The sequence below is a fragment of the Medicago truncatula genome, chromosome 6 (genome assembly GCF_003473485.1).
Source record: "Medicago truncatula cultivar Jemalong A17 chromosome 6, MtrunA17r5.0-ANR, whole genome shotgun sequence".
Lineage (NCBI taxonomy): Eukaryota > Viridiplantae > Streptophyta > Magnoliopsida > Fabales > Fabaceae > Medicago > Medicago truncatula.
This window is the reverse complement of record NC_053047.1, coordinates 8,360,055-8,431,656: the sequence shown is the minus strand read 5'-3', so window position 1 is coordinate 8,431,656 and position 71,602 is coordinate 8,360,055. Positions and strand designations below refer to the sequence as shown.

General features: G+C 32.1%; 6 protein-coding genes, 4 non-coding genes and 1 pseudogene across 15 annotated transcripts; 2 read left to right on the top strand and 9 right to left on the bottom strand.

The window, feature by feature from the left end:
• Positions 1–4,262: 4,262 nt before the first annotated feature.
• On the bottom strand, positions 4,263–9,830 carry LOC112422722 (uncharacterized). 5 transcript variants are annotated; one of them, XM_039826837.1, is made up of 10 exons: positions 9,658–9,830; positions 9,505–9,575; positions 8,233–9,183; positions 7,453–8,120; positions 6,922–7,189; positions 6,338–6,562; positions 6,054–6,227; positions 5,151–5,345; positions 4,897–5,010; positions 4,263–4,795 (listed from the first exon to the last, which is right to left on the bottom strand). In XM_039826837.1, the coding sequence occupies exons 3-10, from the start codon at positions 8,950–8,952 to the stop codon at positions 4,460–4,462; spliced, it is 2,700 nt and encodes an 899-aa protein (XP_039682771.1). In that variant the 5' UTR covers positions 8,953–9,183; positions 9,505–9,575; positions 9,658–9,830; the 3' UTR covers positions 4,263–4,459. The 5 variants fall into 5 exon arrangements, with proteins under 5 accessions (XP_039682771.1, XP_039682772.1, XP_039682773.1 ...); XM_039826838.1 differs by having other exon boundaries at positions 9,505–9,556; positions 9,658–9,781; XM_039826839.1 differs by having other exon boundaries at positions 9,505–9,559; positions 9,658–9,767.
• A 10,298-nt stretch (positions 9,831–20,128) lies between these two features.
• On the bottom strand, positions 20,129–25,310 carry LOC11413006 (probable inactive leucine-rich repeat receptor-like protein kinase At3g03770). The gene is made up of 7 exons (XM_024786647.2): positions 23,294–25,310; positions 22,813–22,946; positions 22,413–22,656; positions 21,803–22,014; positions 21,681–21,709; positions 21,072–21,183; positions 20,129–20,511 (listed from the first exon to the last, which is right to left on the bottom strand). Exons 1-7 carry the CDS (start codon positions 24,657–24,659, stop codon positions 20,296–20,298), a joined length of 2,313 nt encoding a protein of 770 aa, XP_024642415.1. The 5' UTR covers positions 24,660–25,310; the 3' UTR covers positions 20,129–20,295.
• A 5,304-nt stretch (positions 25,311–30,614) lies between these two features.
• Positions 30,615–31,577, bottom strand: LOC11414489 (elongation factor G-1, mitochondrial). Its single transcript, XM_003618773.3, has one exon. It carries the CDS (start codon positions 31,575–31,577, stop codon positions 30,615–30,617), a length of 963 nt encoding a protein of 320 aa, XP_003618821.2.
• Positions 31,578–33,670: 2,093 nt separating this feature from the next.
• LOC11408832 (ruvB-like protein 1) lies at positions 33,671–39,707 on the bottom strand (annotated as a pseudogene).
• On the bottom strand, positions 38,663–38,758 carry LOC112416131 (small nucleolar RNA R64/Z200 family). Its single transcript, XR_003006445.1, has one exon. It is a non-coding gene; the product is annotated as a small nucleolar RNA R64/Z200 family (small nucleolar RNA).
• Positions 39,708–41,020: 1,313 nt separating the features above from the next.
• LOC11408831 (COP9 signalosome complex subunit 3) lies at positions 41,021–49,892 on the top strand. Its single transcript, XM_003618770.4, has 11 exons — positions 41,021–41,324; positions 43,596–43,714; positions 44,486–44,732; positions 46,725–46,782; positions 46,897–46,986; positions 47,215–47,280; positions 48,063–48,155; positions 48,333–48,491; positions 48,577–48,698; positions 48,857–48,929; positions 49,551–49,892. The coding sequence occupies exons 1-11, from the start codon at positions 41,140–41,142 to the stop codon at positions 49,614–49,616; spliced, it is 1,278 nt and encodes a 425-aa protein (XP_003618818.1). The 5' UTR covers positions 41,021–41,139; the 3' UTR covers positions 49,617–49,892.
• A 92-nt stretch (positions 49,893–49,984) lies between these two features.
• On the bottom strand, positions 49,985–51,138 carry LOC11418954 (basic endochitinase). The gene has a single exon (XM_003618769.4). It carries the CDS (start codon positions 51,098–51,100, stop codon positions 50,192–50,194), a length of 909 nt encoding a protein of 302 aa, XP_003618817.1. The 5' UTR covers positions 51,101–51,138; the 3' UTR covers positions 49,985–50,191.
• Positions 51,139–56,602: 5,464 nt separating this feature from the next.
• Positions 56,603–56,696, bottom strand: LOC112416130 (small nucleolar RNA R64/Z200 family). The gene has a single exon (XR_003006444.1). It is a non-coding gene; the product is annotated as a small nucleolar RNA R64/Z200 family (small nucleolar RNA).
• A 323-nt stretch (positions 56,697–57,019) lies between these two features.
• On the bottom strand, positions 57,020–57,094 carry LOC112416169 (small nucleolar RNA SNORD18). The gene has a single exon (XR_003006477.1). It is a non-coding gene; the product is annotated as a small nucleolar RNA SNORD18 (small nucleolar RNA).
• A 75-nt stretch (positions 57,095–57,169) lies between these two features.
• Positions 57,170–57,248, bottom strand: LOC112416126 (small nucleolar RNA Z199). Its single transcript, XR_003006440.1, has one exon. It is a non-coding gene; the product is annotated as a small nucleolar RNA Z199 (small nucleolar RNA).
• Positions 57,249–60,479: 3,231 nt separating this feature from the next.
• Positions 60,480–68,671, top strand: LOC11422087 (fructose-bisphosphate aldolase-lysine N-methyltransferase, chloroplastic). 2 transcript variants are annotated; one of them, XR_003013306.2, is made up of 13 exons: positions 60,480–60,950; positions 62,589–62,664; positions 63,936–64,141; positions 64,278–64,364; positions 64,456–64,548; positions 65,212–65,366; positions 65,472–65,556; positions 65,632–65,718; positions 65,800–65,919; positions 66,234–66,335; positions 66,409–66,579; positions 66,678–66,726; positions 68,274–68,671. XR_003013306.2 is itself a non-coding variant. In XM_024786649.2 (12 exons), the coding sequence occupies exons 1-11, from the start codon at positions 60,624–60,626 to the stop codon at positions 66,574–66,576; spliced, it is 1,506 nt and encodes a 501-aa protein (XP_024642417.1). In that variant the 5' UTR covers positions 60,481–60,623; the 3' UTR covers positions 66,577–66,579; positions 68,274–68,671. The 2 variants fall into 2 exon arrangements, 1 of the variants encoding a protein (XP_024642417.1); XM_024786649.2 differs by lacking the exon at positions 66,678–66,726 and having other exon boundaries at positions 60,481–60,950.
• Positions 68,672–71,602: the final 2,931 nt, after the last annotated feature.

Sequence of the window (71,602 nt, the reverse complement as noted above, 5' to 3'; positions counted from 1 at the left end):
AACTGAAATCAATAAGATCTGCATCGTAAAAAACGTTTCCTCTCAGTTTTTCTTCATCAAGAACAGTGGCAAGGCCAATGTGACGTGGATTTGTACGAATCAAAACATTTCAATTCGAAAAAGATGAAAAAACCTCAAAACAGTTTCACATCGCGTTAAAGTTCTAGATCCACATCGCTTAGAGCCTCTGTTCACTTCATCTCTTTCGAAAAACATCAATCCAAGTGAATCAACGAAGATCTGTGCCAAATCCATAGAATCTTATCAAAAAAAACGAAAACCCAACTTTCCAAAACCGTAAAAGAAAACATCAGATCTGCGTTGATTCACGATTCGAATACAAAAACAGATTATGGATTCATGTTTAGAAGAAGAAGGCGAAGGATTTGATGCAAGTTTCGTTGGTTTCTGGGCACTGGTTCGCCGGAGAAGATGAAGCTTCCGGCGAACCACCTAGGTTTCCGCCGTGGCTTCATCAACTCCGGTGAGGAGGCCTGATGAGAGAAGAGAGGAGGTTTTGTGTGAAAAGAGAGAAGGGAACCAGTAAAATGAAAATAAACCGGTGTGGAACATATTTATAGACAGGGTGAACCAGAGCGGTTTATTTCGGTTTTACTCTGGATGAATATGAGCTCTTGGATCTAGGGTTTCAGCACCTTGGATCAATCCAAGGGCTCCTGTGCATCCAGGCCCCTTTGTGTGTTTGGACCTTGGTTTGGGCCTCGTTCAGTTTATTTTCTTGTTTTTTTGCTACTTGCACCATACTTGCCTGCTGTTCGCACCCTTTGTTCATGTTAATTTTTATCAATAAATTCCAAGAAATTTACCATGTCATTTTACTATTTTTCTTGATAATTTTCAGTGGTATTTTACTTGGAAAAGTTGGTAAAAATTTTAGTGTTGTTTTGTCAAGGGTTTTTACTATTTTAAGTCACTTTTCTCGCATTTTTACCCGTTACTTCATGTGCATAATGTTCGTGTTCGTCATGTTTGATTTGCATACTATTCCATATGAATTTTGCTACTGTTTGCTATGCATATGTCACTGTTTTGATGTGTTGAGTTTTATTCTTGCATCATGTGCATTATTCATTACATGTTTCCGGCTTATTTTCATCGCCACTTTACCGTTTTATGCCATACTTTCTTCCATCGCTTCATGCCATATTCTTTCTTTTTTTTTTACCATTTTCTACTAACATTTCCTTTCATATTGATCACTTCATAGCACTTCACTATCTTCACTATTGTCTCCATTAGTTTAGTTTTCTTTTTTTGCAAATTGTAATTCATTCGGTGCTGTAATATTTTACCATTGGTTTGTAGCTTGGCAAAGAGGCCATAGAATGTATTTAGGCAATATTGTAATATGGACTATGGACACTATGACGCACCGACACGCACACACTCACCCTAGATGTATGCTTAGGATTGTATGCATAGATGTATGGCTAGGATTGCATGATTAGATGAACGCTTAGTTTCGAACACTTAGAGAAAATCCAATTTTTTCCAAAAAAATATGCAAATAAATTCACTTCAAATATTTTTCATAAAAATGGAGTCAAAACTCCAACAACTTTTCACCTTTTATTTTCTTAATAAAATTCTCAAATAAATCTAATCATTTAGACTTTTTTGCAAAATCACTAAACAAACCCCCACTTTTTCATACTCTAATGCTCATGAAGCCTCTCAATCCCCTTCTTCAAAATCATTTTCAAAATTTAAAATCCAACAATTAAAACAAAAAACAACAAGTCTTTTTTAGCAAGAACTACGCCGGTTTTGATCCCGTAAAACGGTACGTAGGCAAGGGACTTTAACCCCTCCAAGCCGAAATAAAATCAAATTCTACTTCTTCTCACCTCCATTCTTCACTCAAATAAAACTTCTTCCAATAAAGTAGGCAAAAAAAAAATAAAGCGTAGAAATAAACTTAGGAGAACGGTTCTTATGGAATACCATAATCGCTCCGGGTGCCTAACACCTTCCCGTAGCGAAAATGACCCCCGAATTCGGAAACTCAAGGGTTTTTCTCCTTTTACCCTTCCCAAGAAAAAAGAGAGATATCAACGGTCAAAAGGTTCAAGCCCAATTAATGGCTTGGCACCCAAAAACCATGATAACAGGCTATACCTAGATTTGATGATGAAGGAAAAGAGACTTTTTCAGAAAAAATTGGTGTGTTTCCTCAAGTTCAACAAGTTGCAACAAAAAGATCAAGTGTCAATAGACCCTCGGGTACACTCGAAACAAAACTGATTGCTTCTATGATTAAAGAAGTTACCCATTATTGGTTTTATATAAATAAAGTTTTACCTGCTATTAAACAAATTTGGCCACAAGAACATGCAATGGAAACGATTTATATACAACAAGATAACGCGTCATGCCATATTTCTCTTGAGGACGAAGAATTTTGTAAAGCAGCTTCTAGAGGTGGGTTTGACATACCATTGATATGTCAACCACCTAATGCTTCTGATTTGAATGTTTTGGATTTGGGTTTATTTAGTGTCATCCAATCATTGCACCAACACGAAGTTACTAGATCAATTGATCATCTTATCGAAGTTGTGCAAAAATCATATGATGGTAGAAAAATCATCATATGATTTTTGCAAAACTTCGATAAGCAGATGAACTGATCTAGTAACTTCTTGTTGCTGCAATGATTGGATGACACTAAAGAAACCCAAATCTAAAACATTCAAATCGGGAGAATTAGGTCGTTAACATATCAATCGAATGTCAAACCCACCTTCAAAAGCTGCTCTACAAAATTCTTTGTCATCATGAGAAATATGGCATGACGCGTTATCTTGTTGTATATAAATTGTTTCCATTGCATGTTCTTGTGGCCAAATTTGTTTAATGGCTGGTAAAAACTTCTTTATATAAAATCATCGGGTAAATTCTTTAGTGATAGAAGCAATCAGTTTTGTTTCGAGTGTACTTGAGGGTCTATTGACACTTGATATTTTTGCTGCAACTTGTTGAAATAGAGGAAACACACCAATTTTTCCTGAAAAAGTCTCTTTTCCTTCATCATCAAATCTAGGTCTAGCCACTGCAACTAAAAACATGACCTTACCAAGGTAATTTTTATTGTTGGATGTGCGGTATGGCTCATCCTCGTCTGCAATAAGGTAATAGTTTGCGGACTTTTTAGTCATGTAAAATCATTTCTCATCTATGTGCACAACATTATACATGGACTTAAATTGTGGAACATGAGGAATGCTAGTTTCCTCAAGCATAGACAAACAAAATTTGAGTCGAGCTTTTATATTAGTATCTTTCAAGTGTGACTTTAGCGCGTTTGAATAACGACGCATAATTCCATCTTTGATTAACTTCAACAATGTCGTCTTGCTAATGCCCAATGCTTTAGCTAACCCTCTCAGATGTATATAGGTACTCCCCCCGGTCCTATTTATAAAAGAAATTTGGATCAACAAAAGTTGATGTATCTGATCCAAATTGAATCAAATACATCAACTTTTATTGACCCAAATGTCTCTTGTATATAGGAGCGGAGGAAGTATTTGAAACGTTGAAACGCTAAAATAGATATATGATTTATGGTTTGTTAGGGTTTCGAGGAAGCAAGAATGCAATTATCAATTGTGGAGGAATGTAAAATGGTGGAAAAGCTTGGTAGATTTTTTTTTTGTTTAAAGAACAAGCTTGGTAGAATGTTTTCTCATTGATTCATTAGTGGTATCATTAGAGTATTAATATACAATGGTTCCGTTAGAGTATTAATACACAATATTTGTTGTTAAATATGCTTATTATATGTTATATCTAGAGTAATAAAAAAAATGAAAAATAACTTCTCAAAGATGTACTTAAAAATAAGCGTTAAGAATGAAAACTACCGGAATTTTTATTTATTTATTTATTTATTATGACAAAGTGTAGGCTGTTATGATATTCTCCATTAAAAATACAAAACATATAAAACATAATTCATGTTTTAAGAGGTTACTATAATTGTTTATATTGAAAATAATTTTGCAATTTTTTTTCGAATAACTTAATGGCTAGAACTCACCTTTAAGATAAATAAGTGGAGTGTTCGGAGTTCGAACCCCTACCCCTGCATATTACAATTTATTGTTCCTAACAACTGAGTTATCAGACAAATAATTATGCATTTTAGTGTTATGGTGTGTGAAAAGATATATAAAAGATATAATTAATTTATAATCCGTAATCAAAATTATACAAAGAATTGAGATAAGTTGTACACATGTTCAATCATATTTCACCATCTTATCATTTCATGACATTACTTGGTATTGGTAACTGTGAAATATTATGATTATAAATGTGTAAAATTTATGTACATTTATTATATATAGTCACAAAACCCATATATCAAAGATGATTACATACTGAATTATGCATTTTTCACACATTGTAGATTATTCAAGCCCTAGCAAGAAGATTAATTGCTATTCATCCAAACATCCCTAAGAAGATCATATCTAACAGGAGATTCACTTGGAATTTCTCTCGTCTTCATATTCGATTTTGTTGAAACCCTCGAGGACGAGGAATTGCCAAAAAATATTAAAGATAATGGTGACTCCAAATCATTGAGTTCATCATCACTGCTATATGACTTCCTAACAACAGAAGATTTGTTTCTTCTTAGCTGAGATTTGCTTCCAATCTCTCCGAGAATGCTTGTGACCGAAGTTACCGGTAGAGGTGAATAGACAATTGGAGCTGCATTGCATGGGAAGTTGTTGCCAAACTCATTTCCATTTTCCATATCATTCTGTATCAAGTAAACACAAAACATTGAGATCACGAGTTAAATTTCTTTTTTATATGGATTATGGAACCAAAAGAAAATTAAGTGCAAATTTAACTATCTACCTCTAAATCCAGAGCTTCAAGAACAGTTGTAGGAACCGGATCAGGACAAAACTCATCAGGAAAAAAATTATCAAGAATCTTCTTGATAAGTGGTGCACTAAACATGGGGCATACCTTCACAAAAAAGAATCCGTTTAGAATGAAGGCGTCAGTTCAGTGGTAAAAGTTTGACATTATGACCTCAAGGGATAAAGTTCAAATTTCCTCGACGACGGTAAAAAAAGTAAGTAAGTTAAACAATATCTTTGGCATACCTCATTCCTAATGGATGCACTTAATAGCATATCTTTAGGAAGCATTAAGAGGTCACTTAGTGCATTAAGAAGTGTGAAAGATTTAAAAGATGTGTTATGTTTCTCCTTATTGTTATCATTGTCATCTTTATCTTCAAGTGAGTCCTCCTCATTCATGCCACATAGATCACTCAACCATCTAGACCAGTTACCAATCTGACAATGAAGATGTCACAAATGAACAAGAATCATCGACAATTAAACGATCTCAAATGATATTATAATCGAAAAATAAAAAATTTGCAGTGATCCTCTAAGATTAAACCTTCAATTTAGTCTTTCAAGTATCACTCTCTACTACTCAGTTCCTAACGTTTTGTCAAATTTGTCCTGTTAGTTCCTACCATTATACATTGTCAAATGCAAGGAACTAACATGATCGATTTGACAGAACATTAAAGACTAAGTAGCTGAGAGAGTGATACGTGAGGGCAATGTTGTTCGAACCAAACCGAAGATTGAACTGGTGAAACATCCTTCTTATGGTATAATTGGTTCAATTTCTTCCACCGCGGTTGAATTAGACGACTAAAAACAAATAAGTATTAAAAGTACTTGAAAAAAAAAAACCTGTTGAACCAACCACGGTTCAACTTGGTTATGCAGGTTGCGAACTAACCATGGTTGAACCAATCATCATATTGGCCGGTTCCCGGTTCAATCGATTGAACCGGCTGGTCCGGTTCTGTTTCCACTATACTACTTGAAGCAATAAATTGAGAGTTTACTCAATCCTCTAACTCAACAATTCATTTTGGCTTACTTTAAAAGGCACATTCATGACATGAAGAAAAATATCACAAGAAAGGTATAAATTTAACTTTAGATATATGAATGAATTGAAACAATGTATTGAAAAGTTACCACAGTTTTTAGCTTAGCACCAGCTCCAAAGCTTGTTTTTCCAGGTGGAATAGGGAGAACCTTAGGATCACTAATAGCATCAGATATCGGATCAGTTGGGATTTCATCACCAGACTCGCGCAGAATAGCATTGAACATAGCCACATCTAATCTTGCCACACATTGCTCCATTACCTATATTTAAGTACAAGAAAAAATGTAATTCATGTCATGATAGAGGAAAACAAAAAGATTTCATTGACTAAAGTAATGAACTTAGAAGCAATCAATTATATAAGACTGACCAATTTAGGAAGCATAGGTAAACAGCCACACTCATTCCCTCCAGCTCTAATAGGACATATCCTTTCACATGATTCTTTAAAAGCACTCTTCCAAATATTTAGTGACATGTTACCAAGATCTTGATCACATGAATTAGATACTCTTCTGTTGCTTTTACTTGAGGCAGAAGCAACTTCCTTGTTGGTCAAATTTGTATTCGTATGTTGCATATGTGGAGTTAGAGTCTGAAAATAGACAAAACAAAAGGATAAGAATACTCTCAGAGAGGGTTCGTATTTAGGGCTTGGTTCGATCAGCTTATTTGAGCATATCTACTAGCGTAAGCACTTGGGATACTGTTCCGGAGAGCTTATGAAAACAGCTTACGAAATGTTCATAAGCTGTTTTTAGCCTGTTTTCATAAGCTTTCTAGAATAGCTTGTGAAAACAACTTATACCTTATATAGAAATAACTTCTACGTTGTATGATAAGCTCTTCTGCTGTAAAAACTTAAACACTTTATTCAAACAATGTTATTTGTTTTGAGTTGGCATTAGGCCTCCAAACATGTTCGGCTGGCCCGCATTACGAGTAAGACATTACCTGCCACCATATAGATTCTACTATCCGAGAGAAGATCCAAGCTTCAACCTTTTCCAATGCTGAAATGAACACATGAGGATCATCCCAGTTACCAAAACATTCATTTTTATCTCCTTTCCACCTTTGTGATGATGCTATTTTGGCATTTCCATCTCCCTCAGTTTTTCTTCTTCTATTGGAACCAGCATGATTTGATAAAACCATATCTTTCGAGTTTTGGCTTATGATTGTTCTTAATACTATAGTGTTAGACAACCAAAAGGTTAACCTGCATCCACATGATGGAATATGTAAGCAGATTCTGTGAAGAAGAAAAAACTTTTGATTCCGTCTAATACAGGATAAGATTCGTGTCCAAAATAGATATGCACTAAAGATTCTTATCAATAGGTTCGATATTGAATCGAATCATGATACGACTGTATGCATTGTAAGATACTGATAACCATGCTAACGGATATCTTTAAAATAGTGATAGCAGAAAAAATGATTAGAATAGATTACAAGAAGAAATATGGCTCAAAAACGTACCTTGGAACATCGTTTCCACATGCCTTCGAAACAAGTACTAATCCAGAAACAGAACTTTTCGCTGCACCAAACCTTCTTCCTTGAACATTTTCTCTACAAGTATGAAGATAAAGCCTTGAAAGGCGCCGAGCCGGAGCTAGAACCTTACTCATGGAATTTCCATGTTCAGCAACAACTGAATATAAAGCAGCTTCAATGGAAGCAGCTTCTCTTAACTCTCCTTCAAGCATCTTTACCTTCTTGTCCAAGTAATCAATTTTACCTTCTAAATTAGCATTTCTTGCTTCCTTTGGATTAGTCTTAGCATCTCTCTTTTCGTTCAAATTGGAATGAATGTTGAAAGTACTTTTGATACTTAATCTTGGAACATCTTCAACTATATTTCTAGAATGAACAACCTTGTCATGAAAATTTTCTTCCAAATTTTCATAATCATTGCTTCTTGTTCTGCTCCTTGAATTTTTGTCTAAATTTTCACAAACTGAAGATGGTGAAGTAGCATTTTTTTCTGTTGACAATGATGCATCCATTGACGATGAACTGTTAAGCTTCTTGTATGTATCTTGTTGCGTCATATTCATGTTTCCGAGCTTTGTTTCTGAAGCTAAGTGATGTTCCTTATCATTGAAATTAGTCTTTTGGATTTGTCCATTTGGATCAATCTGAAACTAAATTGCAATTAGATAAGCACATTAACATTTACAAAAACATTTCACAAAAGATTTTGAACGGTCTAATATTACATCAATCAAATCATATAGCAAATAAATAAACGAGTACCTTGTCTGTTTTAGGAGGTGTAAAACCACTAGACTCAAATGAAGTTGAAACTGCTGCAACAGAAGAATGCGAGGAAACATCATCATCGGTAAAAGAAGCAATCTCAGCTTCTTCGGCATATTCTTCATTCATCAATGTTGAAACAGAATCACCACCATTACTATTCTCCTCAAAAACCTCATTCGAAAATCTCTCCTTCAACGAAGATCTAACACGAATCATTTCAACAGGCTCGATTTTAACGAACAAGAGTGGTTGATCGTTGTTTCTATAACTCCTCTTACAGTTCAAAGATGTACTAATGCTTAATCCTTCTTTAATTACTCCATAATCAGCCAAATCTACAACAGAATTTCCCAATAATTGACCCTTAACAATCTTGTTATCTCTTCTTGGTTCGTATAAGTTGAATTCCAAGAAATTCTTTTGAAACACATTGGAATCACCACCTCTAACGGATACATCCCTCAACAATGTTGCTGAAATTCTAAATGATTGATTGAACTCGATTCTTCCTTCACCTATGACCGAACCAAGTGAAGGTGATACTAATTTTGTAGAGCCTAATGTGCTAGAACCATTCTTCAATTCCATTAAAACGGAATGAAGAGATCTTAAAGATTGTGATGGAGGCCAAGGCTTAATCTCTTGAATATGAATTAGGTAATCAACTTGAACTTTGCTAGTTCTCATGTTCTTTCCTTTCATGCCTAAAACCATGGTTTTCAAAATGATGGATCCTCACCAGATGAACTTTTTTTAAACTTTGATTTTGTTGAATCGAATTTTTGAACTGCGGTCGTGGTAACTGTCACAGTTGCGCCTCGATCCTAGATATTATAGACAATCACAATTAAAATGTAGTTGATGCGGCCTCAGTTGCAGTCATGTTCTGGTCACGGAGGCATCAAAACCTCGCAGCACATGACATCAATGCATTAACAAAACTCACTGCACATAACATTAATGCATGAACATTAATACACAAATTCATAGGAATACTAAACTCTAGAGTTAAATCTATATGATCATGATTCATGTCATATCAACAAACTGATTATTAAGAGAAAAAACCAAAAATCATAAATAAAAAATCAAAAAGTGTGTACAAAAGGGTATCTAGGAACAAAAACCAAGAAGAAAATTGATAATGTGGACCATAGGAATCAAATAACAAGTTAAATACAACATCATTAAAGACATCAAATTTATGACAGGTAAAGAAAATGCAGGAAAAAAGAACCAATGAGGAGGTAAAAATGTAGACCATACCAAGAAAAGCAGTGTTGGCTAATAGAGGTGGTGGAATGGAAAAATCAGAAATCTGCTAAAGATGACAAAAACTGAAATAAGGTCAATAGTCACTAGTCACAAACAATATTTCTTTTTTGTTTATGTTGGAAAAGTTTGGGCGAAATGACTTACTAGAGTCAGAGCAGACCTCAAAACAAACGTACTTGTTAGACACTTAAACAAAAGTTTAGGTCACGACATTGAAAGTATGAAACAATTTCTTACTTACTGGACCAACCTCATAGAACAATATTTCTAAAACCATAAAATATTTGAGTTTTGTATTTTTTTATTTTGTTCACTGGTTAACATCAAATTACACATTCCAAGGCACATTAACTCAGTGGAATATATATAATATAGCAATATCAAAGCTAAGGGGGGAATTTCAAAGTTAATTTGATTAAAATAAGGTTGGCTCGTTTTGTTGGACAAGATTTAATATAATTGATTTGGTACTCAGAACAGATTGTTTGGTGTTAAACTATTGAAACTACCTTGTTGATTGTGATGGCTAGCCAGATCAAAGTGACTTTGAAAGTAACACTTTTTAAATAAATAAATAATTTAGTGTTGAACACACTTTGTTTTTAGTAATTCTACCTTCTGTCACATATTAATATTACTCTATCCATTTCACATTGAATGTTTTAGCAAATAAAATTTATTTTTAAATAAATGTCATTTAAGATTGATTATTATTTTTTTCAGTTGTACCATCTATTAAATACTATGCATACACACTAAAAATATTATGTTTCACTTTGTACTTAGGAAAAAAATTATTTTTTTTCGAATTGACCTTTTATGTTATATTTTGTTATATTTTGACCTTTAAGTTATACTTTTGTTGCATTGTTGTCATTTATGCTACATTTTATGACTTTACGAGCCATAAGTTTCGTGAAATGGACAGCATTCAGGTGTCCGGTCATCACACCTAACAATAGAACTTAATAACTCATTGTTTTATATATGTTCTTAAATTCGAACTATTGCTTCTAAGACAGCATCGCTGCAAAAATTAAATATTTTGGTTATGAGATTTTTATATTTGAGAATTTAGACTTAAAAGAAGAAGTGAAAGAAGAAAGTATATGAACATATCTCATATGCCTATGCGAGTTTTTTCAATAATGATGTCAAATGTGTTTTATTAATGCAAACTTGAGATCGAGTTGATTCATAATTGTCTCAAAATGGTTTTATAAATATCATTTTTTGTAACTTTATTGCATTTTATAACCTTTGTATCGGTAAACGACACTCATTTAAAAAGTATACTTCCTCTGATAGTATAGTATATGCAAATATTTTTTTCAAATTCATCGAAGAAATGATATACTCACAATCTAGTATTTGGGGAGTAAAGTTGTTTAAGGTTTGAGTAGATTCATGATGAGGCTATTAATTGAAGAAATGTGTCTTGAAATACAAAACATTGTTGGTGTTTGTTACTCTACCGAACATGCAATAAACATGCAACCGCGCGTGTAAACTACGCTACCACAACAAGCGTTGCTTCTACGTAATAATGGTCAATGACACATATTCATGTCATGTGTTACTTCTAGTTTTACGATATTTTTTTGTTCTTACTAGTACTACTTTTTTTAGGGTTTTGCAAAATGGGAATCAACTTTGTGGACGAGTGGAAATAGGTGATGGAAATAAGATGATACACTTGGAAATATTAATCTTTAAAATTTTAAAAACAACCATTTTATATTTTGTTGAGTTGGTGGTTGGGACAAAGGATGTCTATATTGTGGACAAATTAGTTTCTTTTCATCCATGCTAATTAATGATAAACATTAGTTGAAAATTGGTCAAATGCATCTAAAGGTCCTTTAAGTTTTTTGTTTTTCGTCCTTTAAGTTTCAAAAGTCCCAAACAAGTCCTTTTAAGTTTCAAAAATCTCAAACAAGTCCTTTTAGGTTTTGAATCGTTTCAAACAAGTGCTTTTAAAGGATGACGGTGATGATTTGAATGATAGCAACAAAGAGCATTATCCACCATTTGCCATGCTTAAAAAGATGACTAATTTTAAGTGGGTGTTAGGAGCCAGATTTGGTACCAAAAATGAGTTCAAGGAAGCAATTACCAACTATGCTATCTACAATAGGACATGTTTGAAACGATTCAAAAACTAAAAGGACTTGTTTGGGACTTTTAAAACTTAAAGGACGACTTTGAGAAAAATGAAAAACTTAAAGGACCTTTGGATGCATTTGACCTTGAAAATTCATACAGGGTGTGTTTGGTTTGCAAAACATGAAGCACTGGATAGAACAATACAAGATAGAATAGCACAACACAAGACAGAACAGTACATGACAAGTTTTAATAGCATTGAACATTTTTTTTTGTTTTATATGATTTTTGGGGGACGAAATGTTATTTTGGTATTTTAGACAACTTGAACGTGGGACAAAAAGTTGTGTTGTGGTTTGGTAAGGGACAAAAATATCATTTTTATCCTGTCCCTTGCCTCCAGTTTGTTTTGTACCTGAAACAGTTTTATAAATCAAACACCGGATAATTGAAGTTGTTTTTTCATGTCCTTTATTTTTTAGCAAATCAATCGCACTTGTCAAGCTTCCTTTCCTGCTAATTTGTCATTCAGGTATTGCATGATATAATTGAGTTTATTTTTGGACTGACCTTGATTTAGTGGTTAAGGAATTGAGCTCATCACAAAGTTATGAGTTCAACTTCAAATGTTATTAAGGATCTATTTAATGTATAATTTATAAGTATATTTGTTAGTGTTTGTTGAGTCTTAAAGTATTGTATTTACCTTAACGAGCTCTTGAAGCTCAATTCACATAAACCTCTTTGTAACCTAAAAGAAGTTTTTCTCATTTGAGCAAAAAGAGTACTTCGACATGCATTGTACATGTTGAGCATATAGATTATCTAATCATTTAAATGAACCACATTAACATCGCTGAAATTTGTATTTCGTGGTATATTTTGAGAGGCTTATGACAATATATTATAGACTCAAACCACATTTGGGTTGCACATTATCCAACCGCCCAAATGCAATCTTTAAAAGTGAGATCTATGGCTTCAAGCTAATTGGAAAAGTCCATGACAATTAACACCTTCATTTTTTTATAATAAGTAGATGATATTTTTTAAAGAGATAAATAAAATAAAAAAATAATGGATCCTACTATCATTAATTATTATTTATTCAAAAAAAAATTATTATTTATTATTATTATGATTATTATTATTTAAATTTATGTACATTTATCTCTTCAAATAGAAGAAAGAAGATGATCTCAACTCGTTTAGAAGGGTTCTTAATTAAGACTTATAAAAAATTTTGCATATGATTTTTTTTTTTTTTGTCAAGTAACCTAGTGGCTAAATTCATACACATTATGTGTGGAGAAGTGGAGAATTCGAGGTTCAAACATCGATCCCTGCATAAATTATCTCTGATAACTACCAACTGCATTTATGGAACTTTTCGAATATAATTATTAGAATTAAAGTTTGACTAGCTCGAGTTGGTAGTGATGTTCCAAACTTCCAATGCATTATGGAGTCGGACCTATATCACATGAATTCGTTTTTTCAAAAATAATAATCAATACATGTAATGATTTATAATAACTATTACTCTATTATTTATTTATGAAAAATGTTAACAAGTACTCCGGGACACTGGTTAAGGTCTTTAAATAGTACTATCTCTGTTCTTTTTTAATTGTCACTTTTTAACATTTTACACAAATCAAGACAATCAATAATTGTTTCTACTTTTGATGCAATAAGTTATACTTTTACTATAATGACCTTATTAATTTAACATATCATTTCATATATTTCTCTCTCCGCAATAAATAACAAAAGATAATATTGGTAAAACATTTAATGATGCATTGAACTTTGAAAGTGACAGTTAAATAGGAACAAAAAATTTCTTCAAAAGAGACACTTAAAAAGGAACGAAGGGAGTAACTTATTATGAAAATATGTGTAATTAATGCATCGAAAATTGAAATTTTTGACTTTTTTAAAAATTTATTTCTTCTTTTAGAATCCTTAAAGAATATCTTGTGGCACTCGTTAACAAGATCGTTTATTTATAATAACTAAGCCGTTGATATTATTGGCATCATTCTAGACACCTTACCTTTCCACTTTTGTGATCTACCAGACTAGAAAACATAAATTTGTGTTTGAATTGAGTTTGTTGGGATAGTTTCATTGTCTTTGAAAACATATTTATTTCATGCATGTACACATATATATTTTTTTTAAGTAGTTTAGTAGTTAGAATTCACCTTTTTTTAAGGTGAATAAGTGGGGTGTTCGGAGTTCGAACACCAGTCCCTGCATATAACAATGCATGTCTCTGTCAACTGAGCTATGCTCACGGGGACTGTACACATATAATTTTTTTTTTTGAAAGAAACATATACTACCTCTGTCCCTTTATATAAGACCCCTTTGCTAAAATTGCGGGAATTAAAAAAGTGGATATTTGTATTAAAGTTGTTTGTAATCACTATTGTTTTTACAATTTTATCCTTCAAGAGAGAGAGTTAGTTTATGTTTTCCATATACTATTTATTGCTGATTGAAGAAAAATATGTATAATAAATAGGGACATGTATGTAAAGTTAATATAGTTGGAAATAACAAAGGGGTCTTATAAAAAAAGATAAAAAAGAAAATCTCAAAATAATCTTATAATTAGAAACGGAGATAGTAATATTTATTCACAATGTTTGGGGAATTATTTAATATTTGTGTTTGACTGAACAAAAGATTCATGAACCAACATTTCCATGAATTGAGTTGTGAGAATGCTAGTGTGTTAACGTTGTGTAAGCACTCTTGTATCTTGATTCTTTCCCTAATCATGATGAGTCGTCGTCATTTAATTCATCTAAATTTTGTCTTATCATGGAAGTAAAAATAAATCATAAAGTGTTCGAACTCCAATTTTATCTGACTAATTCAAAAAGTTGAAATAATAAGTCTTCACACATTTTATCATCTCATGCTTAGTTTTATGAAAAAAGAATTTTATTTTTTTTGAGAGAAATGAAAAAAGAATTTTAAAAATATAAAATTGAACTTCATTTAGATTGTTCTTTTATCTCATTGGTTTATCTTTAATTACAACAAAATTCAAAAATAATTATCACAAAGAATTAAAATCCAAAAAATACAAAAGTGCGAAATAGTAAAACAAAATAACGACTTATTTTTAGGGGCCCAATCAAGGTCATGTATAGTTTGCTCTGACAAAATAGCTCAATCATGCCATCTTTGCAATTAGATTTTAGCTTTTTCTACGTGATCCTAATTCCAAACAAACAATACATAGTATCCAACGCAAAGAGTAATAAAGATAGGAGAGGGCCTCTTCCACCTATAACCATCTTCTTCAAATCCACCCATTTCACCCAAAATGAAAAACAAAGTTCACTTGGTTAAAAAGGTCATCCTTATAGCAGTTCAAAAACATTTTGTCTTAAGAGTCTCACTTATTTCTTGAAGTGTTAGGCCAAATTAATTAATAGCTACCAAGTTCAAACCAATAACTTTCTCTCAAGCAACATAGTCTTTCTCTCAAATTCTTCTCTTTTTCTCAATTCCTTTGAAAAATTCACCATAACTTTCTCATTTTCCAACACTATTAATCTATAAAGAGAATAGGGGATGTTGGGGAGATTTTGGGCTGACTTTTTTGTTATTTCATTTATATTTTTAAACAATTTTTTTTTTATAATAATGTTATACTGTTGGTTTTTTTTTTTTTTACAATTGTTATATTGTTGGTTTATTAAAAAATATATATATAAGAATTTTTGTTATATTTGTTATATTATTGTTGTCATTTAAAAATATAAATATGATTTTTTAGTTTGTTACATTTGAAAGTCACAAATATATATATTTATAATCTAATCTAAAAAAAGTACATAAAATATCGTTTGTTATTTACATGCAAAATTTCTATAAAACTTCGTTGATAATCTACAGCGTTAGGGAAATAAAAAGAGCGGAAAGACGGGCATTCACATGTGTCCGTCTGTACGCTAGTATAATATATATAAAAAATATAATGACTTAATATTATTGCTTTCATATGACAAATTTCGCATCTTATTTTACTTTAAATTGGATTAGATTAAATGGAATTTTTAGTCTAATAAATTAAAAAACCTAAAAAAAAAAGCGTAACCTTTTAAATATTTCATTTCAACAATGCCCAAAACACATGCATTTTGTAAATTCCTTCAAAAATAAATAAATTTTGTAAATATTGACATTTGGACTAATATGTCTCCGTTTTTTAGATAAAAGTTTCTTTTTTTTTTTTCAAAGACTAAAGTGATTTTTTTTATTTTATTAAAGATAAAAATGGTACACCATTTATATAATATAATATTTACAAAAATCAGATAAAACATTTACACATTTTATGTTTGGCTAATACAATCTAGGATTAACAGGTCTTTACCCCTATAATATAGATCAAAATAGTACACCATTTATATAATATAATATTCTTAAAGTTCTAATAGGGTTTCATAAGAGACCACCAAATTTAATCATAACACTTACAATGTTTGAAATGATAAACAACCAAGAAAAAATAGTATATATACATTTTAACTACCTACTAACTTGTTACGTAGGTTCTATTTGATCAATGATCATCTTGATATGACATGTGATTAGACTAAAATTCAAATATTCTCGGTCTTATCTCCTTAAATTGTTATCTGCAAAAGAATGAATCCACAAAGTTTCGATTACGATAGAAAATACCTATTGTGACTTCCAAAGTGGACCTTTATTGGTCCTTTATTGGTTCATCAGCTTCTATTACATTTAAAACGATCTCTAGGAAATTGATAGTTTCTTTCCTGTGATTTAGTAAAAAAAGAAAGTGTTTATTAATTTGTTAATAAACAGTGTCAATTGGTTTCATGTAATAAACAATATGGTTAATGTATTATAAAAAATTAGAGAAATGATATTTGTGCAACCACTTTGTGATAACTTTTAGACAATTTTCTCTTTCATATTCACATTATATTTTTACTATCTCTCTCTCTTTTTTTCTCTCCATTGTTTCTGACCAATGAAAAGAGAGAAAAGAAAGGTTGTCAAATAGGTTATACCAAATGGTTGTTCAAATATCATTGCTCAAAAAATTATCTTTATTTTTGTCATGCAAGCTTGATTTTGGTTTATTGTATGCCTTTGTCTATCGTCCATTTATTTTATATTTTGGTTAACTATGGATGGGTAAGATACTATAATGGTCATACTCGAATTCATGCTCTCATAGATGTATATATAATTCATACTCGAATATCATAGTAAAGATTGATCCAAAAGTTATAATTTCACCCTCTCATCTCTCACCATAAAAATCTCTCTCACTTGATATATATATATATATATATATATATATATATATATATAGGGCATATCAAGTGAGAATAACATATTTATGTGAGAATGATAGGAATAAATAACAACCGTTAGATTAAAATGTGTGGCTGAGATTAAAAGATCTATTTTAAACAAAACATGTGTCACTCCATAGTCTATCCAATCTTATGAATCATTCCCTTCTCATCTTTTCCAATCCACCTTCATATGCAAAATTGTTCAACAATTTATTCCATTCACTTTCTGCTTCCTGCAATCTATCTTCTTAAACTTAATACATATAAATTGATATTAAAGTAATTTGGAGGACCATGACCATGGGTCCAATTTCAAGGGTTTCCAATTTAATTTCAGATTCAGATTTTGGCTAAATATCAATTTCTAATTTCACAATTTCCTTGTTCTGGACTTTACGATCAGAATAATGTTATCAAATTGGGGAAATAAGGGGTGTCAACAACACCACTTCTTCTCCTGAAGATTTGATTATTTTTTTTTTTTTTTTTATCAAAATTGTTCAGCCATTTGTTGATTTACGATCTCCAACATGTGAAAAACAATAAAATAAAATAAAACCAAGTTTTAATGTTTTTTTATTGATAGTTCTGATGCCAAAAACATGGAAGGAGGTTTGGGACCTCTGGTGAAAGGCGGAGAAGAAGAAAGAACGCGTAGGAATAAAAACGCGTGTGGGTTTCCCTGTATCCCTTGATACTTAACCTATCTTTAATCTCAGCCACACATTTTAATCTAACGGTTGTTATTTATTCCTATCATTCTCACATAAATATGTTATTCTCATTTGATATGCCTCCTATATATACGAATTTTCTAGAACACACCCACTAGTTTTTATGTGGGAGTGTTTTAGCAAGTTATAACTAAAAAATTAATAAATACACCTTAAGGTGTATGTTGCTATAACACACTTTCTAAAAAAACAAGTGGGTGTGTTCTAGCAAATCTTATAGGCATTTGCTAGAATACACCCACTTATTTTTTAGAAGGAGTATTTTAGCAAATAAATAACTAAACAGTGGTTAAATACACTCTAAGTTATAGCTTTGCTAAAACACTCCCACATAAAAATTAGTGGATGTGTTCTAGCAAACCATATATATATATATATATATATATGCTCGTACAAACAACTATTCACATTCGTTTTTGTGAGTAAGTTTGCTCATGCTTGTATCTAGGGATGGTTATGAGGGTAGGGGGGCGGCATCTCAGCGCATCCTTTTTTAAAGCCACCTAAATTGTCCAATCAAATACACACACACACATATATAATATATATCAAAAAAATCTTTTGACATTTTTCGTTGTTTTAAGAAAATTTACATAATTGTCTATTTCAAGAGTTAAATATTATCTCGTTATTAGCAAGTAAAATTAACACAAATGAAGAAAAGAAAATTGAATAAGTTTTGGTTAAGTAAACGGAACTTAAACTAAAGTGTAGAATAAACACTTTTTTAACGACTCTTTGAATTTAAAGTTAAATGCCCTTCTGAATAAATGATGAAATAAATGAGTAATTGCAAATTAATTATTGAATCAAAGATGAAATTGATAGATGAGAATCAATTTATAGTTAGTTGTTAGTAAGGGAAGAGGAAAGATAGAAGAAGACTTCAGTCATTACTCTACTAGAGAATACTAAAGAGAGAGGAGAGACTTCATAAATTTTCTATATACCCATTATTGATCAACATTTCCCTATCGACGCACGGTTCAAGCTTCCTTGATTTTAGATCACTAGCCACATGTCAATTTGCTTCAACCAATTAAGTTATGACAAGTGTATTTCCTCGTAATATTTTGGATCATAACAAATACCTTATCAAGCACAAAAATAACAATGTTTAAACTTTGAGCCTTTGGTACAAAAATTTGGACAACAAAGTAGTGGAACTATTGCAGGTACATTTGTATGCGTTAAGTATGTCTCGATACCGGTATTAATTTGAGAAAATGGAAGTGATCAAATGTTGTATATATACTAATATAGTGTCAATGTTCACCGACATATGTTAGAAATCCAACACACCTTCAATCTAAAAATGATAGTATACTACATACAATTCTAACCATTTAAATCCTATCAAAACTCTATAAGAAACATAATTAGAATGGTACAAACACTTTTACAACTATAGCTAACTTTATATTTGCAATAATGATTAACATCTTGAAAGTGTTATGGTGATATTGAAGACTAGAAATGATAGAATCTTCAAAGATATTAGTAAGGGGGTGGAGGATATCGTTGATGATATTAAGTTTTTGTCTTGGCAATGGAGCTTGAATAGGTTGAAGATTCCAACTTGCCTCTTCTACGAGTGGAGTTGGAATCCAAGGGATTGTCTTTTAAGATAATTATTTACTTGTTTTTTTCGTGTGCTCGGGGTTTTTTGGGAGCTTTTGTTTGTTGGTTTTGGGTGGCCGCATATTCACGGTGTCCATTGTAGTTTGCCTCTTTTCGCTTAGTCGTTCCTCTTGTGCGGTGTAGCTTTAATAATATGATGTTTAAGAAAAAGAAAAAAAAAACACAAAAATCACAATGTTTAGACTTTGACCCTTTGGTGCAAAAATTTGGACAACAAAGTAGTGGAATTATTACTAGTACATTTGAAGGCGTTAAATATGTCTCGATACCGATATTAATTTGAGAAAATGGAAGTGATCGAATGTTATATATAGATACTAATGTAGTGTCAATGTTCAACACCGACACATGTCAAAAATTGAACACACCTTCAATCTAAAAATGTTAGCACTACATATATTCTAGGCTAAAATATGGTTTTGGTCCCTGCAAATATGTCTCGTTTTGGTTTTAGTCATTGTAAAAAAAATTGTTGTTTTTGGTCCCTACAAATATGTCTCATTTTGGTTTTGGTCCCTGGCCCCACTTTGTGATGATTTGCACACGTGACACATGATGACTGAACTCATTTATTAGAAAAATAGTCCCTGTAAAATCTTTTGATTTTTAAAATGGTCCCTGCAAAATATTTTACTTTTGAAAATTGTCCCTGTAGGGACTATTTTTAAAAACAAAATATTTTGCATGGACCAAAAACAACAAAAAAAAAATTACAGGGAGTAAAATCAAAACAAAACATATTTGCATGGACCAAAATCATATTTTAGCCTATATTCTAACTATTTCAATCCTATCAAAACTCTATAAGATACATAATTAGAATGATACAAACATTTTTACAACTATACCTAACTACATTTACAATAATGATTAACATCTTGATAGTGTTTTCACTAATAAATCCCCGATTTCTTTCTATGCACCTATGATGTTAAATCTTAATCTGATTTTTGATCTGCATCTGATGTGGCTTGAACTTGAGCTGCATATTGTAAGTTCCATAGAACATCTTCAAAAGAAGGACGAGATGAAGAGTCTTGAGATATACATTTGGTTGTTATAGATATTGCAATTGATAATGATTCTTGAGAGCAAGTTGTCAACACTATTGGATCCACAATCTTTCTTCTTCCATCTTGACTTCCAAATGATGCCTATGGTTCACAACAACATATTTTCAAGTCATTAATTAACAAAAATTTTAAATTTTATCATAGCAATGTATCTATATCAGAGTTCTTATCAAGGTTTTAAAAAACTGCCCGTTACCGAGAAAAAGGTCACGACAAAAGGTATAGGTAGTCGACGTTACCGTTTTTCACTATTTTTACAGAGTGAACAAAAATCACGACGAAACGTCGTTACAGCCGCGACGAAACACCGTTACGGCCACAAAAAAATGCCGTTCATGACAATAGACATAGAATCCGTATCACAACACCCGTAAGGGCCGAAATCATGAAATCCTATACGCAACCGCTACCTTGACCGGGATCGTTATTTAAAACCTTGGTTCTTATAGTTAAAGTTGTCGCTTCAAATTAAATTAAATATAAAATATAAACGAAAATTAAAAATGTAGTGTAATTTAAGGACCTAATATGATAAGAATAATCAAAATGAATAAGAATGAAGAAAAATTGACACTGAAAAATCATCATCACATTTCATATTATATAGTAAGCATATTTTTTTTCCACAAGTTTTTACTAACCTTTTCATTAATGAAAAATGTTTCACCTTTGTCACGTGTAATGGGTCCAACAAGTGATTCCAACAATATGAATCCAAAATTGTAAACATCATTATCCATCTTTGTCTTTGGACTGCAAGAAGAAAAAAACAATTAATTTGTTAAGGATACACAAATTCATTGAAGCATAAAAATGGACTTCAAACCATAGTAAAGTGTAAAAATTGAATTAGTGAAGACTAAACTAAGCATTGAAAACCATGCATGGTTGTGTTGGTGATGCTGTGTGATGTTTTGTTGCTGTCAATAACAATGAAAGTCATACAAAGATATGTAGCACCAACACTTCAGATAGAAAGCGTGTTCGGTGTCCGACACTATTGCATGTTTGGTGTCCGACACTTGTTCAATATCGGCATGACACTGACACGTGTGGTCACATTCATTCACTTTCATTTCTTTAAATTATTATCAGTTGTCTACGTATAGTGTCAGAGTCGTGTCCGGCGTTTGTGTCGGTGCTTCATAAAAATGTAACTGAATTGTAAAAATTCAATCCCAAAAAGGTACATAATAATCCAGTTGCAAGTCATTCTAGTAAAGTAGATTTAAGTTATTATAGTATCATACCATGATTTTGATTTCTTCTCACTCTTTGTCTGTATGCAAACATAGAAAGCAACAGAATCAGTCAAGATCAAAATCATATTAGATAAATGGTATAACAGCAACAATGGATTGATTAAACATACCTCGAACTTTTCGATATCCTCTCTGATGATGGAAATACCATAGTCACTTAGTTTTGGAATGCAGTGTTCATCAAGTAACACACTCTTTGTCTTTAGTTGGTTGCTAAAACATCCTGGTATAACACCAGTATGTAAGAAATGCACTGCCTTTGCAACTCCAATCAAAATTGCCAGTCTATCCGGCCACTTAAGTGCTTTCACTGCAGAATATTCTGCAATTTTTTTATGAAGCAAGATTAGAAAATCGTAGCCTTCAATAAGAAACCTATGACGTACAAAAAAAAATCAGAGAAAATGGTCATTTTGGTTCGTGAACGTGTATGGCGCTATGACTAGAGTACCAAAATTACAAAGATTCTTTGAATTTTCCCTAAGTTAGTTTGGTCCTCAAATGTATTTTTCGTTAGTTAGTTTGGTCATCGAATGTGTCTTCGGTTAGTCAGTTTGGTTTATCAGATTACTAAAGAAGATACACAAAAGGATGTTTTAGTAATTGTGATACATTCAGAGATTACACTGACACCGTGTCGCACATTTAGAGCACAAATGAATGTTTACTCAAAATAGATGTTATGCACCCAATAATGTGCATAATATATGACATACTAACCTGATAGATGAGTATGATAATCTCCATTTGGCACATATTCATACATAAGATGAAGTTTTGGGATGCTTGAATCATCTCGTTCGCCACCATCAATACAATAACCCAAAAGGCTAACCAAATTTGGATGTTGAAGCTTTGAGAGGTAATCCAACTTAGCTTTAAGACTTTGAATCGAGCATTTTTTTGACAGAACCAATGATCTTATCACCACATAAGTTCCATTCTCTAGTTTACCTTTATACAGCTGAAATGTTGCAGCAGAGTTAAAAAAAGCGAAGTTATATGTATGTATGATGAAGATTCAAGTTACTCCGAGAGTAACTCTGAGCTTAGTTACTCCATTTAATAATTCATTATAAATGCAATCGATCAAACAGCATTTTGAGTGGTCGAAAGGTACCTTTCCTATGGAGCCATCACCGATACATGTTGACAAATTAAAGTTTTTGGTGACTTCTTTCAAATCTTGAATAGAAAATTGTCTACAGGTCGGAGTAGTTTGTGTCCCTAGCTTCACTGCTTGAGAAATAAATCCTGAAAGAATAAACAATTAGACATTAATTTATCAAAATCTGAAGTCTGCTACTAAACTAAAATAGTATGGTGGTTTTAAATATTGTTGCTGCAGTGTCGAAATTTATGTGTAAATCACATTGCGGTCACAATTACAATCATGAATTGCGACATACACGCAACCAGAATTTTAAATTGTGGTCTAAAACAATATCTGTAGCCACAATGTCAAGAATTTTTGTTTCTCAGTTTGCACATTTGCGACCACGTATTTATAGGCCATTTCTCGCGAAAAGGACTGTGATATAACTCCAACCACAATTTAAAACCTACGAAAACATTATTGCTCTAGCAACTTAAATACTTACTAGCATTTGCAAGAACTTCTGATGAAACACCAGTTTTGGATTTATCTTGAACAATTTTCGGCAACACATCCTTTCTAGTTTTCTTCATCAAACGACATTTTTTACATAAAAAAACTCCAAACACCAAAACCGCAAGAAGAAATCCAACAATGATAGCAACGATTGCAACCACTTTCCATTCCTTCAATTTCATCCATCCTAAACCCGATTCCTTACAATAAGACCCTCTCTGCTGATTCTGAGAATCAACAGATAAACAATTTCTACCATATCTAACAACTCTACCATTAGAACTATTCACCAAACAAGAAGGAAGTAAACCACTTAACTTGTTGCTAGAAATATCCACATAACCGAGTTTTCCACCACAATGAAGTTTATCAGAAAATTCTCCACTTAGCACATTGTTTGCAAGATTCAAATAACTTAAATTTGACAAAGAGAACAATGTTGAAGGCGGTGTGCCCTTCAGATGATTCGACGAAAGGTCTAAATGTTGAAGATGATTCAATTCACCAAACTTCTTCGGTATCTCTCCCGAAAACGAGTTATTGCTTAACAAAACCGTGACCACGAATTTCGGCAGAACCGGTAGTTCAAATTCGAAACGATTTTCTCTCAAATCCAAAACATGTAAACCATTGAGAGTAGTGAGACTAGGTAATCCACCAGAGAGTTCATTTTGTGACAAGGAAATAACTTTAAGTGTCTTGATTTTGCAGAGTGAAGTTGGAAATGAACCCTTTAAGTGATTTTTCTTCAAACTCAAGATACTTAAGTTAAACAAAGAATCAAACCAATTAGGCATAGTGGTGTTAAAATAATTTTCATCAAGTGTTAGTGATTGAAGTTTTACCATAGTTGAGATTTTTGGTGGAATGGTACCAAATAGGAAATTTGAACTCATATCAAAAACTTGAAGAAAAGTGAGAGATTGAATCTTATTAGGAAGTTTCCCCCAAATTCCTAATGAAACCAAACTAAGAACCTTTAGGGTTTTCAACTTTGTCAATGTGATGAAAAATGAATCAATTGAGAAATTCATGGATAGTGTTTGATTTGGAATTGCAAATCCATTGAAACTTGATGGTTTCAAAAATTTTTCACCAAAAATTTTGAGCTCAGTTATTGAATTATCTTCACATTTAATGCTCAAATTTGAAGATGAAGGAAGGTAACATAGGTCATTATTGTAGTTTTCCATAATTTGTAATGAAGAAGGGAATTCTAAATAAGCTCTTAATTGTAACAAGGTTTGACTTTGATCTTGTTCTAACTCATGAGTATTTGAAATGAATAACAAAAACCATGAAAGAAACAAAAGATGAAAGTGAAAGTACCTCATTGAATTGCCAAATTGGAACATTATGCACCAAATATGATTGAAGTAAGCATCAAATATTCAAAGTAGTTTTCAACTACCAAATTCAATAGAAAACAAAAAACAAAAACACCAAAAAAAAAGTTTAGAAGTCAAAAGACTAATGCATATAGATCCTACCGCTCAAAGTTATCCTATCAGACTCGAGAGATTAATCTCTACAGTTGTGTATGTTGAGGATAGCTCATATACACCAAAAAATATATATCCTTCAAAGCTCAAAGATTTCCAAGGGTTAGGGCAACATACACTAGAAATTTCACAAGGAAACTACCAAGAAGAGAATTTTGCTCAAAAAGTTGAAACAATGTACTTGAGAGAGAGAGAGAGAGAGAGAGAGATTAATAAAGATTGTTTATTTGAGTGGATATTTTTAAAGAAAGAAAATACAGAAACCAAGAAGAAGAAAAAAGGAATAAAAGATAGTGAAAGTGATAAAGAATGTAAATTTATAAAAAGGAGAATCAGAAAAAGAAAAATAAGGACAAACCCATAACTAGTTCTGCAAAAAATGATGTTTTTTAATGATTGTTTGAGTGAAGACAAGTGAGTTAGTTCAAAATGTTGTACTACCATGCAAAAGGACAAAGGCATTTATGTTTCAGTAATGTTTCAAGTGGTGATCTTGGTGCTGCCATTAATGTAGAGATCAGAACTTGTGACCACAAATGGATAATAGTGTATCAATAAATATTACAGTTAGATTCATATCTTAAAATAGGAAAGAATCTGATTTATATTTTTTGGAAAATGGACCTGTTAAAAGTAACAAAAAAGCATAAGTTGTGTTTTTTTCTTTATTAAAGTTTGAATGAAATTTTTGTCTTTCTATTTTGACTGAATTGTAATTTTGGTAAGTTTAGTTTCGAAGGTTCGTAAGATTAGACAGACTTCAAGACTCAACGAGCACTAGAAGAAGTGTTTTACATATTATCTATAAAAAAGATCATAACTCTGACGCACGCTGAGAGTTGAATCCATGTCATTGTGCGATATGAATCAACTCCTTATTAATTGAGACGGTCTTTATTAACATTTTGTCTTCATTTTTTTTAGTGTTTAATCAAAAGTCAGCTTAATGGTGTACATTTTACTCTCTTCATCTTAGGAGGAAAATTAACACTCCTTCTATCTCATTATTAAGAAATTGATTTATATACTAATCTTTGTCCTAAATATAGCCTTAAAAGTAATTCATATACCACCTTTGTCCTAAATATAAGAATTTGATTAGTAGATAATTAAAACTTATTCAAAAACTATTTCAGTTAATGATTGAATTTAGGTACTTAGCAATCATTAATCTTAATTAAAACTAGTTATAGAATTATATATTATACCAAGGGTTGTTAATTAACATCTTGATCAAGTCGATGTGCATTGTTAGAACATTGATTATGTATCATTCCAGCCCACATTTAATCATCATCAATTAAACAAGTGCACCCATGAAATATTTAATAAGGAATTCATGTTAAAGGAATAACATCAGATGAGTTTTTGTCAAGAAAACACGTAAAATGAGTTCTTGTCAATCATATAACTATGTTTATATTTTATTGACTTACAACATTAGCAACAATGGAGGATTATCAACATATCATGAAGAGAACTATCAACATTAAGCAAATACTTACGGGATATAAGGATGATTTGGTGCTTGAGGTGAAATAGTTAAGGAAAAGGGTGACATGAAATTCAATGATTTGATTCCGAGTCGTAACGTTTTTTCATTAAGGTCATACTAACAAGTGTTCAAATAATATTTGTTAAGAAGTCTGATAACGAAACACTTTCCTACCAACAATACTAACATTGGTTGTTTCAAAAGAACATTAAACAAACAATTACAATTGAATTTACGTGTAATTTGTCTGTAGAGCCGAAATATTGAATCAACCGGAATCTTATAAGATGTCTAATTATCATTCTCTAAATTAAAATAGTAGTCTTCACATAAGAATAAGGAACCCTTATTTCTTTTTAGATAAGTATCTAGTTTTGTCTTAATCCTACAGTTCTTAGAGTGTCCTACTAACAAGTGTCCTAATGATATTTGTTAAGTCTGATAACAAAACATTTTCCTACAAACAATACTAACGTTGGTCGTTTCAAAAGAACATTGAACAAACAATTACAATTGAATTTACGTGTAATTTGTCTATAGAGCTGAAATATTGAATCAACCGAAATCTTATAAGATGTCTAATTATCATTCTCTAAATTAAAATAGTAGTCTTCACATAAGAATAAGGAACCCTTATTTCTTTTTAAATAAGTATCTAGTTTTGTCTTAATCCTACAGTTCTTAGAATAAGAACGTAAAGCTAGTAATTTAAAATTTATTCGTAAGTAAAATCTAATAAAAAATTGCTCAAATCATAATTTAAACTTGTATGTTGAAATTCATTAGCCATTAGAATTTAACCACTTACTTTCTTTAGTTCTATTTATAAAAGATATTTTAATCCATAAAGATTGATTTATATGATTCAAAATTTTAACTAAATACATCAACTTTTATTAAAACTCAGATGTCTTTAATAAATGAGACCAAAGGGGTATTAAACTATGCTAGATAAAGTGTCCATCAAATTTGAGTCATAGTAAAGATGATAGGCCAATAATTTCATAATCATACTTTGAAAGCAAGAAAAAACATGATCCATCATATTTTACCAATCATATTGGGGAATCCAAGAAAAAGTAAGAAGACATGAACAAAAGAAAGCAACGTTTGACCGTTAAAAGGGCAAGAGGAGATGGACAACCTGTCTTGTATGATAGTACCATGTGTTCCTCTTTCCAATTCCATTCAAGTTTGGAATTTTCACTTTGTTTTCTTTTTGTTTGTTCCCATTTTCTTTTTCTTCATGTTTTATCAACTCATTCTGTCTTATATTGAGAGATTCATTTGTAGAAATATGTTCTAAAATGAATGATTTTTTTTTTATTTTCAATGCACTATTAGTGTTTTTTTTGGAAGAAAATGCATTATTAGTTATTGATTGTACTATCTAATTAATATTAAGTGCATTTTTCTTAATATTATTCTCATCACTTTTAAATTGCATTTATCATGATGTTCAACGCATCAATATCTTAAAAGGATAATTTAGTAAAAGTAACTCTTTTTTTATACATTTGTCATAATATCAGTAAAATGGTCAAATTGATCACTTGTTTTGAAATGAAGTGAGTAATGATTTTGAAACTAACAAAGAGAAGACCATGCATTTTATCTTTGAGTAATGATGTTTGTAAACCCATTTTTAGATAATGTTCGAAGAAATTTTTTCTCTCTCTTTTTATTGCACTAAAATAATAAAGAGAGGAAAAAGAAAAAAGATATAATAAAAATATAGTGAAAATATGATAGAAATTTAATGATTGTTCAAATATTATTTCCTTTTAACTCTCGACACAACAACATATACTCTTCCTTTGGTTTATTTAATTGGTTATGCTAACATGCCAAGAATGTTTTAAGTAATAACTCAAAAATAAAAAATTTGTTTTTGAAAAAACTATCTTTAAAATTTTAAATAATACATTTTTAATAACTCGAGCAATCAAAATATAGATAAATAGTAATTTTGGTTCTTATAACTATAAACCAACCAACCAAAATAGTTATTTTGGTTCTTCTTTTTTTTTTTTTTTTGAGAAAAGTTATTTTGGTTCTTAAAAATGCAACGATAACCATAATAGTCATCAATGTATCAAAATTCAAAAATATTTTTTTATTGTATATTTTGTTAGTCAAAATAGTTTTTGACGTTAAAATAGTTTTTCGTTGTTGATATTAACTCTTTTCATATATTACTGATATGACAGTAAATACTTATAAGAATTGATATGATAATAAATAAATATATTGAAAGACTGAAATAATCGTATCAAAGAAGCATTTCAACATAAAATACTATTTTAATTAACATAATACATAATCAAAAACTATTTAAAAATATTTTTACACGGAGCTAAATAACTATTTATCTCATATACATAATATATGATTATGAACTATATAGTGTACTCTTGTCATAGAGCATAATTTGGGTTGATGTATGACAAGAGAAATAGAACTACGGCAGCATCAGTCTATGAGTCAGATACATTATTTTCATGAAAAGTGATTTTCTACTTTCACTGAATCACATACATATAAAACAACTACTTGGGGAAACAACAGAACGTGCAAAAAGCAATGTTGCACTGGGATTTATCTACAAATATCAATAAAAGAAAAATGGGTGTTGTTAATATGTGACACTGAACTTCGTTAAAAAAAAAGGTTTAATTGCACTTTTGACTCTTTATCTTTTTAAAAGTTACGATTTTAGTTTTCTAATTAATTAAAATACAAAACAGCCTCCTATGTATTGGATCTTTGACAGTTTTGGTCCCAATATCACTTTTGATTTAGTCTTCGCTGAGGTGGCACCCACAATGGTCGACACGTGGCACCTCACATAAGGAATGTGCGTGCCACGTCAGCGAAGACTAAGTCAAAAGTGGCATTGGAGGCCAAAACTGCCAAAAATCCAATACATAGGGGGTTGTCTTGTATTTTAATTAGTTAAGAGCCAAAATCGCAACTTTTGAAAAGATAGGGGATCAAAAGTGCAATTAAGCCAACAAAATATATATGTGACACTAGTATTTTCCAAGAAAAATAGTTAAAAAACAATTGATGTAGTGTACTATTAACTAATTAAAAACATAAAAATTCTAGTAAAAGTAAAATAACAACATAATAAATTATATTCCTAAATATGTTGGCCTAGTTAGGGTGCTGACTGAGAGATTCATAAAGGTTATTTGTGTGTTTGGTTTAATTTGTGTCAACTGGACGTACATATTAAACTATATCATGAAAATAACTCAAAATCATGGAAAAGTCAATACGAGACATGTGTTTAAGCCTCCAAACACACGTCTCATATTGACCTTTGAATTCACTGCACTCAAGGAATTTATATCATTGACAGTCGTTCAAACTTTATAGGAATTCCAAAAGAAAATGCTAGTTTCTGTTGTATAGTAATTCAAAATAATTGATACTAGTACTCTAATGATGTTTTTCCCAAGGGAAAGAGAGGTAAGAACCTAACGTGTAATTTTTCTCTTGTAAAAAAATTCTTTAAATAATTATTATTCAAATATAAGAAGATTTCTATAAAAAGTTTTAACAAACTGTGATTTGGATGAGATAGTATGGATTCTTTAAATAACACACGACATTTTAGTTTGAAGATATATATGATGTTCGGTACAGATGACTTGTGATTTTATACATTCGCTTTCATTTTTTTCAAATTATTACATGTGTCGACATGTCAATGTCATATATATAATGTATGTATCTATTTTCAATATTGAATATAAGACAGAATAAGGGTATGGAAGTAGAAACACTTAAAATAGTAGCTCTTTCCGTATGACACATATCCACGTAGGATGCTTTTGGTTATTTTTAGCTGCATTTCATAATTTTTTTTGAATTATACCAATACAGATATATAGGATTACCAGAATAATTAAATAAATTATAACATACAAACTTCATTATGTCTATAGTGGCCTGTGTTCACTTTGAAAATGTTAATTCTCTCCTTTGTTTTAGTATGTTAATTTAGATGCCTAATATCTTCTATGAAATTTGGCAATTGAGAATTCACTTTCATCATTCTATGTCAATCAAATAGGAGCAAGTAACCTTAAAAAGGACATTTCGCAGAAGACTAGAACAAGGCAACAAAATGTTAAACTTAAGAATCAAATAGATAATATTGACAACAGAGATAGGATCAAGTGTTAAATGCAGAACACAGTATCAATAATTAAGCAACAGATTCAGCATAAAAAATAAGTTATAAATAAGAAACAAACCATTGCAAAGCTAATAAACCAAACCAATTATTTCTCTAGAATGAATCAATTCACACCATTTGAAAATTTCTCTCCACAATCTTTTGAGACCGAATAAGCAGGAACATCAGCAGCAGAAGTCATTATATATCTAACAGACCCATCGGTAAAAGTATCTCCAGATTCAAGATGAGCATCAAACACAAAAACAATTTCTCCAGCATGAGCTTCATCAACTTCCTTGATTTTATCAACTTCCTCACTCTCATCATGTTCACGTCTCTTACCCAAACGAGGAATCTCAATCTTCTTACCAGTGTTAACATTTGTAATAAAATCACCCTTCTTAATAACACCCTGATAAATTCTTAGGTAAGTTAATTTTAAATACATCCTATACCAAGTTACGAAAGCCTTTGCAACAAATGGAGCATCAATACTTCCAGACAATTCAACTTTCTCGCCATTCCTATTTTGATCAAGAGCATAATTACTAACATCGATTGGACTCGGCAAATACCTAATTACACCCTCCATAAATACTTCTATCCCCTCATATCTCTCATCACTTATGATAATTGGTACAAATTTCCTTGCTATAGTTGCCCTCCGAATTGCATCATCCAGATAAGACTCTGGAATTTGGCTGCCACCATGAAGAGCTTCAGAAATTTTATCATCAATCTCTGATACAATTTCAATGAGTTCGTGTCTTTTTTTCAACACAAAGGCTTGCATATCTTTGGGTACTTCTCTTGCATCGTCATAATCAGGTATTTCAGAGCGAAAAAAGTAGGCCTTTAACTTGTTGGCAAGATCAAAAAGTCCACAAGAGCTAAAAAAGTAGGCCTTTAACTTGACAAGATCAACAAATCCAACATAACAATCGTCAATGCATATTGGAACTTGAATTGCAGCACAACGATGATTAAGCTTAGATTTTACTTGATCTACAACGTTCCATGGATCTGCTCCTCCCTGATCAAGATCGTGGATAAATATAAGCCTTGGAAGTTGAAATCTTGTCATTTGTTGATCAATAGTAATGGATTCGGTTTTAACACCATCTCGACAAGAAAGAACAAGAATTGCACTGTCATAAATACGCGAAGCTAGTTGAAAACAAACAATATATATAAGTGGTTTTATTTATTTTTAGGTTTCGTGGGAAATTATTATTTTATTTTTACCAAAATAAAGAAATCAATATTTATTTATTTTGAAGGAGTGTTAAAATTATTATTCACTACTGGAGTTAATGTGTCCTTAAGGCTTCATATATAAGACGTTCCGACTTCATGCATTGAATACCATGTCGTATGTGTTGGAAGATTAATTAATTGACTAGAACTGATATAAGAACTCATGATTAATGTGTCATGGCAGAGGTATGAACCAAATAGTAAGTAACTAGTGGTTTAGAATAATTTAAATTTCTAAGTTAGAAGAAATTTAGTTGTGATGAACCTGATCGATAATGAATCTCATGATGGAGTAGCCATACGCTAACTAAGAGGCTACGCAGAAGGCCACCAACGACGGTGAATGTCGTGACTTTATGTTGCGATGTCGACGTCGAAATTTTATGTTTCTTACTATTGATCATGTATATGATATAAATCCTTGGTTTTAAGATCATTGTTGATTGTACTGTAAAAATATTGCCCCAATTTGTTGATTATATTATGATATGTTGCCCCCAACTTGTTTTACTCTACAGGTTAGGGAGGGGATAACAAAACAAAGGTGATGTAAAAACAAATCGTTTATAAAAAAAAATTATTTTGTCAAGTAATTTAGGGGTTAAAATTTCACCAATTAAAATGAATAAATGGAAAATCGTGTGTTTGAAGTTTAATCTCTACATATTACAATGGTCTTTATCAAATGAACTATACTTACGAAGACATTGATCATTGCAGTTTAAAAATTGAGTGAGTCTTTGAAAAATTAATACCCTAAACACTTTGTACGTTCCATGTTTATTTTACTTTGGAAGCACATTCTAACGCATGCTAGTCAATAGTTAAAGCTACATTTTGTAGCTTTGTTGCAATAATACTTTAGAACATGAGAGTTTCATTTCTTTGGACAGTTTTAAATAAGTCTGAAAGTTCCATAACATTTCTTCAAATTCGTATTAATTATTTTGATTAAAAGATGATATATGAGTATATGAGATGTGCTATATATAGATCTTGTATGAAGTTAACAAACTAACAACCTAATAACAAACCCTTATTAACTAACTATATTTTCACTAACTCTAAATTTGTAATACTTGCCACAAGATCCAATTTAAGCGAGCAACCAAAATCACTCAATATGCAGTCACATGGAGAATTAAACAAATCACTACCCTAAACAACTTCTCAACCTATACAGTTTAAGGATTCTTTAAATAACACACGCCACTTTAGTTTGAGGACATTTCTGATGTTCAACGCAGATAACTCGTATGGTTTTATACATTCACTTCTACTTTTTAAATTATTACATGTGTCAATATCCTGTCCAATGTCTTGTATTTATGTATGATGTTCAGCACTGAAGTCACGTAAGAGTAAGGAAGTAGAAACACTTTAAATAGTAATTGTTTCCCTGTATGACACATATCCACGTAGGATGCTTTGGATACTTTTAGCTTCATTTCATAATTTTTTTGAATTATATCATTACAGATATAGGATTACCAGAATAATTAAATAGATTATAACATACAACTTCATTATGTCTATAGTGGCCCGTGTTCACTTTGGAAATTTTAATTCTATGAAATTTGGCAATTGAGAATTCATTTTCATCATTCCATGTCAATCAAATAGAAGCAAGTGACCCTAATTCCCTACAAAACTTCACCAAAATTTTCACCAATAAACCTTGAATCATGTTACAAAGTAGAAGAATTTCTCCAGGGGTCAATATTAGGTTTATGAGAGAGTTAGAGTAGTCGTATCATTAATGTTAGATCATCCCACAAGTCTCTGTGATGATGTAGAATGTATGAATCGATGATCGTTGAACTGAGCACATGATTGTTCTGTTGTTTGTGTTAGCACAACAATTTTCTTGTTACTCTAGCAACAAATGATTTAGGGAGAAATTGAGAGAAAAGAGTTAGATTGAATGGATTGTAATTCTATATTCTCATTAGTGAATGAAACTATGAAAATGAACATTACAATCATTTATACAAGAATGATGATCCAAAACCACAAATAGCCAAATGACAAAAAAAAAAAAAAAAAGTATAAACACGGTCAAATAACTCTGGCAGCCAATTAGACTCTCCTCTCCCGTTCATGACACCACCGTACCAAAGAAGATCTATCACTGTTGTTGCCGGAAGACTGCAGCAGAGAGAAGGGATCTTGCATGGAGGAAACCGCAAGGTACAGTGTCACCATGCTCAATAGGAAATGCAGCAATTAGGCACTTCTAAGGTCTAACAAAATGGATCATAGGATTGCGAGTTTGTCCTAGGTAGGAAACTATTTCCTTACAAGAATAATACCAAGCAGTTTGAAAATAGCATTATGATATGTATTTTTCTTGCTGCTCATGAAGTAGCTTGGCAGATGATTTTGCATCCAAATAAAGTGAACAAATTTCCTCAAGATCCGCCTACAAATTTCAAAACAGCAGCAACGTACGTTAAAGGGATAAAGTAAACAAATTACTTCAAGTGCAAACGTTCAATTCATTATTACCTTGCAGATGTTGTCTCTGCCATTTATCTTGGTGACAACGCTCGCAGGTGATAAAAGCTGAACCGCATGCCTGATATGATAAACAACACATATAAGTCACATACGAAAGGAAAAAGTTAGATAACAAGTAATCTAGAATTCAGACCTTAGAGATGTCCATTGTCCAATCTCCCCAAGGAAAGCTAAACTTTCCTCATCCACAACAAGTTCCTCCACTTGAGCTCGGATAGCTAGAATCTGTATGTTGGAGCATCCAAAATTAGCACGTTTGACATATTGAAAGGCTATTTGAAAGAAAGTTGAAGGCCATCATTTACCTGAATTATTTCAGCTGGACCGTAGGTGTGTGTTCGAATGATCACCAATCGATCCAATAGGTCAACAGGTATACCATGAGGACTGGTCATATCAGTCCCTCTGTAAAAGAACAGTCATTCTTACACTCAATTTTGAACATGATAAAAATAATTAAAATGGGATCATATTAATCTGTAACTGCTAACAAATATGATCGCAATTTTGTGTTAAGAAACTTCTATGCCCCAACAAATCATGAAAACACAGAGACATGCCCCATTGAGATACTGCAAAATCAGGTCATGCATACAGCACTGAAGAAGACTAATTAACTACAGACCTCAAAAATGACGGGCTACTAGTAATCAAATTTCATTTATCTAGTTTCTTCAAACTTTCCACTTCAGCAAAACTTAATACACAATTTTAGTTTCATCATACCTTACAGTGCATATTCCTCTATTTGTGGCGAAGATTACTATTGAAGATAGCGAGCTCTCTAAAGCACGGTTAAGATAGGAAAAACACTCCATATCTAGCATATGCACCTGTAAAGAAGCATTAGAACTTCATTAAATGGATGCAATACAATTGCAGGCTTTAATTAGGGAGAAAGTTAACGATGAAGTCACCTCGTCGATAAAGAGAACCCCAGGGACAAGTTCTGCAACACCTTCATCAATATATCGGTTCACAACCTGTCACCAACATAAGCATTTTTATAAACATATAAAATACCTTATTGTTTTTACAAGTTATAAAAAATACCTTATTAATTTCTTGTCTCAACTTGTCAGTGATTTCCGTCTTCCTAGGTTTCATCATCTGGCCCATAAGAGACAAAATATCTTGCCCACCTTGAGGTCGCGCATTGGCAGCATCCAGATCATGTAGGGTTACATCCTTTGAGCACAAAAAATAATCAAAATCACAGTAACAACCCAGTATATAGCAAGTGTCTAGAAAATATTTTTGCATAGTCTGGACCATTTATTCTTTCTTATATGCGGCAGCAGCTTCATCCCTTACCTCCACTGGGCAGTGAGAGTTGACTATGATGGTAACAACTGAAACAACAAAGATAATTGTGACGGTGACAACATCGACGGCGATGGTCGACACGACAGTAACTACGACATGGTGGGAAAAACCAATGATAGTTATACGGTTGCGGCGACAATGACAACGTCGACGACGGTGATGATGAAGATAACTTCAGCAACCACAACATCATGGCGAAGATGAAGACATCATTGGCAGAATGAGTTATTATGGTGATGATAAGTGGTTATGGCTTAGTTTCCAGATGTTGGTGGTAGGAGGTCAAAAAGAGTTATCGTTAACAGGGTTTTCTATATGATGTGGAGTTTCCTTTTTGTTTATTTTTACTTGTAACTTATTTTTAATTGTAAAGAACTTGTAAATAAATAGGGAATGAAAATGTAGTTGCTCAATTTGTGCGTGATACCTGTTGTGCCATGTAGCAGTGCTCGAAATTATATCCTAAGCTTTATTTTATTTTTTTCAGAGCTAAGGAGTAGTTAAGCTCCATACAAACAATAGAAGTGAGACTACTGAAATTAACAATTACATTTAGAAATGAAACCCGATCCATAGTACGATTTCTCACCAAGAATTCAAATATAATTTACTAAATTAGAAAATCTTTATAATCATACATAAAAAGAGCACTGCTATTTCTAGCGAGAAATAACCAGGCGAAAATTTCACGAAGCATGCACACCGTATGATTTTAATTTAGCTGGAAAAATGGGTGGTTTGATGGAAAAGTGAGACGCTACAGTAACAACACAACACAATACATTGCTCGGGATGTACTCGGGATGTTATTTCTCGCTAAAACAAGCATTACCCTAAGTATAATGAACAATCTCTTTTTTCTTGTGAACCTCTCCCTTGGGAAGTGGAACATACTCTTCAGCTTCAAGGTCAAACTCAGTAGCAAAAGCATCACTTCGGCCAACCCTTTTCACAGCCCCACTATTTGCCTCAATATATATAACATCCCTGACAGCTACCTGTATCAAAGCTGTAGAATGTTTGACACCAATATTTGTATAGATTTAAAATGACCTTTGAAAAAGAGAAAAGAATAACCTTTTCCTTGATCAAGGCATCATATATGGTGGGGTCCAACTTTAGTTGCTTGGTTCCTTTGACTGTCTTCAATCCAATTATCACATGGCTGATACTTTTACCATAATCTTCAGTTATACTCTCAGTTTCTTCAGGAGAGAGCTCGGTGACCTCGCCTTCATATACTTCCTTATTTTCCTTAATACGAAGACCGATAGCACGTCGAAAATTTTCCATAAGAACCCCGTTGAGTATACTTCGGAACCAACCATTGGGCAGAATGGAACCTTGGTCCCAAGCTCCTGACATATCCCAAGTGCTAATGCAGTCTTTCCGGTTCCCGGGGGCCCAGCGAGAAGGAGTGCCTTGCCAGCCATCTTCTTCTGGCGTATCATGTCGACCACAAGGCCACACGCTTCTCTTGCCTCAGCTTGTCCCACAAACCCAGAAGCAAAAGGCAATGCTTTTCCACTCACCTGAACAATGACCAAACCTTTGAGCATAGCAAGAAATAAGCAAAAGGGTATGGCTTCACACACAACAAACACAAAACGGAGAAAATAACTTATTAAATTGAGGAAGAGAAGAGAACGAACCTCAAGACCTAGGCCTTTAATGTGAGTGTGAGTAGCAACACGCTGTTTCTTTGTTGTCGACTGAACCTCTTCAATTTTCATCTTTGTAGTCAATCTTGGATAGCGGGATAGCCGTATGACAAATAGCGGTCACTGATATTTGATTATTTTTTTAACAAATTACATTAAACAAACTTGTATATAATTTTGACATGCATGGGGAGAGAGATTGAAGGGAGAAGAACATGACACAGATTGAGAATGAGAAGCAAAGCGGCAGCAATGTATATGAGGAAGAGGAAATGAAATAAGGCTAGGGTTTGAGTGTATATCACTTACAAATTGGACTAGGTATAATCCGAAAATGTCGTATAAAAAAGAGGGAAAAAAGGTGGACACACAACCAAAAATTATGTGCAGAAAGTGGCTAGGGTCCTATGTTTTAAGACTTCATAAAAATTGAGTGGGAGGTAGAAGTCAGTTTCTAGCATAATTAGCATGAAATGTAACAAAACTATGAATGCAATTAGAATCGGGGGACAATTCAACGTGAATATGCTTTTGATTAAAAAATAGGTCGGACGAACCTATTTTTTTTGTCCCTCTATTGCACAAAGTAATTCAAAATTTCATAGGATAGTTTGCCTATGATGGAAAATATTTAGGACTAAAACTTGATAAAAAATTTAGAGGAAATAAAAAGCAAAATTTGAAAATTGTATAAGGACAAAAAACTTATTTAACCCTAAATTAGAAAAGGTAAAAAGAAAAGGAAGGAATGTATGTCTCATGGTAAGTCCCAAATGGTAAAGGCGACGACGCCGCTCCACAAGGCAATAAAATATGAGACAACTCCAATGGAGATGCCACCAGTTACGATGGTGACATCAACACCAGATGCATTTGTTTATGACGATTACATGAGAATTATGCAAACAAGAAATACTTGCGTACAAAACGAATAATAACATGACAATCATTAACTTTTTAATAAAAATGTAAAATTAATATAATGAAAATCGGTTCTAATCTTATTTCTCTTGGTCACTTTGATAAAATCATTGTTTGCAATCAAGTCATGCGCTGACTACCAAACAACCCTTCTATCAACCCCCCTGGGAATCAATAGAGTTTGATTGAACGATAATTTCGTAGGCAGAGCATAACTTGATGTGCAAACAATAATATTTTTTCAACGGTAAAGAGAAAAATAAGGAGAACCGATTTCATTATCTTAACTTTACATTTTTATTAAAAAAATAATTAATGACTATATGTTATTTTTCATTAGTTATAAAACCATAACATGTTCGTTTGTACACAAGTATCTCTCTCAATAACTTAGTACTAAGATGCATTGAAAATCTCTCGTCACTATTTATATATCCAAATTTCGTAAAATAAAAAATACATAGTTGCAAAGATATATTACAAGTTTTTGCTTTGCGAATAAGAATTGACATTCTCATTGATCATGAAAATCTCTAAAGTCTGAGATGTGAATTTTCTTCTATAATTATCACCACAAAAACAATTTGTAAATCACAACACTCAATTTTAAAAATTATTAAATTCTAAAAACAAAAAAAAATTGTAAACTAAATTAATGCAATAGCTCTCAATTATAATGAAATTTCTGCTCATAGCTTGAAACAAAAGACAAAGTATCACAAAGCAAATATAACAGAGACACTTGTATATTACACATAACAGAGACGCATCGATACCAGGGGTGGACCCAGACATTCTACATTGTTGTGGCTAAAATTTCATGATGCAGATTATACTAACAACAAGAATTAACATTGTTTGATGCAATACAATTACAATAAAAATCGTCTACTATCCATTTGTTGAAAATGAGCTAAATGAGCTAAAATAACATCAATGCTAATTGTGAAAAGAACATTTTTTCTATATAAGTTATAACTTATAAGACGGTCATTTAGCCACAATTGTACACAGAAGTCACAATGCTCAATAAGCAATTATCATGTACAAGCAATTTTTCCAAACTCTATAACAATGAACTTAATTCTTTTTTTTGAACAAATTATATTATTAATAAAAAAAAAAACATATGGCATTTGGCGGTAGCAAAAAAGCTATGGCATATTTCCATGCATTCAGAAAAGCTATTAACGATTCTCAATCTCCAATTCTAAAACCCTAAAAAGTTTCTCAATTCTCAATTCTAAAACCCTAAAACAAGACATTGGTGAAGGAATGAGAAACTAGAGAATCAATTGGATTACCTTGACGTAGAGTGAGTGAGAACTGCGAGAGAGATGGTTGGTTTGAAGGTGATGCTGAGAGTGGAGAAGAGAGAGGCCTTGACGGGGTTTGTTTCTTGTTGTGAGAGAGAAGAAATAAAATTGATGTGTGTTGTGTTCTGGGTTCTCAGCGTATACACGGTGGGCACTTGGCTGTATACGGTGGGTCCGTTCCTGATTTATACCAGTATAAATTGTTTTTTTTTTTGAGGGAGCAGTATAAATGTTAACAATGTGAACATTTAATAGCGTCATCGTGAGTTTAAGAGTTGACACAGACAACACAGGATAATATACGTGAGGTTTAAACCTCAGCGGAAAAAAAAAATCTTTAATAGTAAATTTTTTATCTGTGGCAAAAAAAAAAACCTATAATAGTAAGTTTTTATTAAAATATGTGTGATCAATGTATTCACATGCATTCACTTATTAATAAGATCCTAATTAAAAAAATTAAGTTCCTTGGGCTCTAGTGATAAAGAGCTTATTCGAAGAACGTACCCGGGAATATCGGGTTCGATTCCTAGGAGAACAATATTTGACCAATGCACATGCCTCTACGCATTAGCCGAATTAGTCGTCCACCTTTGGTGGGTTGGAAACCGGTGCGAAAACCAAAAAAAAAAAATCCTAATTAAAAAAGGAAAATGATATCTTGGCTCATAATACATAGATTTAAAGCCAAATGTCGAAACTTAATTTTGAAAATTGTGCATTTAATGTCTTTTTTTAATCCTTAACTTGTGCCCTTAGGGCATAAGTTAGTATGACCCAATAAAAATATACATTAGGACATACATTCTTTAGAAGGTTAAATATGTTTTTGATCCCTATAAATATCTCAATTTTTTTTTCGTTTTAATCCCTATAAGAAATTTCTTCAACTTTTAATCCTTATTTTTAAGTTAATTTTTGTATTTTTTAATGACATTTTGCATAAATGTGTAGGAAATTGTAAAAATCTTTCCAAAAAAAATTAGAATTTTTTAACAAAATATAAATCATATATGAAAAATGTTAATATCAACATTAAAAGATTATTTTGACTAACAAAAATATACGATCAAAAACTATTAAAAATTTTGATGCATTACTTGTTCTTTATTTCAGGAACCAAAATTACTAGTAATCGGTAAATTTCATACGTATCACACACTCTTTCATAAAAAAAAATATATATCACACATAATAAAAGAATAGGTTAAATTGCACTCTTCGCCTCCTAAGTTTTAAAATGTTGCGATTTTGGCTCACTATTAAAAAAATTGCAAAAGTGACCCATATTTAAGGAAATATAATCTTTTGACCCTTTAACATAGGGGAAATATGATCTTTTGACTCCTTATCTTTTAAAAAGTTACGATTATAACCCCTATCTTGGAACACACGATATCTTCTCAATAATTTTGGGACGAAAGGAGTCTAAAAATTGCCATTTTTTTATCTTTGTTTTGACAAAAAATATTGCTATTTTTTTAGAAAAATGCAGTATAACTTCAAAAATAAAAATCCTTTTCACACAGGCACACATAAACCAACACATATATAAAACCTCCCATCTTTCCTCCTTCAAAACCCACTCACTCGTTACTCGTCGAATCAACTCGACTCAGAACTCAGAACCCTAATCATCACCGCCATGGATCCTCTCGAACCATTGATCGCACAAATCCAAGGTCTATCAAGCTCCTCCGCCGACATCGCTCGTCTTCATACCATCTTGAAACACTCCGATGAAACTCTCCGTTCCGATTCATCTCGTCTCTATCCAATTCTTCAACTCATTGATCCTTCCATTCATTCTCTCGGTTTTCTCTATCTTCTGTACGTATCACAATAATCTTATTCTTTCTTATAATCGCTTTTTAATTACTAGATTTTAGCTTCTTTTTTTGTTATTGTTGATTGAATGTTTAAACCCCATTCCTGGACTCTTAAGCCAAATATTCACTTTTATTTTGATGTTATTTTTTTATTTGAATTTATTACCAATCTATGAAGTACACACTGGATACGACCCTGACACGTTGACATGGATTCGACACTGACTGTAAAAGTGACTTAATTGAATATAATTACATGCGTCAGTGGTGTCGGACACCAGACATGCCTTCCATCGGAAATGTCGGTGCTACATAGTTCTCAATTTCTATTACCTTCTAATATTGCCATGACCTGTTTGGATGAATAAACAACTGAATGTCATATATAACACCACACTATACTGATACGACATTGAAACATACGATTACATTCAATTATGTCATTTTCTCAAATTATTTTGGGTATCAAAGTGTTAGTATCGAGTCCGGTGTCTGTGCTTCGTAAGTAAGCAATCCTTACTTTGCCTTCATTTTTTTATAATAGCAGAATAGAATCTCTTTTTTAATATATCTATATATTCTTAGATTTTAGGTATTGTTGTTGTTGTTGATTTAATGTTAAAACCCTAGTTTCTGGACTCTATAGAGTTTTTTTTTTTAATATTCAGCAGGTTGTTATTATTTGTTTAGAATTTAGACCCAATTAGATTAGCTTCTAGCTATGAAGCCACTAACGTGTACACCTCAGACGACACTAACACGTCAACACCGGTGATAATTTGTGTAAATGGCATAATTGATTCTAATCACATGTGTTAGTGTTGGACACCAACATGTGTTGCACACCGGACACGCCTCCAATATAGCTTATGAAAACATCTTTTAGAATATACAAAAACAATTCAACTTTATTTTATCTTTTGCTATAAAAATAGCTTATGTAGCTTATGCTTAAGCGCTTATCATGATAAGCGCTAAGGCTAAGCTGCAAATATGTTGTTTATCCAAACAGGCCCTTAGTCCTAATTTTTATTGGCTTCTAGTAAATGGCATTGTTTAGATAAACATCTTAATTAAGCAATTATAACATAAAACTTGTCATATAAATGCTTATGTATGAGTTATTTCTATAAAATAAAGATAAATTGTTTCCATATAAGGTATATGTGGTTTTCATAAGCTTAGCTTATGGAAATAAGATGAAAACAGCTAGCTTATATACATGTCATTATTGTTGTTGGATTAAATGTTAAACCCTAGTTGATGGACTCTAGAACCAAATATTCACTTTTTTGCTTAGGTGGTAATTATTTCCTTTGAATTTAGTCCCAATTTGGATAAACAACTTAATTATGCGCTTATAGCTTAAACAGTTATCATATAAAAATGCTTATGTATTAGCTATTTCTTTTACAAAAAATAAGATAAAACCGAATTGCTTTTATATAAGGTATAAGCTGTTTTCATGAATTGTCTTGGAGAGCTTATGGAGTAAGTTGAAAATAGCTTATGCATATGTTATAAGTTGTTTTCATAAGCTCTTTGAAACAGTCTAACAAGTGGTTATGTCAATAGGTAAACTTAAATAAGTCAATCAAACAGACATTTAGTATATAAGATTTGGATCATCTTAAGTGAGTTGAGAGTAAAGTAAGAAAATGAGCGCTTGTTATTTTAACACACTCGTAATTTGTGTTGCATGTGCATGTAATATGTAAAATTAACAATTGAATTCTTCATCAATGGTTGATATAATTACCTCAGACTCTAAATTGCTCACTTTAAAGGAGTTACATACTAGAATACAAGTGTTTCTGAATTGAAATAATCTGTAGTCTTTTATTTGTGATAAAGTATTGATAATCTATGAATCACATTTCACTGATACGTAGACACTGATCATAATTTGAGAAAAAGAAAGTGATTCAATGTAACCATATGCATCGGTGTCGTGCTGGTGTCGGACACCGGACATACCTTCATTATGAAGAGTGCTACAACTATAACTTTATAGGAGTGAATAGAGAAGCTAATTAAGGAACTTTCTGAAAAATTGAGATGCAGGGTAAAATTTGAACTTAGATAGGAGAAAGAAAAAGTTTTTTATTTTATTTTTATAACTGTTGATATATTTTTTTTCAGAAGTGCTTGCATTCGAGTTTATCTGAACTGTTCCTTAAATCTTGTTCACGTGCCTGTTTTGTTTGTTATGGAATAGTGAATTTATTTTTTCTGTTTTTATTTAATTGGAGACATACATTTATGGTTACAGAGATGCATTCTCAGCTGCTTCAGTTTCAAATCAGCAGCAAGCTGAAGAGGCAGTTCCGATCATAGCAAGATTCATCAATGCTTGCAGTGTGGAGCAGATTCGGTTGGCGCCAGAAAAATGTACTTGCTTTGTGTTGAAATATTGGGATTTCAATATTGCATTATTGAGCTTGTTTACTATTTACCCACAGAATAATGTTTCACCATCTTACCATAACATATACACCCTCCGGTCACTAATATAAGCAAAAAATTACATTTTAGATTCATTCATTTAATGATGTACATGGTCTTTATTATAGACCACATACATCATTAAATGAATGAACCTAAAATGTAGTTTTTTTGCTTATATTAGTGACCGGAGGGTGTACAAGTTTTAAGAACAAACAACTTGATGTGGAAAGATGCTGAAATATGGATGGATTATTTGTGAAAAATATGTTGTGAGTTGTGACGTCATTTTATACTTATTTTCCGTGTTACTGTTTCCTTCCATGTCCGAGTCTCTTTGAATTAAATGTTGACAAAGTTGTTTACAGAAAAACTGACATTGGAGAAGTTATTTTAAGAATAATAGAATTTTTTTCAAAGGAGTTTCATTTGAATTGGAGGAACTACAAAAGGCGACATGCTGTCCCCTTTCTAGTCCCTCCAATTCATGGAAAAGTTTCTCTTAAAATATTTTGAAGGAATACATGGTGTCTATTACCCAGTCCATTAAAAGTTTTAGATTATAATAACTTAAACACAGCCTTTGATGTCTTTCTATTATTATTTTAATGTATCTTGAGTTCTGGATTGGTTATACTTATAGGTGTTATGCGCATACAAGAATTACCGTTTCTTTTTGTGATTTTGTTTTCTATTTGTTGTTTTTGGCTGTTGTAGTTGTATCTGTTTGCAAGAGGTTGAAGGACCTAGTAACGCTGCTGGAAGCTCCTATACGTGGGGTGGCTCCAATGTTCACTGCTCTTCGGAAACTTCAAGTCTCCGCTGAGCATTTGACTCCTCTGCATGCAGAGTTTCTTATGCTTTGCTTGTTGGCAAAATGCTACAAAACTGGTCTATCCATATTGGATGATGATGTTTTTGAAGTAGACCATCCGCGAGACCTTTATCTGTACTGTTATTACGGGTGCGTTGCTTTCTTCTTTTCTTTTGAGTTGGAAAAGAGAGACAGATGTAGGATTTGTTCATATATTTCAGTATTGCATTTTAGTTATATAACATACTGTAATTTCTTCAACATACTCGACTTGTTCTTTACTTCTTTCTCAATAAAATGTAGGTAGTTCTGTTTTTCACATCTACTGCTTGTGAATCTTTCATATGTTATTTCAATTGTAATTTAATGGGAGTTGAAACTTGGAAGGGGAAGAAGTAAAAAAGAAATGAAAGGGGAGGAACAGGAAGAGTATAGAAATTTAATTAAAAGTTTCTTTCCCCTGTTTGATGTTTGAAGTCCTCCTTGAAAGTCGTCTAAATTGGTGGCATTTTAAAAAGTAAAATGTTATTTAAAAATGGTAAGGGAGGCTTTGATTTCTTTGCAAATGGATTTCAGAGTTCCGTTATGCCCCACAACCCTGGTTCCCAAGTTAAAGGGTGGGCTGGCTGCATATGGAGGGCATTTAGTAGCTAACATTGCAATGCTAGTGTCATAGACTGCATATGGAGGGCATTTAGTAGCTGTAGACTGAGATATTGTATTCTTTGTTTCATGCTTCTTTGATTTCTATCATAATCTTTTTGTTCTCCTCCCAACTGCTTTTGGTCTTGATTATTTTAGGATAATTTAAACCAAGTTATCCAGGGTTATTTGTTCTTCCTGCTGAAATTAAGTACCCATTTTTAAAATACAACTGTGTTGTATTAGGTATAGCTGTAAATGAAGATATAAAAAATCACCCCATATTTTCTATATTTTGTTTTAAAAAGAACTTGCATCAAACTTAGGAATGTTGTATTTTCATATTAACTTTAAAAATCTCGAAAATAACCAAACCTTACAAGTGAGTTTGAGCAAGTGTATCTGTATGGTAGGTGAGAATATATTGTTGATCTTAGAAACTATGATGTCAATTACGGTGGCAAATCCACATGTTGATCACTATCATTGACCCAGGGCAATGGTCTCTTCTTTAACTGAGTTTATGAAAGATTCTGTATTGTAGTTTGACCCCTGTCGAAATTTGGGGCCTAACTCATCCTTACAAAACCGGCTTGTAAGGTGAGGAGTGCCTCCTCTTTATAAACTCTTCTCAAGAGTGCTATCTATCCGATGTGGGACTAAATCCACCCCTCAAAGCCAACACGTTGAAGGTGTTGGAGGCTGCAATGAAGGCTAACCAAAGGCCGCAATTAAGGCGACTAGGGGCAGACCGCAATTAAGGCGGAATTTCCAACACACACCCTCACGCTTCAGCCCGGCCCAATGGGCCTGAAGCGTGGACGATGCGGGAAGCCCAACAATAGATCTAGGATAGGCTCTGATACCATGTCGAAATTTGGGGCCTAACTCATCCTTACAAAGCCGGTTTTGTAAGGATGAGTTAGCCCCCCCCCCCAAGGCCATTTCATCGGAATAGTCAGCATGTGTATTTACTTTCATTGACAGCCGAATTATTCAAATGAAATGAAATAGGATTTGACAGCCGAATTATTCTATTAGTTAATATTTTGATTATCATTAGATTGAAATGTGCATCCGGTAAATGATGAGTACATTGAATAGCTAAACCAACATTTTGGTGATTCAGTTAATGCTGTTTCACAAGTTCTTAGTGAGGAATTTGCATACTACTAAACTTTTTTTTTTTTTAATGGCTCAGACTACGGTGTCTGAATTTTTACTTTATTATTGTTAAGAGCATAAAGTATCTTATAATATCTTTTATATTGCATTAGAATAACTTATTTTATTTCCTAGGATCTTTTATAATCTCGCAGTATCTTAAACCTTCTTAGGATTTTATATTACTCTTGATCTCCCTATTTAGGACCAGAATGTTTGTATCCCTATAAATAGGGTTTTGTCATTTGTATTTAGTCAACATCCAACATATTTCATCATATTGATATTTCTTATTGTTTTCTTTCATCTAAAATCTCTTAACTTTAACATTTACAGAGGTATGATATGCATCGGGCAGAAGCGCTTTCAGAAAGCATTGGACCTTCTTCATAATGTAAGTAATCATGAATAACTGCAACTTTGTATAGCCCGTGTTTCATGACCTTGTTCTGATATCAACCTTTTGTTTCGGCAATGTTTGTAGTAGCTAATGGGTAATATTTTGTAGGTTGTAACTGCTCCCATGACTATGATGAATGCTATAGTTATTGAAGCTTACAAAAAATATATATTGGTTTCTCTTATTCGTCATGGACAGGTAAGCCTTTATATAATTTCTTGCTTCTAAGTGATAAACTGTTTGTCTAATTTCTTTGAGATTTCAGTGGAGTAGTTTCCCTATGCATCTCAGTCAAAATATCGTCTTTAGTAACATAAGGCAGTTGTTCATCTTCAGATTTTTTCTCATTTTGACTAATTTACACGTTATAGTGTGAGGTTCTATCTTTGTGATTAATCATCTAACCTGATATGCGTTGGGTGGCAGTTCTCTACCAGTCTTCCCAAGTATGCTTCTCCACTCGCTCAAAGAAATCTGAAACTCTTTTGTCAGGTATGACTTCAATTTAGTTGAGGCTAGAAAAATATAGGAAGTCGTTAACCTTTTTTGAACAAAATATTCACATTGATGTTCTTTTGTAAAATATTTTGAGCACATTTTAAAATTATATACTGAAAAACCTGTGCTAATTACACACTAAAACAGTGATATGCACAAACGGAAAAAGAGTGAAAATTCTAGCCTTAAATAGTAATTATTTACAACATTCACTTGGTTGCTTCCAGTTTCTGACTTTGTATTTGGCCGCAAGAGCTTTTAATATTAAAGGCATTTTTAACTGGTTTCGTTGAGGCCTTGAGTTTCTTAACATATACTGTGAGTGAGGTGAGATGATGTTTCTGGTCATAAGCGTTTTGTTTATCCAGCCTCTTACACTGTGAAGACTGAAGGTCATCTGACCCTGTACATAGATAGGATGAAGGTCATCTGACCCTGTACATAGATAGGATTTTGGAATCTATCGTTACCAATGAGACCCCCCTTCCACAGTATGCTCGCTTCGTGTTTCTTCTTCTAGGTTTTGCAGAGACCACCAATCTTAGAAGTTAGATTCCATTTGTGGCTTCCCTCAGTTTATTATTTTTATTCAAATTTGATTATTTAGAATAATTTTCTTGTGTATCAACTTGAATGGGAAACATGACTTGCCATTGGCTAGTTTGGTTGATTAATTTGAAACACATTTATGAATATAATCTGCCTCTCAAGCCTATATTTCGAAGTTAATAACTTGAGCCGTGCTGACGTCTATTAATTTTATTCTCTCATTTCAGAACCCTTGTATTGAATTGGCACAGACTTATAACAATGGAAAAGTTGCAGAAGTAGAGGCCTTTGTCAATGCAAATGCAGGCAGGTTTGAAGCGGTGGGTTCCTTCTCATACTCATCCTTTATTTTAAGCATCTGGCATTGAGACGAAGCTTGGCTATGCACCAAGTCTAACTTCCGGTTTTAATGTTCTGCAGTATTTATCAAGCTTTCTCTGAAACTGCCTGTTTATGTGACATACTGATAGTTTTTATTTGTAAATTTTCTTTTTTAGGATAACAACCTTGGACTGGCTAAGCAGGTTGTATCATCCATGTATAAGAGGAATATTCAGAGATTGACACAGACATACTTGACCCTTTCTCTCGAAGACATAGCTAACACTGTTCATTTAAATAGTGCCAAGGAAGCTGAAATGCATGTGCTACAAATGGTTGTCCTCATAATGATTTTATTTTTTTGCTTCATTTTCATATAGCATCAAAATTTACCATTAATAACATATTTCTGATCTACAGATTCAGGATGGTGAGATATATGCAACAATCAACCAGAAGGATGGAATGGTGAGATTCTTGGAGGATCCTGAGCAATACAAAACCTGCGAAATGATTGAGCATATCGATTCATCAATCCAGAGGTATGATTTTGGTTTGTTCAAACTAAGCTCACTAATGTTCAATGCCTTTCTTGTACTACCTGATATAACAATCAACAATTTTCACCTGAAATTTCAAATGAAAATATGCTGCCAAAAAATGTTTTTAATTAATTATTTGATGGTTACTTAATGTTCAGAATAATGGCACTGTCAAAGAAACTTACTGCGACGGATGAACAAATTTCATGTGATCAGTTGTACTTGTCCAAGGTGAGTGTTCAATCGTTTTCATTTGGTTATCTAAACTTGTATATAGAAGGGTTAAATATGTTTAGTCCCCATAAAGTTACCAGCTTTAGTTTTTAGTCGCCATAATATTACCAACTTTCATTTTTAGCCCCTATAAAATGTCTTTAGTCCTTCAAATATTTTCTATCAACAGTTTGGTCCCTACTGTTAAATTCCAGCCTCTGTGGTTAACAGAAGTCCACGTGGCACTTGCCACATTGACTTTTTACTGACGTGGAGGGTTTCTAATTTATTAACACTTTTTTAAAATTAATTTAATCATTATTAAATATTGCAATTTACGATTTTTAAGATAAAATATCTCAAATTTTTCCCAAATCAATCACGTGAACGTGGTCCCAAGGAGACTCCCTGATGAACTCAAGGCCTTAAAAACTATATATGATGGTCCTGGGAGTGATCTAACCAGTTTGCGATGAAATTCGAAGAAAAAAAAAGTATGGATGGAAATATATTTTAGGGACTAAAAGTTGATGAAAACTTTTTATATGGACAAAGAGTGAAAGTTGGGAATTTTATAGGGATTAAAACATATCTAACACTATAGAATGATCATTAACTAACAAGAGTGATTGTTTTCAGGTTGGAAGAGAGAGACAGAGATATGATTTTGATGACTATGATGTTCCAACAAGATTCAACATTTAAGATTAGGGTACCTGTTCATAGTGCTGTGAATGATTGAAGTAGATCTGTTTCATTGACCTTTTCCCTTTACTCTTGGTTACCTTGGATCTGTTAGTTGGGGAGTATTTTTATTTTGCTCCCAAATGAGATAAACTTGGTGGATGTTAAATTGTCTTATCAACTACTTAAAAACTTCGATTCATTTTTGCACATTCATGTATGCTCTGTTGGCTTAGCATGTTGCAGTAGTATGAGATTTATCTATTAATTTAGTATGATATATTGTTTGTATCATGAGATATTTGAGTCTTAGGCATTAGCATTTGATAGTTAGATTTTTTTTTCCCTTTAAAGATATATAATAAAGAACATTATAGAAAAGTGAGATATTTGGCATAACAATAAAAGATAGTAATATTCATATTTAATATATAACATAGAACACATGAAACATTGGCTAATATTTCAGCACATAGTTAAAGACAACTCGAAACACTTAGGTTCCTATTCCTAAGGATTATTATTTTGATATAAACTTAGGTTCTTAATTTGAACTTTATTTATTTAATACAGGAAAATAAGAACTTGTCCTTGGTTCAAACACTTGCTTTGATTTTGGAACTATACCCAGATGTCACATCAAAGCGCCTATTCCATAGCATCACACCACCATACTTAGGTGAAGGCTTAACAATAGGCAGCAATTGATTTATAAGATCCTGTGCTTCCACAAAACCACCACTTGGAGCTGCATTAGATGAGCTAGCAGGAAGTCCAACGAAAACCTTTTTAGTAGACATAGAATTGATCCACTGGCTCCATGAATTCTTAAAGCTAGTTGGATTGTTTGAAACAAAGTTACAAGCACCAGGACTATTGTAAAATTGAACCCAAACATAGTCAAAAAGTCCAGTATTAATTGCCGTTTGAAGTATATTATCTTGAAAGATACACAATGGAGCAGCAGTTAAGTAAAACTTTTTTCTAGAAGATTTATAATGATCGTTTAGCTTTAAAGCAAGTGTTTCATAATGGAGTTTACTACCTCCTTCAATATCAAAATCCACTCCATCTAGTATAGCATCACCAAAAGGTCTAGAGGGTGAATTACCTCCCAAAAAGTTGTTCCAAATGTAGTCAGCAAGTTGATTAGCATCCTCTGGTGATGAAAAAGAGTATGTGTTCCTATCTTCACCACCAATGGAAAGCATAACCTTAATGCCTCTACTCTGACAAATATTTATGCTATCTCTCAAATTTTTGCAATTGGGTGGGTTACAATGACCAGCTAGGTTTAACTGTGGTTGACGACCACTTCCGAAAGTTGAGAGGAATGCTATGTTTACTATATTGAAGAGACCAGTGTTGCATGTGTCTCTCAAAGATCCATCACCATTGTCTTGGCCCCAATAAATTACTAGATCTCCTGCATTTGTTGATTGGAAAAACAAGGTGAGTGAAATTGAAAGGAGAAGAAGTGAAGGGTAAGAATATTTGTTGCTCATTGCGACTCTAGTTTATAAGTCTTGTTAGAAGTTGCGTATGGTAGATACCACTAATATATAGAGGCTTGCAATGGAACTTGCAAGGAAAGTTGCACAAGATGTCAAGATTCTTGGTTTCAGTCATATTCATATTGGTGGGGCCCATGACACCGGCAAGAGTGGACTCTTACTTATAAGAAGACCTTGACTTTAGATAAATGCACCTAAGTCGTGGATATCAAAAGTTATATTTTTATGTGTAGGAAATTTTGAGTTGCATCATAATCATAATCATAGTAAATTTGTCCTCGTGAATTTAGCTCAGTTGATAAGAACAATGCATAATATATGTAAGGTCTGGGGTTCAAACCTCAACCACCACAAAAAAAAATAGTAAATTTGCTACGAACTTTATTGCTTCCATTCTTTGTACTGGAGATAGAAAAGAAATTGTGTATATTTACTTGATTACCCTACTTCATAAAAATCATTATATTGGCAAGAGATTGACCTTGTAATCTTAAGAGATAAAATTCAAATTTCTTCAAACACAATTGCAAATGCTCGTTATTGCTACTTTGATTAACAATAATTTCACTTTACCTTATTTTTTTTTAATATAATATCCAAATCGGGTTCAAATTACACAAGAAAGTGTGTGAACTGATCATTTCAAACCTTTTCGTAGGGATGTCACTTGGACTCAGGCATATCGGGCACCTGCATAAAAATTATCCAATGAGTAGTGTAATAATTCACACCACGAGTACAGGCATGGGCATGAATAATTATACGCAAAATTGAACGGATATGTGTGGGTACGAGCATTCTTGTTTCCACCCCATCCAGAAATAATATATTTTTTAGTAACTGCCCTATAAGTCAAGTTCGGTGCGCACATCATATATCACCAAATGCTTCTTGTTATATACATGGTGCTTAATCGGAAACCATTTTACATTTCACAACTAATATTAATGTTGATCTTTGTGCTATTTGCATGGGTTACAGATCACTTGGGATCATGGTTTTAGAGACATCATTTATGAGTCAGATTCTCAAACAACATTGACATTTATTAAAGACATGTTCTACTTACTCATCCTTGTGCTACTCTTATGGACAACATTCATTCTTTTATGTTGAGAGATTGAAATGTTGTTTTTGCTCATACACGCGTGAAGAAATCTGTTGTCCATTTTTTTCGATCAAGTTATTGTTTATTAGGAGCTCAGCTCATTTGCTTGTAGTTTTTTATTTAATTATTTTCTATTGATTAAAAAAATACCTCATGCATTAAAATAAAGCCTCTATACTCTGGCATCTGTTGTTAGTCAATATTTTTACCAGTGAATGAAACACTCATGTTCATCGTTATGGATATTGACATTGTTGTTACTATGTTTGGAAGTGAGGTGATGTGAACCATTGCTTTTGCAATTGAGAGGGAAACTTCTACAAAAGACCAAGACCAAGACCTTTCACTCATTGTCCTATATGCAAAATCAATCACAATATGAAGAAAAGAAAAAAAAAACACCAATTATATGATGTATTATTGTTGAACAATGCATAGTCCTTAATAAAGACAGAGCCATGTGAATGTGAAGAATTTGGTATGTTATCGAAATAAGAGACAAAGAAATTATCTCATTTCCCCCACAAAAAAAAAGTTATTTGTTCATTCTGTTTTTTCTGAGTAAATTATCATTTTGACCCATGAAATAATAAATATAATAATTTAGTCTATTAAACTAAGAGACTAATTTAACGGATGTTCTTTAGTTTAAAAGACTAAATTGTCATTTTACAAATTTAAAGAACAATTTTAAAGAACTAATTTAACGGATGCTTGCAAGTTTAAAAGAGTATTTTTGACATTGAATAACTTAACATTGTTAAATTTTGACATTGAAGTTTACAAAAGTAATTTTAAATGTCAAAATATCTATAACAATGAATGTCTAAGTCATTGAATGTCAAAATTACTCTTTTAAACGTAATAGAGTTCTTTAAATTTGTAAAATGACAATTAGTCTTAACCTACTAATGATAGGTCTTTTATTCACTTACAATGTTAATTATAGTTTCCAATAACTAAACTCTTTCCAATCCTGTTGTCTATAGCTACACCAAAGTTGGTTAGATATTGTATTAGTTAAACTTGTACTGATGTTTTAAATTTGTAAAACGTCTGTTAAGTTAGTCTATATTTGTATTGACGGTGAATTTGTTGTGAACGTGCGTTTGAAGAGATTCCTACATTGTAGCTTCTCTATTATCAATTCCAAAGGCTCTCAAACGCACACTTAGTGTGTGTTTGTTTTGGCAATGATGAAACGCCAAAACAAACACACACTTAACCTCTTAGTTTACTCAAAGAAATATAATGAACGTTTACATTTATAAAATTTATAATGAACGTTTACACATTGTAAAATTTTAGAAGTTTAAAGAACGTTTACATTTATAATTTAATGGGTCAAAATGCTAATTTACTCAAAGAAATATAATGAACACAAGTCACATATGCCAAATGCAATAAGTTATTTGCCTCCTACTTGGATATTATACCTATTTCTCCACACTCACATACCTCCGCTTGCATTAAGGATGATACATTTTTCAACATTAATACATCATATAATTGGTGGGGGATTTTTATTTTTTTTTTCAAATGTGATTTTACATTTAGGTCAAATGGTAAAAGGTTTGGTCCTTTATGTAGAAGTTTCACTCTCAATTACAAAAGCAGCAGTGGTTCACATAACCTGACTTGCAAACATAGTGTCATAATCACAATATAAAGATGAAAAAGTAGAAGTCATGTAAGAATAATTGAGTCTGTGAATAGCTTTGTTACACTTCATGCTAATCATGTTCTACTATTTACTTAAAATTCCCTCACTTTTATCCTAAATTATACAAGCAATTACAAACTAATCCCTACCTGCCTCTCTTAATACATTGCACGTTAAAACACTTCGCAAAACCCTTCTTAGTTTTTTCGAAGTCTCAACATAAAACACTAGTCACTTTTTGCACTCAATTTTTCTTAGTCCACCTTTTTCTCCAGATTTTGTCGACCTAAAGTTGTGAATCATTTTTCTCCCGAAATAACTTCGTAAGATGGTAGAGTTTCGTGATAGGGAGAAAAACATCAATGTTTATGACATTGATGTACGAAGTTGAGAACATTGTTGGATGAAAATAAAATTGTAATGTTGGGTGAAATTTAAAAATATGTTGTGTTTTAACTTTTTAATTTAATTTTAATATTGGAAAAAAAAATTATTGTCTAAAAAAAACCTGCATCAATCAATCCAGTCCAAACCGTATTGGTTTGGTTCGGAAGACTTTTAGCCTCAAAACCGAACTAAACCAAACTTATCTTGCGGTTCGGATGACTTTTAGCCTCAAAACCGAACCAAAACGCACCGCGAACACCCCTACATGAAGGTCTAATTAAATAGAAAATAATATCTACCTCGCTGTCAAAACCCCTACATAAAGGTCTAATTAAATACAAAATAGTCTCTTGTTGTGAGCTTCAGTTATCATTTTAGAAAACTTATATTAATAGATGAGCTAAGAAATGTTTTGGACTAAGGTAAATGATGTAGCAAACAGATGAAAATGAAAGTCAAACTACGTCAACACCACTTGTCCAATCCAAGTGGATTACTAAAGAACGTCAATTAAGTTAGTCTCTTAGTTTAATTTTAATAGACTAAATTATCATTTCACAAGTTTAAAGAACATTTATAATTTCATGGGTCAAAATGCTAATTTACGCAAAGAAATAGACTGAACATATGCCAAATACACTAAGTTATTTCTCTCCTACATGACATGGTTCACACAATTGCAAAAGCAGCAATGGTTCACACAACCTAATTTGCAAACATAGTATCAATGGCGTCAATATGTATTATTAAAGGTAAGTCCTATTTGTAGAGTCCCAGTGGATCAATGCTTAAAAATCATATTAAACTCTAACAACGACGATCCTACTCTCCAATGAACAAGAATAGTGTTTCATAGTATTGACTAACATATGATAATGTTCAAGACATTATTTAATGCATGAGGCATGTTAGATATTCATCTTCTTCAATTCCCACAATATTTCATAAATTTCCTGGAAAAACATAGTTTACTGAATCCCGACGATATGGCTAACATGAGGATGAATCACGACAAATGTTTTTGTATTGCTTTGACCAAACTTATGGCACAACCACCGCTTTTATTCCACTAGTTTCGGAGAAAAACACAAACTCTATTGTTGTATTATTTCAACTTTAGTTTTTTTTTTTTTTTTTTTTGACAAGATTTTTCAACTTTAGTTGTTGTATCACAATATAAAGATGAAAGTAGTGACATGCATAGGTTTGTTACATTTCATGATAATCTTGTTCTACTATTTACTTAAAATTCCATCACTTTTATCCTAAATTATAGAAGCAATTAGAAACTAATCCCTACCTGCCTCTCTTAATATATTGTGTGGCTAGAGTATGTTTTAAAAATTAGAAAAAATTGAGCAGGAGATAGAGTCGGTTTCTGGTATGCTTATGATTTAAAAAAAAAAAAAATGGTCTGACGAACCTATTTTCACCATTAACAACATGACTTTATATGATATTTTTGGTCCCTATATTGCACAAAGTAATTCAAAATTTCAAAGGATAGTTTACCTATGATGAAAAATATTTAGGACTAAAACTAATTTGTAAAATTTTAGAGGGACTATAAAGCAAAATTTGAAATTTTATAAAGACAAAAAAACTTATTTAACCCTAAATTAGACAAGGTAAAAAGAAAAGAAAGGAATGTATGTCCCATGGTTAGTCCCAAATGGTAAAGGCAGCGACACCGCTCCACTAGGCAATGGAATATGAGACAACTTAGCGGAGATGCCACCGGTTATGGTCGTGCCATCCACACCAAATGTATTTGTTTATGACAATTACTTGAGAATTGTGCAAACAAATAATACTAGCATATAAAACGAACGTTAGGGTTTACAAAACACATAGTAACATGACATTCATTAATTTTTTAATAAAAATGTAAAATTAATATAATGAAAATCCATTCTAATCTTTTTTTCTCTTCGGTCACATTGACAAACCTCATTGTTTGCAATCAAGTCATGTCCTAACTACCAAACATCGTTCTATTAAACTCCCTGGGCATCAATAGTGTATGATTGAACGATAATTTAGTATGAAGGACACAACTTAATGTGGAAATAATAATATTTTCTTCAAGATGACTGATCAGCAAAGAGAAAGAAGAGGAGAACCGATTTGATTATCTTTTAACTTTACATTTTTATTAAAAAAATAATTAATGACTGTATGTTATTTTTCATTAGTTATAAACAATAACGTGTTCGTTTGTACACAAATTTCTCTCAATAGTTTAGTACTGAGATGCATTGAAAATCTCTCGTCACTATTTATATGTCCAAATTTAATAAAATAAAAAAACATAGGTGCATAGATATATTACAAGTTTCTGCTTAGTGAATAAGTTGCCATTCTCATTGATCATAAAAATCTCTAGAGTCTAACATGTGAATTTTCTTCTTCATTCTTCACTGCAGAAACAATTTATAAATATAAATCATAATACACAATTTTTAAAATTACTAAATTCAAAAAATAAAATTATAAATTAAATTAATGCAATACCTCTCAATTATAATGAAATTTCTACTCATAATTTGAATCAGAATAACGTATACTGCAACAAAAGGCAGAATATTACATACTAATTCAATTAAATCCACAAAACATGTACAGAATGTGACATGACTCAGATACGAACACCAAACACCGAATATAATAGACACGTCAATACTGATAATCAAGTGTGTCAGTGTTGTGTCAGACACATGTCGAACACAAGAGACATAAATTGTTTGAAAGAGAGATCAGAAATTGGAAGAGGTTGTCGGTCACGGTGAATCAGAAACACGGACCAATGTAAACATCATCATGTCTCTCTTGTTTTGTTTCAAATCAAAACAAATTTTGTTATCACAAAAATAAAATAAAAAGTTTAAAACAAAAATTGAATAATCATCGGAGACTTAAATACTAGGAATCATGGAACGAATCCATCGTATTGTTGCAGTTATTTTCTCATCACATGATATACAATAACATAAAAACAAAAAAACACTAAGATGATAAAGAAAGAATGAATTTTAAGAGAGAGAGAGAGAGAGAGAGAGAGAGAGAGAGAGAGAGAGAGAGAGAGAGAAAATAAGAGAAGAGAAACTCGAAAGATACAGTGAAGGGAATGTTTTGGTGTGTGAATTTATAAACATGGTTGGTTGTTTATAGAAAAACTGAAACCCTAAAAATTAAAGGGGAAGTTGTTGCTAATTAGCCGGGCCTTCAGATGTTAATATACACCGAGTCATGTAACTTGAGAATTTGGTAAGTTTGTGGATACAGTAAAATAGGTACTTGTATTTGTAGTTGCACACGGATGATACTTGGTTTATATCATACAAAATTTAACTGATACTAGTAAATAGTAATAAATAAGTTTTTAAAGATGACATAAAAAGTAAAAAAATTACGCCTTAGCCTAATTGAGTCGCAGTGGACATTCTGAAGAATGACATCTTAGGCGAAACATTGAATTTTATTATATACAACCCGAAGAAGATTCTATCTAAAAGAATGACTTATTATTTTGTTAATGATGTATGAGAACAACCCAACGATCATTATATTAGAGAAGATATTTGGTATTATATTGTCGAAGACATTTAAGGTTATCTTAAAGAGGATTACGTTGAAGAAAAAAAACTTCATTATATTACGTGTCAAAGGAGGATAGTTGTCCTCCAACTCGATGGTTCAAAAATATACTCTACTTTCACGGTAACATATCTAATTAGTCGTCCCCATTTTAAAATTTGACAGTTTTGGTCATCCATCATATTTTTTAACATTAAAAATGTTATGTGATAAATTTTTAGATATGCAGGGGCCGGGGTTCAAACCCCAGACATCCAATTTCTCCATATTTAATTGTGTGAACTCCAACCACTAGACTACTTAACCAAAAAAAAAAGAATTGCATTGAGTGGCAAAATTCTCTTGGAGATTTAACATGACTGGATTGAATTTGAATTCAGTACCTCTAGTTAGATATTTAATTTATAATTATTAGAAAATGCTAATAAATGTCCTGATACAACGTTTAAAAGGTCAAAAGAAGTAACTTTTGAATATAAAAATGTTGTAATTATGATTTATTTATTTTTTAATGTGAATTGAGCATTCTTTACGTGCAACAGCTGAGAGACTTCTTTTGATCCATAATGAACTTCTTCAAAACCTTATATATGTAGTCCTTTTGGTTGATGAATAAGGTTATCTTGGATTTATACCTTGTGATCTGCATAACCATAATCTTTTTAGCACCCCACGTATTCTTCATTTCAATCTAACTCTCAAGATTCATCTTTACCTTCTAAATGTATGCATTGTTGTTACAAATAATCAACATGCCATCTACATAGAGGAGAAGGCAGATGACATCTCAGTGAGAATGATTCTTATATAAAGAGCCAAATCGTAGAACCAATCTTCCTCTTCGAATCAAGGCATTATGGGCTTTATCAAGCATCTCATTCTCCTTGTTCGATAATGTGGCTGACATTTTTGCTTCACCAAGTGCCTCTTCGATCTCCTGTTGGACCATGAACACCCTCACCCTCGTCTTCATTTTCCGCAGGCTGAAATCATTATTGTCTATGCATTTCTCGATATTGAAATTCGCAGAGATGTAGAGTAAGCCACAAACAACGACAATCAACAACAAAATGATGACCTACGACAACAAACAACGTAGTGGAATATCGTTACATTGGCGATGATTTATGGTGACATAGACATATCAAGTGTTGGGGATATAAAGATTGATTAATAAGTATTAGATTATCAATTGTGATTAAATAAGTTACAAAAAATTCACGTGTTCACTATTCTCACAATCTATTCACTTCAATCTCCTTATTAACCATATGTTTTGCACACATTTGTGTTTAAATTTTGGCGATACATCATCATAAAATCATATCCACTATTAATTAATGATTAATTATGTGAGTGTTGACAAATCAAATTGATTTATTGTTAATAACCTTGATTCAAATGGATAAATTCCAATTTTTGATACCAAATTGAGTAGGAAATGAAGACCGAAGTAGGATAAAAAAGAGAATTGATATGAAGATACATTCTTATATCTGATAAACATGCATATAATTAGAGATGTCGCTTAACTCAATGGGTTGAGACAATGCATAAAATATGCAAGGTCCGAGATTCAAACCCCGACAACAAAAAAACACGATCATTAGAGATTAAAAATAAATGTGATCTAATATAAATGACCTTCACTTTTTTTTTCTTACAAGAATTTACACTCGTGTACAAAATTTTATCATACAAAAAAGTTAAAGATCGAATTCTCCGACTACTTGTTTAAAAAGTCTAAATTTTTTACCACTTGAATCAATTTATTGTTGGTGGTGTAAAACAGCTTCAATATCAACAAGTAAAAAGCAATGGAATGAATCAATCAATAATTTAATTTATAAACACCATCAATATACAAATTTTTACACATGTATAATTCATTGTTGTAACAACACATCAACTATTGAGGTGTAACAAATCTTGTGTTTTCACCTCATTAAATATTGTAGTAATACATCATTAGTTACATGTGTATTTTTTTTACACTGTCGATGTATACTAATAAACTCTCCAATCAAATAAATGATGCAAACTTAATAATATACACTATCATTATAATTACTTGACACATGTATCTAATGATGTGTTACCACATCAATTAATTCGTTAATTAAGTTGATAATATATCATTGGATACATGCGTAAAAAATAACATGTCTAATAGAATCAATCACTCATTTCTTAAAGGCAAAATTACACATTTAATCCCTTAACTTAATTTCAGGTAACAGTTTGGTCATTTATCTTTTTTTCATTTCAATTTGGTCCTTTTTGTCCATTTTCATATACATTTTCAAGCTTCAAATCTAATATTCTTATGCAAACATAGACGAGAATCATAGATTTGAAGACTGAAAGACCATAAGAAAATAAAATCATGAATTTTAAGCTTAAAATTTCATATGAACATGGACAAAAAGGACCAAATTAAAATAAAAAGAAGATAAAGGACCAAACTGTTATCTGAAATTAAGTTAAAAGACTTAAAAGTGTAATTTTACCTTTTCTAAATTATTATCATTATGATTTTTGTTTCCCTCCAACCCATAGTATCACCAAATCCAAACAACATTTTTTCTCTTTCTTATCCTTATATCACATACAACGGTCCAAACCCAAATATCTCTTCTACCTTACACTTCTACTAAAATCAACATCACATCCCTTCTTGTTCTTCTTCTTCACTTCATTTCTCTCATAAACCAAAATCAATCAAAAAAATCCCAATTTTCTTCAAAACCCTAACCCTAATGGAACTCTCTCATCTCTCCCTCTCCGAAAATCACTTCTTCTTTTCTACTCCCACCTCCCCTTCTTCCTTATCACACCGTCTTCCCTCATTTCTCTCACTCTCCACCAATCACCGTCGCCGGCGAAGAAGTTTCTGTTCCGCCTCGAATTCCGATACGTTAGTCGCCGCTACAGGTAAGAAGAAGCGTGATGAGGATGATGGTGATTTGAAGACGTGGATGCATAAGAATGGACTTCCTCCATGTAAAGTTGTTTTGAAGGATAAACCTTCGCTTGATGACAGTGTTAAACCTATTCATTATGTTGCTGCTAGTGAAGATCTTCAGGTTTGTTTAATTTGCGTGTTTCTTTTTGTTTCTTGATGTGTTTTAATCTATCAATTACTAACACCGGATACGACACTGACACTGAGACACAGTACTGATACACACACCTGACCGACACACTTAGATACTGATATAATTTAAGAAATGAGTGATTGAATCTATCAATTACTGACATTGAATACGATACTGACATGTAAATACTAATAAATTATTTAAGAATTGGGTGATTGATTCTATCAATTACTGACATTGGATACGATAATGACACTCACATGTAGATACTGATAATAATTTAAGAAATGAGTGATTGATTCTATCAATTAGTGACACTGGATACAATACTGACATCGATTCAAGAAATGAGTGATTGAATCCATCAATTACTGACACTGGATACGATACTGACACTGACATGTAGATACTGATAATTATTTAAGAAACGGAAGTGATTGAATGAAACCACACCACAATGGCACGACCTACGTGTTAGTGTAGGATTTGTCAAGAGTTATAGTCAGGTATGACTTGACAATGTGTTTATAAGTGTGGCCGGTCCTCGTCTTACAAGTTGATTTTGTAAGGTGAGTTAGGCCCAACACGAATTCTAAGATGATTCTAACGTGCTAGACACATGACACATTTTTTTATATGAAGTGTCGGTTCCACATGGTTTAGCAATAGAAATTGAATGAGAGATTTTTATTATGAGTCTAATGGTTTGATACAATGTTAGTGTAAGTTAGTTTTTAGTTTAATGGAGATGTAATTTCGGTGTAAAATAGTATTACAATGATATATCCAAAAAAGAACTCATGTTATTGCCACCTGAGTTCGCCTTGTAACTCGGATACGACACTTACTGATAATTATTTATGAAATGAAAGTGATTGAATGAAACTGCTGCAATGGAACTACACCAAGAGTTGATGTAGGAATTGAACAAGTGCAAGACACTAGACACATCTTTGATTTGAAGTGTCTGTGCTATATACTTTATAGAAGTTGAATGTGACATTTTTATTATATGTCTAATGGTCGTATAGAATGTCAGTGTAAATAGTTGAGTTTAATGGATAAGTAATGTCAGTAAAATAGTTTTATACAGACATCCAATAAAAACTCATGATATTGCCATTTAAACCCATTTTGTAAATGCAATGTAAAAGAGAAAAAAATACATGCACTGCCGGTGTACTCTAGTTTTAGACTGACGCCCAATAAGAATAGAATATCTGATAGCTATTTCTAAAAAAAAACAGTTACAAATTAGGAATATGTGGCAAGATGATGAGTTTTTTATTGAATGACGGTGTAAAATTGTTTAACACTATCAGTGCATAGCTATTAAACTCAAGTAAAAAAACTTGCAAAATGCTGAATTATCATTAGACATTGTGTGAACATAATTTACATGGACAGTGCATATCCCATTTTCTCATTAGTTTTAGTCTTACTTACATCCAATAAAAGACCACTATTTTTTCATGTGATACTAGCGACTTTAAAATACTATTAAAAAATGGGGTGATATGGCAAAATAATGGCATTTTAATGAGTGCCAATGTTAAACGGGTTTACATTGACCATGCATATCCTTTAAATCCTTTTGTTTAATGAGTTTGGTTGTATGCTTTGCAGAAAGGGGATATTGCTTTCTCAGTTCCAAATTCATTGGTTGTCACTCTAGAGCGTGTCTTGGGAAACGAGACTATTGGTAAGTGTTGAGAAGAGTGTGTTGATATAACATTCCTCATTATGCAATTCTTATGTTTCTCTCTCTTTCTGTTATGTCCTGTGTTGTGCTTCATTCTGTTATTACAAAAGAATGTGAATTGCATAGCTTTCTCTTTTTTAATTTTTATTAATTTGATAAGACGTGCTAATAGGAATTAAAATGGCCTAAAAAAAAACAATATTTGATGGTTTCTTTTGATTGAAATATCACTTTAGTCCGTGTGTACATTCATTTCTAATTTGCTCCTTCTATGATTGATTACTATAGATCTCTATTTTATAACACTACGATGGACGGCGTAATATCAATGTAAAGTGCAAGGAGTCAAGGACTTTATTGAAAATGACTGCCATATATAAGAATGAAAAAAATGTAGCATTTGTAGTTCCTATATGTGACAATCATTTTTAATCTAGTTATTTTTCTTTGCTGTGTGATCACTCCAAGTCTCCAACAGATTGTGTTAAACAGAAACATACAGTGATAGGAGGGCTAGGTTGAATTTTTTTTCTTCATATAGGGACTAAATTAAAAATGAGTGTCGCACAAAGAGACTATAAGACATTTAACCCTTTTTGAATATAATTTGAGAATCTAACAAAAGATTTAATATTTTTGATGGGCATTGGTTAGCAAGATTTAAAGCTTTTGATGGGAATTGAGGAACATGTCCATTAAGATGGAATATTTATTTGAATGATTTTAGATATAGAGGAGATTTAACTATCTTGAATTACTATGAAGTGTTGTCAAATAGCGGCCATATCGGTGCTATAGCAAAGCGGAATTTGCACTAATAGCAAAGCGGCCATATTTAGTACAAAGTATTGTTATATAAGGCGCTATAGTGTTGTAGTTTTGTGGAATTTGAACAAACTGCTATTTTTCTCGATTTACAACACTGTTATTATGTAAGGTTGGATGAAAAATATTTTGATGGCAGTATATCACATTCCTGTGGTTGATCATGTTTAGTGTCAGAAATGTTTTAGAAGTTGTATTGAAGATGTTTGGGTTATCAGGGTGACAAAACATTCGTATGCTTGTGGAAATGAATATAGCAATCAACTAACCTTGAGTTTATTTATAAGGCAATGTTAAGGGTGATTTTTTTTGCAGTTCCTACTTAGTGAATTGATTAGTGTGTCATTTTGTTGTTCGGTTATAATAAAAGTTGGGTTGATGATAGTAGGTTTGCTGAAGCATTTTAAAATTTGAAATTATATATCGGTGTTCTGTCCTTGTTGCAGCCGAGCTATTGACCACAAACAAGTTTTCCGAATTGGCGTGCTTGGCCTTGTATCTGATGTATGAGAAAAAACAGGGAAAGAAATCTTTCTGGTATCCATACATTAGGGAACTTGATCGGCAACGAGGCAGGGGTCAACTGGCAGTGGAATCACCTCTTCTATGGTCAGAGTCTGAGCTGGCATACCTTGAAGGAAGTCCGTTAAAGGTTTTCCACCTCTCTCCCTCCTTCCTGATTAACGCTGAACACCAAGTCCATGCTACCGATAGGGAAAATATTAGGTTGTTTAATGCTTTATATTTTTCAAATATATTAAGACTAACTTCTGGTGGCTGTGATTTAGGATGAAATTGTTAAAAGGATTGAAGGAATAAGAAAAGAGTATAATGAACTAGACACGGTCTGGTTTATGTCTGGTTCTCTCTTTCAGGTAATTAAACATGCACTTGAATTTTACAAGAACAAAATTTATTTAGTATACACACAGGTCATTTGGTGCTTACTCTATATGTATAATGCAGCAATACCCATATGACCTTCCTACCGAGGCTTTTCCATTTGAGATTTTCAAACAAGCTTTTGCAGCAGTTCAGTCATGTGTTGTGCATTTACAGGTAAAACTTACCCATCTGCTACATATTTATATGGCTGATAAAATATACTCAAGAAAACTCCAAAGTATATAATGGCCAGGCTAATCAATTGATGAAATCATTATTAGTTCTACTTTTTGCATGTCACATTTGGAAATGAAAATCACCTTAATCTGAAACGGCATAATCATTAATCATTTATGATACACTTAAACTTTTGCACGTCACATTTGGAAATGAAAATCACCTTAATCTGAAACGGCATAATCATTTATGATACACTTAAACATTAGGTCAATGAGCTCTAAACCTAAATTTATTCATTCTAATTTGCAAATATATTTAATTGATTGTTGGATTGGGTGAAGTGTTGATAATCTAATTTAAATATAAAACTTTATTATTGTAACTACAAAATGTGCACGATATTTTAGCACATATGGACATTTGTTGCTTTTACATTATACATTCTTTTCCTTATAAACTTTGGATAGTTGTTACCATTATATTCCATGATTAAACCTTAAGATTGATGCATGCATGCATAATACAGTATACATACATGATACATGCATATGCATTCATCTATGTGTTCATGTAACCTTCCTTCTATCCTTCTCTTTCAACAACCTGCCCTCTCTTTCAACAATGGGTGTAAATTGATTGATTGTTTTTTGGAATCAGAATGTTAGCTTAGCTCGGAGATTTGCGCTGGTTCCACTGGGACCTCCTTTGTTGGCCTACTGTAGCAACTGCAAGGCAATGTTAACTGCTGTTGATGGTGCTGTTCAGCTTGTGGTCGATCGCCCCTATAAAGCTGGGGACCCGATTGTTGTCTGGTATAATAATTCATGCTTCATTTGACACCATCTACTTTTAAATAAGGATGTAGTTGTTTTTGTATCAGTGGCTTCATTATAAGATCTGTAGTTGATCATCTTCAGGTGTGGCCCACAGCCTAACACAAAGTTACTTACAAACTATGGCTTTGTTGATGAAGATAATTCCAATGACCGACTCATAGTTGAGGTATAAGTTTGTTATTTACTTAGTTTGCATTCATTTTTTTGTTGTTTCAATTCAGATTTAACCTTACTGTCACAGGTGGCTTTGAGTACTGAAGATCCACAATATCAAGATAAAAGAATAGTTGCTCAAAGAAATGGAAAGCTATCAATTCAAACGTTTTATGTACTAATACTAAACTCTTAATCTTAATTGAAGGTTATTGAGAATTCTTCTTGTTAATTTTTTAGTTCAATCTTGGTGCAGGTATATACTGGGAAGGAAAGAGAAGCTGTCTCAGATATGATTCCATATATGCGTTTAGGCTATGTTTCAGATCCTTCTGAGATGCAATCTGTCATCTCCTCTCAAGGTCCAGTTTGTCCAGTAAGTTTGTCTCACCACTTGTGCTTTCCTTATTGAATTTGAGGAATTTTGTGATTGCCAAATATCAAAATCTAGTATTTGTCCTAGATATTAATACAATCAAGTTCTCTTGATGTCTTGCTCACTTCCTATTTCATATTTTGCTTTCTTGACTTGAGGCTCTAATCTGATCATGATGTACTGTGATAAATGAAGTTTAATTTTATTGCCTTAATCTTTTTCTAAAAATAGTAAAAAAAATTGTCTAATATAATATAATTAAATGGGGAGTAAATCTTGTGATGTGAAAAGTTTACTCTGATTATTCATTTTAGGTGAGCCCTTGTATGGAGCGGGCCGTGCTGGACCAGCTTGCTGATTATTTCAATACTCGGCTGGCTGCCTACCCTACTACCTTGGCTGAAGATGAATCTATGGTACTATTTATTTGAATTAGAAATTGGACATTGATTTATCAACTTTTCACTGACAATTTATGTATCATCTTAGTTGACAGATGGCAGTTTGAATCCAAAGAGGCGTGTTGCTACTCAACTTGTTAGGCTAGAAAAGAAAATGCTTCATGCATGCTTGCAGGCAATCATGGATCTCATAAGCCAGCTACCAGACCACAGTGTATCGCCATGCCCTGCTCCCTATGCACCATCGTTAAAATGAAAGGTTCAACTCTCTATCCCTCCTTCTCCGTTTTTGAACATCTTTATCATCTTTTTCTTGAACATTTGCAGTAATTCCTGAATCATGTTATCTGCTTTTAGGAACTGGATAATTTGTGCAGTACAATATGGGTTTAATGATCCAAGTTTGGTAAAATTGTTATTTTTTTATAGCATTGTATATTAAGCACCCTATTGAATGTCATGGAAATGAAAGGAAAAGGTTAATCTGGTCCTAGGTTGGCAACTCCCTTGAATTAGGTTAGGATAATTTGTAGTTTACCCCAGTGGGCACGTTTCTATTGTGGACACATTTTCTCTACCATTACGCTTATTGTGGTCACATTTTGTCTGCCATTATGAACGAATATTATTGTAATAATCCCCTAATTTAGCTTGCTAAAGTGACTTAGGCCTAAATAACTGTTGGAAAAGTTTGAGTCATATAACTCAGCTTGGAGGATACACAATCCCCAAGCTCCGAGCCTAGAAGGCAAAGGAGATTGATCGCGTGCTTTGGACTTGGCCGGTTCATATTTTTCATATTAATCAGAAAACCTGATTTAAGGAGGAAATGAAAGTGGTATGACAAACAGATATACTACTAGAAAAGGAAAAACTCTGAAATTTGAGGTTTTTCATCAGTAGTCCAAAGTGTATATGGTTTGTTTCCTTGATGGGGCTCTGACCCATCCCCAGCAGCTTCTACTCAAATCCACAACTTGCTCTGACCAAACCGAGTGTCCAGGATTAGATCCAGACCCACTTTTATTGGTCAGGACACTTGATGACCTACTTTGTTATTCCAGATGTTGTAAAGCAGTAATAATATCGATCATGTAGCTCGGAGATTATGCTGCCTGACAGTTTTGCGGCAACACTCTCTCATATATCATGTTGATCCTTAAGCACATCAAAACAAAAGTGTTCTTGTTCAAAAAAAAAAAAAAAAGTGTTTAATAATGTTTGCTTTCTTCATTGGTCCCCTTGCCCTTTTCAATCTCCTGAGATTCTGTCTTATTGTCATTTAGTTAAACTCAGTCACATGACAATTGTGAATTGGATGACAAATGTTCTTTCAAATACCCAATGGAGCAAAGGATAAAGATGGGTTCCAAGAGAGAGTAGTGAGAATTAAAGAGTATCCCATATGCCATTGGATTTTCTCCTTGAGAGCCAATTACTTGATGAATATGAAAAACATGCCGAGTATTGTACCCCTTGAGTAATATGCACATAATCTAGTCCAAATTCTCTTTTGTTAGCTAAAACAAGGGGTTCGTACAGTATATCCATCCACGATGGTAAAGAAAATGTGTTCACCATTAACTTTAGACTACTAATGAAACAATAGTATTGAAAGGGATCTGAAGTCAAATATTGGCTGTGATTCATCTTTGGATCAACACCGAGATCAGGTGTAGAATTCCATGCATGAAAACTACAATTTCCTGATTGGGTACCTAAAGCAATGTAACTCGTTCAAGCTGGGCTGATTAGAGGTCCCAGAGCTCCTAAATGGCTATTTGCAAAACCTGCTGTTGGACTCGATTAATCAATACAAACCTTTGTAGTGGTTCCATAACTTTCATTATTGCAATTTTCTAATTGAAAATTATTATAAAACTGCATACATTGAATTAATTTTTTTTGAAAGGTATACATTGAATTAATTAAATTTAATATTTGTGTTCTCAGAATAATCATGATTGATTGCTGTACCTAGAACAATGCTGCTCGGAGTTTCAAATCCATATAAAAAGGGGTTGGTTCAAGTATTTTCTGTGCACCCCGTCAAGTATAGGAGCATCAGTGAAGCATTTATTTTCCCAAAACATGTCGTTGGTCGCGCAGATGATTCTAAGTTTGAGTGTTGGAATGATAGTAATCTTTTGTAAATGGAAATCTGTATCACAAATTGTAATTCATTTGTGTATATATTTGTATGCAGTTCTCAGGAATATATTTGATCCGATCCCCTTCTCTAGTTTACTTTAAAATTGTTAGAAAGATCTCAAATGTCACAAAAGGTTTTGTTTGCTGAATGTGGTATGACATAGAGCAGCTAAATAATGACAGACATGAATTCTTGTTAATCTGTGGTTGAATTTCTGGCGTAGTATTTGTCATGTGTCAAAAAAATGGAGAGGAAAGGACTAGGGACGATGCAAAAGCCAATATCTTGGTGAAACTTTTTAAAATACAGACACATTATTCCCTGTTTCAGGGTCATGTCATGTGGAACAATTTTGGAATATAAAATGAACATTTTAAAGATTTGATATGATTTAAATTATTAATTATCATGTTAGCATTTCTTTTCATTTTGATTTTTAACATCATTGATTTGGTGTATGATTGATTTTATCTTCAAAATTGATTCTAATTTGAAGCTATAAATTACAGCTTTAAATTTTAGAATTGATTTTCATTTATTGCTCAACTGATTTTTACATGAATGTATCTAAATATAAATAATTTTACATTCAACAAACTTTTAATCAAAATTATTTACTTAAAATAATTTTTTGTTACTGTAAAACCAAAGATTCACTAAACCTTGAACTTCTTGACCAGATTAAACTTAGTCTTATAAAGTCTAGCTCAACTCATCTTTTTCCCCCTCATGTTCTAATGTTTGACTATTCCTTTTCACACCTTATGACCTTATCACACGTCCTATTTTTTTCTTCCGTAGATGCCTTTGGGAATTTTCAGATAATAGAATTCGAAATGAGTTTTCCCTCTGTGGAGGAAAATGATTTTTCACATATTCGGATTATACAATCCGTACACAATAAGTAGTTTAGTTTATAAAATTTCGAACATTCAATGTATAGGGCGTCTTTCTTGTTTGTTTTGGATTATAAAATTCGAACACCTCATATAACCCCTCTTGTGCCATGAATTCATGGAAAAACCAGTTCAAATTATATAATTTGAACCATGTCAATACAATAATTTGAATTGTGTCAACACAAAGACTGAGTCTATTTGTATTAGGGATAATCAGCTCAAGAACCATATTAACCATCCTAATCTCCATTATTGTATTTTAAGTCATTGTTAGTTGTTCCCGCCGTGTTCAGTCAAAAATTAGGGTTTAAGGCTACTTGATGGAATTGCTCCGAAACCCCGCCCCTCAAAATCCAAAATTCTATCATTTAGACCTATTTTTTAATTGTTTTAATCTTTTTCATATTCTCAAAAAAATAAAAATTGCATTAGCTTTATTCGATTTTTATAATATTTCGTTGGTATTTTTTATATTTTATTTGATAGATTTTATCATTTTTTTACTTTGTTGTTTACTTTGATAGATTATATGCATATTGCGAATTCCATAACATAGTTCAGAGACGGTGGGTGGAAAAAGTAAGATTATTACTTTTTCCATCCTATTACTTTCTCATGCACCGTATTTTTTTTTTATACATAAAATGGTAAAAGAAAATATTGAGGTGTCGGATAATGTTTAGAATGTAGTATAATTATGGTTTTGCTGTAATTAACGTTCATACTTAGAGAATAGATTTAAAATTATTAAAATAATTTTGAATATCAGATAAATTAAATACAATTAATTTTCTCTCATTCTCGTGAATTAAACATGATATTTGGAGTCATGCATTTCAATCAAAAATATCATCATCAAGTACATGTATCAACCTTCCTCTAAAAATAAACTACATGTATGAGCCATCACTTAAAAAAAAAAATGTATGAACCAGTGATATATCTTGCAAATAATACACATATCTATCAATCTTCATGTATTAAATGTGACTTTTACAGTTATACATTTCACAAACAAAATCATCGACTACATACATGGACCATTGATATATTGCAAAGAATATGTATCTCCTTCATTCTTCATGTATTATAAATGACTATAAGTCATGCATGTCATGTAAGAACAAATATTATGTATGTTAGAATACAAAGTGATCGTAAATAACTATTATATTTTTGTTTATAAATACTCACATTTTTTTTTTTGTTGTAAAAATATGTTATTTTACAAACAAATTATAAATCACATCATGTACTACTCTAAATTTAGACAAGAAACATCAACAACAATACTTATTTATTTAGTTTCTCACTTGTTTTTATAGATTATTTTGTATCTTATTCTTTGTTCGCAAATGCCAAAATAGAATATACTTTACGAGTACAAATACAAATACAAAGTGCAAAAGTACCAAAAATTGTTATCTATGGAAAATATGGTGCGCCTCTAAATATTTATACATATATTATAAATATGAATTTATAAATAAAAAATTTGTGTGGGATCCGGGCGCAATTACCTATCTAGACTATGTTCAAAACCACCTCTATATACAAATTCAAAGTGAAAGATACAATGAAATACGATATAAAAATGTGGATAGATTGATCATCCTTCTGCTAGTTGTAATTTAGATAGGGATATAAGTTTGACATATATTATGATAAAACATTTTTGGCAAAATAAGATTAAAATATGCTATTTTAATAGTGTCAAATATAGTTTATATTGTAGTTGTTTTGTTTCTATTTTAATGATATTTAACTTTTTTTTAAATTACTAATTTAAATTCATAATGTTAGGGTGGTATTCCTATTTTACTTGAGATTTAACATTTTTCTAATTTAGTAATTTAATTTATACATAAAGTAAAAGGGATAAAATTATAAATATAATAATTTAAAGGTAGGAAAAAATTAGAAGAGAAAAAACACTAACTACATCATTTTAAACAAAAATTATGAGAAAATCCCCCCTCCATCTAACTGTCTTTTTCTGGCTATTGAAATCGTATTTTTATATTTCTTTTAGATTTTAATGTGATTTTTGTTCACAAAATATTTTTTATAGGGAGAGAGAAAGCAACCATTTGTGAAAAAAATTCCCTTTTATATAGTAATATGCAAACAAACTAAATAATTAAAAAAATGATTTTTATTACGATAAACAAAAACAAAATAGATATGTTTTTTTATATATAAATATCTAAATTATTGACAATTTTTAATCT

Excerpts from the sequence above, each read along its gene's own strand:
- LOC112422722 (XM_039826837.1), bottom strand. The coding sequence starts at position 8,952 with ATGGTTTTAGGCATGAAAGGAAAGAACATGAGAACTAGCAAAGTTCAA. Across the intron at positions 6,563-6,921 it reads TAGAATCTATATGGTGGCAG|ACTCTAACTCCACATATGCA; the intron begins GTAATGTCTTAC and ends GTCTATTTTCAG. Across the intron at positions 6,228-6,337 it reads TACCTATGCTTCCTAAATTG|GTAATGGAGCAATGTGTGGC; the intron begins GTCAGTCTTATA and ends ACTTAAATATAG.
- LOC11413006 (XM_024786647.2), bottom strand. The coding sequence starts at position 24,659 with ATGTTCCAATTTGGCAATTCAATGAGGTACTTTCACTTTCATCTTTTG. Across the intron at positions 22,015-22,412 it reads TTATCATACTCATCTATCAG|AATATTCTGCAGTGAAAGCA; the intron begins GTTAGTATGTCA and ends AAAAAATTGCAG. Across the intron at positions 20,512-21,071 it reads CATTTTTCATTAATGAAAAG|GCATCATTTGGAAGTCAAGA; the intron begins GTTAGTAAAAAC and ends TGTGAACCATAG.
- LOC11414489 (XM_003618773.3), bottom strand. The coding sequence starts at position 31,577 with ATGACAAGATTTCAACTTCCAAGGCTTATATTTATCCACGATCTTGAT.
- LOC11408831 (XM_003618770.4), top strand. The coding sequence starts at position 41,140 with ATGGATCCTCTCGAACCATTGATCGCACAAATCCAAGGTCTATCAAGC. Across the intron at positions 44,733-46,724 it reads TATCTGTACTGTTATTACGG|AGGTATGATATGCATCGGGC; the intron begins GTGCGTTGCTTT and ends TAACATTTACAG. Across the intron at positions 48,156-48,332 it reads ATGCAGGCAGGTTTGAAGCG|GATAACAACCTTGGACTGGC; the intron begins GTGGGTTCCTTC and ends TTTCTTTTTTAG.
- LOC11418954 (XM_003618769.4), bottom strand. The coding sequence starts at position 51,100 with ATGAGCAACAAATATTCTTACCCTTCACTTCTTCTCCTTTCAATTTCA.
- LOC11422087 (XM_024786649.2), top strand. The coding sequence starts at position 60,624 with ATGGAACTCTCTCATCTCTCCCTCTCCGAAAATCACTTCTTCTTTTCT. Across the intron at positions 64,549-65,211 it reads CATGTGTTGTGCATTTACAG|AATGTTAGCTTAGCTCGGAG; the intron begins GTAAAACTTACC and ends TTTTGGAATCAG. Across the intron at positions 65,557-65,631 it reads ATGACCGACTCATAGTTGAG|GTGGCTTTGAGTACTGAAGA; the intron begins GTATAAGTTTGT and ends TTACTGTCACAG.